The 72,089-nt window shown below is 36.1% G+C and overlaps 6 protein-coding genes, 1 long non-coding RNA gene, 2 other non-coding genes and 1 pseudogene across 9 annotated transcripts in view; 3 read left to right on the forward strand and 7 right to left on the reverse strand.

Moving 5' to 3' along the window:
* Positions 1-250: 250 nt before the first annotated feature.
* LOC113690641 (hevamine-A-like) lies at positions 251-676 on the forward strand. The gene has a single exon (XM_027208633.1). The coding sequence runs from the start codon at positions 251-253 to the stop codon at positions 674-676; it is 426 nt and encodes a 141-aa protein (XP_027064434.1).
* Positions 677-4,692: 4,016 nt separating this feature from the next.
* Positions 4,693-5,881, reverse strand: LOC113690642 (tRNA-splicing endonuclease subunit Sen2-1-like; annotated as a pseudogene).
* Positions 5,882-24,851: 18,970 nt separating this feature from the next.
* On the reverse strand, positions 24,852-24,958 carry LOC113691242 (small nucleolar RNA R71). The gene has a single exon (XR_003448650.1). It is a non-coding gene; the product is annotated as a small nucleolar RNA R71 (small nucleolar RNA).
* A 670-nt stretch (positions 24,959-25,628) lies between these two features.
* LOC113690646 (uncharacterized) lies at positions 25,629-26,996 on the forward strand. The gene has a single exon (XM_027208640.1). The coding sequence runs from the start codon at positions 25,629-25,631 to the stop codon at positions 26,994-26,996; it is 1,368 nt and encodes a 455-aa protein (XP_027064441.1).
* A 2,194-nt stretch (positions 26,997-29,190) lies between these two features.
* On the reverse strand, positions 29,191-30,246 carry LOC140007672 (uncharacterized). Its single transcript, XM_072050653.1, has one exon. The coding sequence runs from the start codon at positions 30,244-30,246 to the stop codon at positions 29,191-29,193; it is 1,056 nt and encodes a 351-aa protein (XP_071906754.1).
* Positions 30,247-31,441: 1,195 nt separating this feature from the next.
* Positions 31,442-31,548, forward strand: LOC113691231 (small nucleolar RNA R71). Its single transcript, XR_003448640.1, has one exon. It is a non-coding gene; the product is annotated as a small nucleolar RNA R71 (small nucleolar RNA).
* A 10,542-nt stretch (positions 31,549-42,090) lies between these two features.
* LOC113690647 (uncharacterized) lies at positions 42,091-42,968 on the reverse strand. The gene is made up of 2 exons (XR_011814711.1): positions 42,877-42,968; positions 42,091-42,672 (listed from the first exon to the last, which is right to left on the reverse strand). It is a non-coding gene; the product is annotated as an uncharacterized lncRNA (long non-coding RNA).
* Positions 42,969-44,666: 1,698 nt separating this feature from the next.
* LOC113690650 (acidic endochitinase-like) lies at positions 44,667-45,557 on the reverse strand. Its single transcript, XM_027208646.1, has one exon. The coding sequence runs from the start codon at positions 45,555-45,557 to the stop codon at positions 44,667-44,669; it is 891 nt and encodes a 296-aa protein (XP_027064447.1).
* A 1,216-nt stretch (positions 45,558-46,773) lies between these two features.
* Positions 46,774-48,449, reverse strand: LOC113690651 (acidic endochitinase-like). Its single transcript, XM_027208647.1, has 3 exons — positions 48,333-48,449; positions 47,839-47,861; positions 46,774-47,611 (listed from the first exon to the last, which is right to left on the reverse strand). The coding sequence occupies exons 1-3, from the start codon at positions 48,447-48,449 to the stop codon at positions 46,774-46,776; spliced, it is 978 nt and encodes a 325-aa protein (XP_027064448.1).
* A 20,789-nt stretch (positions 48,450-69,238) lies between these two features.
* The window catches only part of LOC140007675 (acidic endochitinase-like), a 3,089-nt gene continuing 238 nt past the window's right edge, over positions 69,239-72,089 (reverse strand). The window contains exons 1-3 of the mRNA XM_072050658.1: positions 71,672-72,089; positions 70,231-70,367; positions 69,239-69,309 (exon numbers count right to left, since the gene is read on the reverse strand). The exon at positions 71,672-72,089 is cut by the window's right edge and continues 238 nt beyond it. Coding sequence (XP_071906759.1) covers positions 69,239-69,309; positions 70,231-70,367; positions 71,672-72,089 — 626 coding nt within the window. The remainder of the gene's footprint in view (positions 69,310-70,230; positions 70,368-71,671) is intronic.

Genomic DNA, 72,089 nt, shown 5'->3' on the forward strand with positions numbered 1-72,089 from the left:
AACTGGATACTCATAGGTCAAAATGTAGGACTGTATGCGTGGATTATGATAAGTGCTTATAAAAGTTCAATTAATTTTCACAATGAAAATTCGAAGCCATGAATTGTTCTTTTATGCAAATATTTTTCTTGCATTGATAATGTATATATTAGTGATTTTTTATGCACAACGTATGTGAAGGACCTTTGTTTTTTTTTTATCTTTATATTGCAATCCGAGCATCCCGGATAAGTGCGCCTCCCTAGGTCCTATGATAGATTTCTGCAAGGGCCAAGGCATCAAAGTATTTCTTTCCCTTGGTGGGAGGCCTGATCTTTCTCCTGATGATGCTCAGAAAGTTGCAGATGATATCTGGAACAATTTTTTGAATAATAGTGCAGGCCATGGTCCTCTCAATGCTACTGTAGATGGAATAGACTTCCGTATCCAAAGCGGATCAAACCAGAGTCTGGATGTTCTCGCCCAGGCACTCTCGGCTTATAGCATACCTGACAGAAAGGTGTACTTATCTGCAGCACCACTTTGTCAAATTCCTGACGATTTCTTGACGCTGCTATCAAAACTGGCGTCTTTGACTACGTGTGGGTGCAATTTTTCGATGATCCTTCATGTGAATACAGTCCAGAAAGTCCGTCTCCCCTCATCACAAGTTGGATTGCATGGTCTTGTTATCTAGACAAATATAGGAAAAGTCTGAAGTAACGATAGTTATGATAATGAAACTGTTTTTACCTGATATAACAGGTAAAAATACTTTTAGCGACCATTTGATTACCTGTTGTACTGGTCATCTAAATAAAATAGTACCTCAAATTTTAGTTAGTAAGTTTTGCATAAAAAATAGTAAGTTAACTCAATAAATTAGTAACTTTTATGCCTCAAAAAGTAAATTTGAATAAATATGGAACTTACCTTTTTTTTTGAAGTAAATTACTACTCTATATCTGAAACTTAGCCTTTGGAGAGTAAGTTTAGTTCAAGTAATAGTAAGTTTTTATAGATTAATAGTAAATATTGTTGATAGAATAGTAAATTTGGTCAATCATCAAAACTTACTAGTTTGTGGCATAAATTTACTATTTTACTTAAAGAAACTTATATGAAACAAGTATTAGGAAGTTTATTTGAAATGATGCTAAGATTTTTTTATGAATAATTGAAGCTTAGTATTATAGTTAGTAATTACTCGTAATGTAAATATATGATACACAATTGTATGTATCATTTATAAATGTTATATGTTTTAAGCATTTTAAATATACTATGAAAACTTTTTTTTTGCATATGACCTTATAAAATATGTAAGAATAATTTGTCATATTATAAATTTTGAATTATTTTTGAATTTGTGAAAGGTTAGAAAGATTGGATGACAGTAACAACAAATCTTTCGAGTTATATATAGAATTTCACTTATCTGTACATCACCATATTTTCTATAGATGAATTTTATGTAAACTGTTAAAATTATGAATTCACAAACGACTAAATCTGACTATTTTATGGCATATATTAGTCTAAAAGACTAAAAAATTACTGTAATCATGTGCACGTTGATTGTTGAATTGAAATTTCCTTTATTACTAGTACAAGTTCTTCTAATCAAAGCAAAATAAAATAAAACATCTTTTCCTATTGTATGCAGTAGTTATGTTTAATAGAAAATTATTAAAGCATTTTTACAATACATAATTTCTCCTAAAATTAGTAACATTTTCCATGACCTCTAACCTTGTCAATAATACTAACTACCGACATGTAGATAATCTTAAAAGCAAAAGCCATCAATATGACAAGAAAAGAATGTTTTCATGCTGAACAAAAAAAATTGCGATTCTATATAGAATCGAAGAAATTCATCATGAACGAGAATGAATTGCAAAATTATCACATTTCTAATTTCATGTGCATCCAGAATTTCACGCAGCATTAGTTTAGAAGAACTTTCCTTTTTCACACTAAGGAACCAATCCCAGTCTCTACGTCTCTTTTATTTTTTTTCTTTAACCATTAAATGGGGCCAAAGTTGTTAGCAGTAAAATACTAAATAAATTTAATTCCATTTCAAACTCTAGTTAATTGTATACTAATATTTTACACCACAATCAATTGAGCACCAATTTTTCTTTTTTTTTAAGTAGCTATTATTTATTTTATTACTTAGATTAAATATTTACATATAAAATAATAGCAATAAAATGCCAATCCTTGGATCAATGGAACTTCAATTATTGTTAATAAAACTAATTTTGCATTGATAAAAATTAGTCTACAGAATGAAAAGTCAATGGCAACAATTGCTAAAATATAGCAATTTTTAATTATGGGAAAATAAACAACTAAGTTTCCAAAATATTTCACTTTTATTGTTTAAAAAATCTCAACTTGTTGACTAAATTCAAAATAATTCTATTGTCAAAAATATTTTTTCTCAAATTAACTTTCATGATTAGATGTGAGATACAAATATGGTAAAATATCCCTCATACGTATGTCATGGATATTTCAGACTTTTAGTAAAAAAAAAATTTTGTTGTTAAAATAACATTGTATCACAGTGTACTAATTATTTTAGAACCATTTTATATGTGAACTAAATTTAGTTTAAATTATACAATAGATTATATATGCATGTGACTTTCATTTATAATTATTGGATCCCATTCTTATGAACAATCTCCAAAGGAAAAAAAATCCAGATCATACTGATTTTCTTATATTAATTGTTATACTAATTTTGTCATTTTTATTATTATATTATTTCTCATTTTGTTTAGACTCTTACTCTTATTATTTCTTGTGTCTCAGATGTAAATTTATTAAAATTTTATCATCTTATTATATTCATAGGTGTTAAATTATAAAAATTTTGATATATAAACAAGTAATATTCTATATATAACTAGGAAGATTTGTTGTTATTGTTATCCAAACTTTCAAACTTTTCAAAAATGAAAATGATTAAAAACTTATAATACGACAAAATTTTATTACATATTTTACAAGATTATGTGAAAAGTCAAACTATTTTTCATAGTATTTTAAAATATATAAATAAATTTTTTTAAAATTATACCTATAATCATGTATTATACAGGTATATTATGAGTACTTACTAACTAAGGCACTAAGAATTAATCATTAATAAAACATCTTATCGTTATTTCAAATAAATTTCCTAATACTAGTTTGAAATATGTTTTAAAGTAAAATAGTACATGTGTCCCATAAATCAGTAAGTTTTGATTATTAATCAATTTTACCATGTTATCAGTAAGAATTACTATTTATGTATAAAAACTTACTATTACTTGAATTAAACTTAATCTCTAAAAAGTAAGTTTGGGATATAAAATAGTAATTTATTTATTTAAAAAGTAAGTTTAATATTTATTCCAATTTATCTTTTGTAGTATAAAAGTTACCAATTTATTACTGTTAACTTACTATTTCAGATGGGAAACTTACTTTCTTATTTTTAAGTGTTATCCTATTTAGGTGATAGGTCTATCAAATAATCAAATGGTCGCTAAAAGTAAATCAAAAATAAATCGAAAATGGTCATATAAGTGTTATCCTATTTATGTCTCAAAAAATAAATCGAAATAAAAATGAAAGTTACTTTTTAAAAAAAATAAATTACTACTCTATATTCGAAACTTACTTTTTAGAGAGTAAGTTTAGTTCAAGTAATCGTAAGTTTTTATAGATTAATAGTAAATCTTGTTGATAGAATAGTAAATTTGGTCAATCATCAAAACTTACTAGTTTGTGGCATAAATTTACTATTTTACTTAAAGAAACTTATATGAAACAAGTATTAGGAAGTTTATTTAAAATAATGCTAAGATTTTTTTATTAATGATTGAAACTTAATATTATAGTTAGTAATTGTTGGTAACGTAAATGTATAATACATGATTGTATGAATCATTCATAAATGTTTTGTGTTTTAAGCATTTTAATAAATGTATGTATCATTTATAAATGTTATGTGTTTTAATAAATTTATTTTCTAGATCACAAGTATAAAAGTTAAAGTTGTACTCATGTAGCATAATGTTTGAAAATTATAGTAAATTTACCCATATATTAAGTTTCGTGAGTTTCAAATATATTTTGTATCATTTACAATATGGATTTATATGCACATTTTTATCAAAATTATTTTTAATTCGCAAATAGTATGTAAATTATTATAAAATGTCATTTTATAATAATCATAAATTTTATAGGTGAATGGTCTATAAACTGCTAAAATTGTCAATTTATAAATGAGTAAATCATACTACTTTATGGCATATATCAGTCTGATCAACTAAAAAATATTACCTTAATTAAGTGCACGTTGGTTGTTGATTTGAAAGTTGCACCCCTGTCACTATTTTGTTATTACTACCACAAGTTTTTCTAATCAAAGTTAAACAAAATCAAATATCTACGCTACATATGAGACTGAACTACTGAAAATATACATTTTTTTTCAGTTATTTTTGGAGAATCAAGGACCAAGTAAATGATAACCTTCAGGATTAATAAATGAGTAGCTCGAAAACCAGGGGGTATTGAAGTTTGATTCTGCATTTCCATTTTAAACTGGAAAGGCTGAAGACTTTTTTTTTTTTTAACAGGAACATGCAACGTTGATATCAATTACATTTTGAGCTTAAACAATCCACAGGGACTTGAATCTTTCTAAATTGTACAGAAGGGACAATCCCTTCTAAAACCATCAAAGCCTGCATTAAAAATCATCAAAATATTCCATGGCCTGATTTGTCATTAATCCTTGTTGACAACTGCTGCCGCAAATTCTTAGTGTCAAGATTCCCCAGTTGCAATTGTTTGGTTCTCACGGCATTGTTGTGGACTCCACCTAGTGATTGTCCTTTCTTCAACAATGTAACTTTCTAAACATGATGGCAATGTTACATTCTCTCCACATTTATCAATATTAACAAGCAACAATGTCTTTGCAACACTGCCACAAAGTCAAGTGTGCAATGATAATCAGACCAAACCATCAAACGCCCATTTGTTTCACCATTGTTATCAGACAAAACAATCACAGCATACTCTGAATGCACCAAAGATGGATGATGCCGGTAGGCGACAAAGTCCACACCATACTGTGATCCTGATCTAACCACCCAATTCTTCATCCGAAGATGAGAATAAGATTTGAATAAATTCGTAAAATTTTCCTTTTTAGACATCGTGTACATCCACAACTCTTCACTATCAATTTCACAATTATTTTCGTTGACAATTTTGATGCATTTTAGGACATAGAAGAGGTAAAAAGCTTCCTCCAGACCTAATTGGAACCACTGCTTATCCTTCTCAGCTGTGACTACCGGGCGGCCAAAACATGCTCGACTAAGTAGATCAGTTTGTTTGGCATCTGCTTGGAAGAGTACGCTCTGACTTTTGAAGACTTAGGAAGCCTCCTTTGAACGTATATTGATCACCAGTAATACAAAGCCACATGCTCTGACTTTTTCTGAAACCAGGATATGTATATATATATATATATATATATATATACATAGATGCTTAAAAGCGTCCCATTAAGGCTTTCTTAACTACAACTTCACCAAAGAAGCATCTAGAACAGACACTGCATTTATTGGCCGAACACATTGTATCCCCATTTGACCGAAAGTGTATCCCGAAAGCTTATTACTATGGAATTCAGACCGAAAGCGTGGGAAAGTCTTATGGAATTCAGACCGAAAGTGTCTTCTTGTATGCATAATAGTTGAATTTCATCAGAAGATAATTTGTCGAGCCGATCAATAATGGTTCTCCAACTTATACCACCACCATGCTTGGGCGATTTCTTAGATAACTGTACTAGCTCATCTACATGAACTGTCATGTATTCGATTTTCAGCATGATGCTAGAAGCTATCATGTCAAAAAAGCTATCATGTCAACATTTGTGTTGGTGTATGCTTTCTGAGATTTTAACTTAAATTCTTTGTAGTACATATGAAATATTGCAACTTTGGACTCCTGCGCAATCCATACTCAAGCTGATCATACCTAAAGATTGCAATCCTACGCAACCCATACCCAAAGATTGCTGAAAGTTATCTCAAATTGCATCCCTGTTTCATATGTAAAAGTTTAAAATTAATAAACCACCGATTTAAATGATTTATTTAATAGTTTTATCATCTGATTTTTCTTTTAGTCTTGAAGAAATAGAAATTACCGAACAAATTTGTGCAGTCAAGTTGTCCTCTTAAATTATGCATAAGATCGAACTTTTGTATGCCTAATGAAACACTACATAGTTAGAAGTTAAAAGGCTTGTTGCATTTGACAAATAAATTACTCTATTTGGGTCAGTGGATTTGAATTCAATAAAGCATTCAGTTGAATGGATTCGGTGGATTTGGAAGTTAAAAGGCTTGTTGCTTTATGCTTTTAACCCCGTACAGGCATCAATCATATCATACAAATTTCTTTTTGACATTTCAGCAAACAGCTTATATGCATTCCAGAATTAACTGCTTTTCCCATAAATGCCGACACCCTCCTATGTTTCACATACAGGGTCTAAGTCATTTCCCATACATTTTTCAAGTTGGCAATCAAATCAAATGAAAGATAAACAAATTAAAGCAATATAATGAAGTGATTTTCAAGAAACATGATAGTCTAACCTTTTGGCTGTTATTTTTTATCCGCTCTCTTGCTTGATACCACCACCCAGCCTTAATAAAATTCTCAACCTTTTTGCTGGGTCTGCATATGCCCGATCGATCAGGAAGTAGAGATGGAAAGTGTGGACTGAAAAATTTTGCAAGGAAAAAATTTCTATTCCATCATGTCCTGATGTGAGAAAATAAAAAGAAGGCAACCAACTTTGGAGAGGCAAAACCGTTTCAGAAATCGGTGGTTTTTTACTTAAATATGGAAATTTTTTACTTTTAGTATTAGTAAGTTTAGTTTAAACAAAAGTAAATTTTGTCAAATAATAAGCAAATTAAATTACTCAAAGTGTAAATTTGTACTTCTGACTAATACTTATCTTTTAGGCATATATTTACTAGTTTTAATTAAAAACTTACTAAAGTTAATATTAATTAGTTTAATATAATATTTAAAAAGTCGCTAAAAAACTTGATCTGTCACTAAAGGTAATGGAAATCTGTAATAGTAGGTTTCCCTAATATCGTTATCATAACTATAGGCACTGTAGCATTGTCCTTATCTGCAGCACCACTTTGTCAAATTCCTGATGATTTCTTGACGCTGCTATCAAAACTGGCGTCTTTGACTACGTGTGGGTGCAATTTTTCGATGATCCTTCATGTGAATACAGTCCAGAAAGTCCGTCTCCCCTCATCACAAGTTGGATTGCATGGTCTTGTTATCTAGACAAATATAATACTACATTATTCCTGGGATTAACAGGAGATTCTGACGCTGACGGTTACATCCCATGTGTACGGCTAGTCATTGAGATTCTTCTCTTTGTGAAGCGGTTTCCCAAATATGGAGGGATCATGATGCTTCAGGGCAAATACTACTGCCTTCTTTCCAGTGAAAAAATCAGGTCTTATGTTAACTCTGATGTTCTGGCTTATGGTAGAAAGTCCATGAATAAGTTCCAAGCCATCTAATCATGAATAAGTTCCTCTCGTTACCTGCTGAGAGATGAAATGTAATCCTGGTTGTTTGCCAGTTATGTATAACTATGGGTTATGAATTCCCAAATTAAATAAAATGTTGGTTTTCCTTTCGTAATAATATTATTGTAATACTTTTTGAATTTTACTACCAACATTCGAGATACAAAATTAGTGCATACGTATGTAAAATCCAAAGTTCAAAACCTTTAAGCCTTTTGCAAACTTGAAATGAAATCTCTACCAACTTAATTAATAACAACTATAAAATAACAATTTTTTTGGATCTTGACTTCCATTAGTGAGCTAAATTAATAATAACTTCGATAAAATAATAAGATAATATTTAAAACAAAAACCTTACATAACCGAAGTCCAGAATGAAGAAATGGAAAAAAATGGTACATATTGTAAACAAAAAACGCATTCATCTAATGCATTTTCTTATGAAATAACGCATTTCCGAAATGCGTTTTATGGTGAGATTAAAAAACGCATTCTACTAATGCGTTATTTAACCAATGTTTTCATATTAAAATAAATTTATGAAAATTAAAATAACGTATTTGAAAATTACGTTTTTATTTACAACAACGCATTCACTGGATGCGTTTTTCACCTTTTGAGAATATACTCAAAAATCACTATCCTTTGGGAAGTTAGTTTAAAAACTCACACTTTTTGGGAATTTTACTCCTTATAGTACACCTGACAAAGAGGTGTACTTATCTGCAGCACCACTTGGTCAAATTCCTGACTATTATCTTGACGATGCTATCAAAACTGACGCCTTTGACTACGTGTGGGTGCAATTTTTGGGTGATCCTACATCTGAATACAGTCCAGCCTTGTGGATTGCATGGCATTGTTATCTAGACGAGTATAATACTACATTATCCCTGGGAATAACTAGAAATCCCGACACTGACGGTTTCATCACATGTAGGGCTGCAAACGAATCGAGCCGCTCGCGAGCGGCTCGAGTCAAGCTCGAGTCGAGCTCGACATTAATCGAGCTCGAGTCGAGCTCGAGCCAGCTCGAGTCAAACTCGAGCTCGAACTCGAGCTCAAAATATTAAGGTCGTTAGCTCGCGAGCCGGCTCGCGAGCTTGAATATATATATATATATATATTTTATTTTTATTTTTATTTTTATTTAATAATAAAATTACGTATATTATATATATATATATTTTATTTTTTATTTTCATAGTGAAATTACGGATATATCCTTAATATTTTATTATTTATTCAGAAAAAATATTATTTTATTTATTTTTTAAAAAAATAAAATAAATTTTTTTTATTTTTTTCGAGCTCGAGCTCGAGCTCGAGCTCGGCTCGACTTGATTCGAGTCGAGCTCGAGCTCGAAAATTGCCAGCTCGTCGAGCTCGAGCTTGATAAAATTTACCTAAGGCTCGGCTCGATTAGCTCAAAACTCGACTCGGCTCGGCTCGTTTGCAGCCCTAATCACATGTGCTGAGCTACTTACAAGGACGCTCTTTGTGGTGCAGTTTCCCAAATTTGGAGCGCTCACGGTGTTTGATGGCAAATACGAGTGCAATTTTAACCCTGGTCCTGGTGTACCTCTGGCTTATGGTAAAAAGTGTTAGGGTATCAAGTCAATTATTTGAAAAAGGAAAAGACCAACAATTTAATAGAAAACTATATCTAGCACGAATGATGAGCAACACACAAGAATTAACGTGGTTCGGTTTAATCACTAAGCCTACGTCCACGGAGAAAAATACTTGTTCTTACTATAAGAGAAAAAATACCACAAGATTACAACTTGATTCCCAAACCCCAACTCTTGTATAACTCTCTCATCCACTAAGAATTCTCTCACTCTTTTCTTGTGTGTCTTTGTAGTATGCCAACCTACCTATTTATAGAGAATATTACTGTCAAAAAACCAAATAACAATTGGAAACCAATACTATTTCCTAAACTCATATAGAGCAGGAAATAGTATCTAGCTAAATAGGGCTTTACTTGACTACTACTTCAAGTAACTAAAACTAATTAGGAATCTAGTTACTTCCACACAAAATAAGAAATTTACCTAAAAGAAATTAAGCCAATTTTCTAACAGATCTCCACCTTGGCGAAAATTTCTTTTAGCAACACAGCAAACCATCCAAAAAACTCCATTTGCCTTTTTTTTTTTTTCCACCAAGTACCTTGGTGCCTAGCTACACACCCCAATCAATACGGTTTTGTTTTCACTTGATTCAATCGGCAAATGAACGTGTGTAGCTAACCGAATCCAACATCTAGTTGACTCGCGAGAGGGGCCTCAATTCACCCTCTCCCATAGCAGGACTTTTCCTCTCACCACCATTTGTAATTTGAGAGCATTCCTAGATCCCCTTCCGCTCCTAATCCATTGAGGTATTCAAATGTTACAAATTACCATACTTCTTCCCCATCAACAAGACCGTCTCGCCGTGTGTAATTTTCAAGGCTCCATGTGCAGCGGAAAAATGGTAACCCTCGGAGTCTAACTAGCTTAGAGAAATTAGATTCCTTCGTAACTTTGGGACATAAGCCACACCACCCAAAGAACGAATCTCTCCATTCAACATTTTGATTTTCACCACTCCAACACCTTTGACTTGACAAGTAGATCCATCACCCAATGACATAAAACCTGCATTCTTTCTTTGGAGAGTATCAAAATAATCTAATCTGGAGCAAACATGTGAAACACATCCAGAATCTAAAATCCAACCATCACGAGAAGAAGTATTATTACCTTTGAAGATTGCGAGAATATCTCCACCCGATGCATATCCAGCAACATTATCATAGTCAATCTCATCATTTTTCTTTTGATGAGGGCAATATCTTTTGATATGGCCAAACTCATGACAACCAAAGCATTGGATTCCACCCTTTCTCTTGGCCTTTGAACCACCTGCCTTAGATTCACCGCCAAATTGTTTTCCTCTTTTATTCTCACCTCTAGCAATTAAAGCAGCTTCTTGTGTCACATCTTCGTTTGCCTTCCTTTATTTTTCATGATCCAACAAAGAAGACTGCACATTCTCGAACTCTAAAATATCCTTCCCATATAATAGGGTCGTCACGACACTTTCGTAAGAATAAAAAACTGAGGTAAGAAGTAAAAGGGCCTTATCTTCTTCCTCAATATCCACGCCAACTTTTTGGAGTTGATCCAAAATTCCGTTGAACGTATTCATGTGATCCATGAGACTGCCACCCTCCACCATGTTTAATGCATAAAGTTGCCGCTTTAGATGCAACTTATTGGATAAGCTTTTAGCCAGATAAAGCTTTTCCAATTTTTTCCAGAGGTCTGCTGCAGAATCTTCCTCATCTATCACATTATTTATGATGTTGTCCGCCACATAGAGCCGAATCGTGCTCGCACACCTTGCGTCCAACTCCTCAAACTCATCATCATTCATGCTCTCTGGTTTCTTGTTCTTTCCATTCAACGCTTTGCTAAGCCTTGTTGAACTAGAACATCTTTCACTCTTCTTTGCCATAGAGTGAAACTTGTAGTTCCATTAAACGGTTGAATTGGAAACTGTATAGTTCCAAACCCCATGGTATACCACCACCCACTCAATTTCAAATAATTAACCAAAACCCCAACGGAGCTCTGATACCACTTGTTAGGGTATCAGGCCAATTATTTGAAAAAGAAAAAGACCAACAATTTAATAGAAAACTATATCTAGCACGAACGATGAGCAACGCACAAGAATTAACGTGGTTCGGTTTAATCACTAAGCCTACGTCCATAGAGAGAAATACTTGTTCTTACTATAAGAGAAAAAACACAACAAGATTACAACTCGATTCCCAAGCCCCAACTCTTGTATAACTCTCTCACCCACTAAGAACTCTCTCACTCTTTTCTTGTGTGTCTTCGTAGTATGCCAACCTACCTATTTATAGAGAATATTACTGCCAAAAAATCAAATAACAATTGGAAACCAATACTATTTCCTAAACTCATATAGAGCAGGAAATAGCATCTAGCTAAATAGGGCTTTACTTGATTACTACTTCAAGTAACTAAAACCAATTAGGAATCTAGTTACTTTAACACAAAATAAGAAATTTACCTAAAAGAAATTAAGCCAATTTCCTAACAAAAAGTCCGCGAATAAGTTCTACACCATCGAATAAGTTCCTCTCGTTACCTACTGAGAGATGAAATGTATAACTATGGGTTATGAATTCCCAAGTTAAATAAAATGTTGGAGGATAAATATATATTGTGCTTTGCGCGTTATCTCTTGCATGAACAGGTTCTGAGGAGTAGAGAGATCTGGACAACTCACAAACTGCAGTATTAAATATTGTTTCGCTGCATCTTTTAGATTAGTTTCAAGAAATCAGCACTTGCTAATTTTCTTATGAGACGAATTTTTCGATGGATTAAAGGTAATTTGGCGACGATCCTTGCTTTTTCAAAACAAAGCAGCCAATAAGTCCTCTTTAACTTTTTTTTTCAAATCACTTTTTGTCATTTGACTTCAATTGGAGACATTGTAATCCTTTGACTTTTGTTTTTGGGTCAACTTACTCTTCCGTCTTTTACCGACCATCTTTTACCGACCATCTTAAAAGGGGCAAAGTGGTTAAGTTATATTTATGACCACTGTACCAAGTCTTAAAATTGATTTGAAAAAATGAATGCCCAGAAATTTGCAAAAAATACAAATCAGGGACGAAAAAATGCATAGGAAAAATTTTTTTTTTCAAAAAAAAAAAGTCCGGCTCAAACTTTTCTTTTCCTTTTTTTTTTTGGGTGTCAAACTGCATAACTCGTACACAAATCATATTCTATTCTACAATCAGGGAGGGCCTAACAAGGCATTTACAATTTACAGGGAGGGCCCAATTCGTAAGCATTTACTTTAGGGGCAATTTTTTTTTATTGTAAGCATTTTTTTTTCCTTTATCCGTGATGTGTAGTAGTGACTTTTCTCCTCTATAAGCCTGGTCACCTGAAAAATTAGATGACTAACGTGGCCCAATAATAACGCGTAGTAGTTATGAGACAACATTTCCTCAAAATTGATCCAATAATAAAAGTTAAGAGATGATATAGACCCAAATTAAAGTTGAATTACCAAAAGTGGCTCAATAAGATAATTGGAAGACTATTTGCCCTTATTTTGTATATAAAACTTCAATTCATCATTCAAACCAAACATCAAAGAAAAATGACCCTCCTCTTTCCTGCAAATCTCAACAGTGTTTGGAGTCATGTTCAAACACAGAATTATACTAACATTCCAGGACACAAATCTTCAAATAATTTAGAGTTATTATTTTCAATTCTAGCATCAAAAACTGAGTTGCACGAGCATTTCATGAATTGCTGAAAACTAATTCATTTTGAATTCAACTTTTTTTTATATTTATACATAATTCTTTTATTTATTTACGTGTTTATTTTGCTTTTATTCATAATTGTTTGGGGTGGGTTAAACTGAAAACTAAAGTATGAAATTTGAATATTGAAATTCTAAGTGTTCTTTTTTTTGTTTTTTTTTTAAAAAACTTTTATTCATTCCAGATCATGAATACAGCAACTACCGGGAAGAGCCCCAGTTACTACCACCTATGCACGTCCTACCCGAACACGCCTAACCGATGGCACCCCAAGTCTATTTAACCGGCACTCTCCCCGGGCCACCGAGGGGAGAGCGTGCTCAGTAAAGTAAACTCTAACCAGCTCTTGCGGATGAGAGACCCCCACATTGGATAAAATATCAGCAACCTTATTCGCCTCTCTGTAACAATGCTCAAACCGAACCCCCTCTACCAGGTGCCAGACTTGTTCCACCTCTCTTCTGACAGACCAAGGACATAGGCATCGCTGCTGGAGTATGTCAATTAATACCATTGAATCCGATTGCACTATCCTGGGGATAAATCCCTTTCCAAGACACAACTGAACACCCTTCAACATGGCCAACACTTCAGCACGAAGACTAGTAGCCTCCCCCAGGTACGCCGAGAAAGCAACCAATAACTGCCCATCGGAGTCTCTAAGAATGCCACCTCCACCACTTGCTCCCGGGTTTCCCTTAGAGCAACCATCCGTATTGAGCAGCAAATCTGCTTGACCCCCTGCCCTCCACCGAACAATCCTGAACTCATACAGATCAGTCGATTGAGCTACCCTCTCGTAGAACAGCGAGAAATCGCTCACTTGGGCGGCCAGGCTAAACTGAATCTCAAATGCCGATTTGACATCTTGGAAGACCGCTTCACATATCTCCTTTACACGAACTCTAGCCCCCTCAAAAACCGCTCTACACCTCGCCTTCCAAATGTTCCAGCAGATAAAAACTGGAACAATGTCATATACGAATCTCTGCCTGCCCCTTGGAGTAGGGGACATCCACCAATCAAACAAATGTGCTCGGAGGCTATCGTGCGAACTGCCAATACCACATATGTTCTGAAAATACGCCCAAACCTCCAATGCAAGCTGCCCTGCAGAAAACACATGCTCCAGTGTCTCTCCTGTGACAAACGTACAGCAGAAGCACTTTGACGCCAACTGGAACCCCAGCTCCCCTAAAACGTCATCCAAAGGCAGTCGCCTCATGAGCAAACGCAACATGAACAAGGACACTCTCAAAGGTATTCTAGCATGCCATATGCGAGAGAACACCAGTGACCTGTTGCGACCTTGGTGGACCTCCTGAAAGGCTGATGCCAAAGTGAAGAGCCCTGACTGCGTCGACCTCCAAATCACTTGGTCTGACCCCCTTCCATTCAGTGCCGGTGAATGCATCACCTCATCCACAATGGTTGGCGGCAGAATCTGTGACAACCGACAATTATCCCAGGTGCCATTGACCATAACATCAGAAAACGAAAGGCCCGGAACCACCGAAGCCCTAAGAAAAAGAGGCCCACTCCCCAACCAATTATCATTCCAAAAATCACAAGTCCCATCATTAAGCAACCATACCATGCACAATTTCGCTTGGCGACTCACATTGACCATGCGCCTCCAAGTTGGTGAGGCAGCCTGAGAACTAACCACTTGACAAGGGTGGATTCCTTTACAATACTTTGCCCGCATGAAGGTTGCCCACAGAGATGACCTTGTGCGCAAACCCCACCAAAGCTTACAAGAAAAGGCATTATATACATCGCGAACCCGCCGGAAGCCAGCGCCACCTTCCTTCACCGGATAACAAAGTTGAGACCACCGAATCCAGTGATGCTTAATCTGCTCGGTCGAGGACCCCCACAAGAAATTTGCACAGATTCGCTCAATACTCTTGAATGTAGCCACCGGAATAACTGCAACAGATAGGAGGTGCATCGGAAGCGACGATAAGACATGCTTGATTAGCACTAACCTGCCTCCAGGCGACAAAAGCTTAGACCGCCAAGAGAGAATCCTTGCCGAAATAGCGTGACACACCTCCCCAAAGTACAAGGATTTGCACTTGCCAATGTATAGCGGGAAACCCAGGTACCGGACTGGAAAATGCTGCCTAGAGAAGCCAGTAATCCGCTCAACTACCCGCCGCCTGGCAGGCGACACTGACGGGTGCACTAAGTATCCACTCTTCTGAACACTCACCAACTGACCAGAGGCTAGCTGATACATTTCCAATACCCGCATAATATCCTTCAAAGATCTAGAAGACCCATTAGCAAATATAAGCACATCATCCGCAAAAGCTATGTGGGTGACCGGCGGACAACCCCTGGGTACCGTGAAACCCAAGAATCCCGACTGTGCAGCAAGGCTATTGAGCCCCCGGGATAACACCTCCGCGCCAATGACGAATAAGGCTGGCGACAGCGGATTTCCCTGACGGATCCCACGATTCGATTTGAAAAAACCATATGATGCCCCATTAATGATGACAGAGAACCAAACATTCGAGATTAATCTCCAAACCATGTCAATGAATCTCTCACCAAATCCAAATTTGCGCAACACACTGACAATGAATATCCACGAGACACGATCGTACGCCTTTGCCATGTCGAGTTTTAACGCTACATTTCCCCCCCTAGCCTTTTTCCTAATCCCTGACATAAGCTCCTGAGCAAGGAGATAGTTCTTTGTTATATTCTACCTTTGACAAACCCTGTCTGTTGCGGAGACACAATCTTGGGCAGTATACTTGCCAACCTGTCCGACAAAATTCTAGACAGCACCTTGTTGAAAAAATTGCACAAACTAATCGACCTATACTTAGAAAAGTCCTGGGGGCTTGGCACCTTGGGAATTAAAACAATGGATGTGGATGTTACAAAGCGAGGCAACTCCGCCCTACAAAAGAAACTCAATACAGCATTATAAACATCTTGCGCAATAACATCCCATGCGAAAGTAAAAAACTGACCTGTAAAGCCATCAGGGCCAGCAGCACTATCCCCATCCATCTCAAATACCACCCGTTTCACCTCCTCCCTAGTTGGATCAGCATCAAGAGCTGCCCTGTCTTCCTGTGTCACCATAGTAGGGATTAAATGCTCCCAATCACCAACTGACCCCCCGGAGCCCGAGAACAAATCCGAGAAGAACCGCACAGCCTCATTGGCGATCCCCTCGTCATCCTTAACCCATACACTATTCCCATCCTTCACTCTATGAATCGCACCCTGCACCCTCCGTTGCTGAACCGTTGCATGAAAATATCTTGAGTTCTGATCTCCGCATCGAAGCCACTTTGCTCTAGCCTTCTGACTCCAAAACTTTTCTTCATTTAGCAACGCGTGTCGTAGCTCAGCTTGAGCTTTACTCAGCTCAACCTGCACCTCGATCGAAGCATCCTGCTCCGTGCGGGTTTCTGCTGCTAGCACATTCGCTTCCGCCCGCTTAACAGCCTCAAACACATTCCCAAAAACTCCCTTGTTCCAATCTTGGATGGCCCGCCTGGTAGGCAGTAGCTTGGAGCACAGTATCTTTAATGGGGATCCAAAGCTCTCTGTTTCCCAAGCCTGGCGAATTACATCCAATAGTCCTGGATTCGACGTCCAAACATTTAAAAACCGAAATGCCCTAGGCTTGTGATCCATTCGCGACACCAGCGAGATCTTCAGTGGCTCGTGATCTGATGGATGACGGGCCAAATGGACCACCGAGATAGCCGGAGCACTCTCGGTAAATTCGCCATTGATTAGCACCCTGTCCAGTCTCTTCCAGATTCGTGTGTGCCCTCTCCGGTTATTACACCAAGTGAAATTGGATCCCGAGAACCCTGCATCAAACACTTCGGCCTCCTCCATGAATGACAGTAGCTCCCACCCCTCAGATCTTACGAAAGGCCGACCTCCGAGCTTCTCACTCGGGTCCGCAATGGCATTGAAATCTCCGCACATACACCACGACCTTGAGTTGGGCTTATTGGCCATTAAGTCTTGCCACAACACCCTCCGCTCCTCCAAGGTGCATTTGGCATGCACAAACGAAAAGCACAGGGACCCATCCATCCAAGGATGTTGGACCGATACCGTGACATGCTGTGAAGAACTACCTACTACAGAACACACTAGTGGAGTACTAAAAAATACCCATATATCAGCCGACAAGTTCACGACTACCAAATCGAAGGGTAATTTTAATTTAATTAAATCAATATGCGATACATCCATTTTGGGCTCACATATTGCAACAAACATTAAATTGTGCATACGAATTAACTTTAGCAATCGTCGTAGGTTGGGAGGTTTCGCAACCCCTCTTATATTCCAAAATAGACCATTAATCATGGGGTAAAGGTAGAGAAAAATTTTGAGAGTGCATTACCGCAGACCAAAGTTGCCTGTCCGACGGGCCCGGAACCCGCACCCCTTTCTTTTTTGTCTGCTTGTTGCCGTGATCCATCACTCTGGACTGGTCAATATTCAACCTGAGCACGGTGTCTCCCATGCACGTGTGACTCCCCGAATCCAGGCTATCCGTCTCCTCTTCCTCCTCCCCTTCACTCACTGACCCCCGGGGCTCCCCACGCAGATCAGTAGAATGCCGTTTCTGGTCCCTATCTGCTACCTCTTTACTTGCATTCTGCTCTCTTTGTGTTGGCCCAGCCACCGTTCCTGCAATCCCCAACTCTGCTACCTGACTGGACTCGCATGGAAGCTCAACCGTGAGACCCCCAATATCAACAATAGCCCGCGACTGCACCACTGCAGCCGCACCAGGCCTGGTTTCCTCCCGCTGCATGCGTGGTTCTGGACCAGCGCACAATTGTCCAGCAGTCGGCCACGCCTCCTTGTGGGCCATCGCCGTCTGCAACTCCGAAGCAGCGTACTGGATCTCAGCAGGCTGCTGCATGTGGCACTCCATCTCGGCCACCACCGATAGCAGTGGTGGCATCCCATTATCGTTGTCGTTGTCCTTTTCCCCCGCTTCCCCCCCGCAAGACCGAACGTTTGTGGGAACCTGCCCAAACGCCTCAGTCTCGGGGCCAGGCGTGTGGATCGTCTGATGCAGATCCAGCCCTGCAACCACAAGTGTTTGGTCCGTAGTCTTCCCCTGCGCATCAGAACTGCCCAGCTGCTCCTGCGACTCTCCACCCCGAATTAGGTCTGCTACCCCCTTGCCATTGTCCCGTCCTTTTTCCAGATATATCCGCCGAGTTGTTGGCTCTGGTCCCTTTCCCTTCCAGCGTGGGTTCTCGCGGTTGCTTCCAAATGGTTTCAAGCCCGGGTTTTTCTTGAAGCAGACATCCTCCTGATGACCCACACGATCACAAAACTTGCAGAATGCTGGCCAGTTCTCCACCTCCACCGATTGCCAAAAGCCGTAATCATTATCCCAATGTAAACTCGCTTAGCCAGCTCTCTGGATACATCCATCTCCACTAGAACTCTTGCCACAGACGGCCTGCGCAAATCTGAGGTTGCCAAATCCACTTTGAGGACGCGCCCAAGCGTGGCCGCCAGTTTGATAGTCTGGTTCTTCCCAAAAAAAGGAATAGGTAGCCCAGGAAACGCAGCCCAGATTGGAACAATCGAAGGCTCCTGGTTACTCTTGAAGTCTAGCGTCCATTTGGCTACAACCATTGGTGCGTTTTGGATGAACCATGTTCTGCGCACAAACAACCTGGCGTAGTCCTCTTCCAAGGCCGGTCGGATGAGAATGTGGCGATGGTCCAGCAGTCCCACGGCACACTCCCCCTTTAGGCCGAGAGAAATAAAGAGCTTGCGTACAGCTTCCATTGAGGGCCTAAAAGCCGGGAACCTCCCCACCAAAGCATTCCGGTAAGGCGCAGCCAAGGTCATCATCTCCTGCCTCGAGAGACGGAGCGCAGGTTCCCCACGGTAAAGAGAAATTTCGCCGATGCCTTCATGGACCACTGCAGCAGCTGACCTGCCCGCCACAACCGCCGCAAAGCTTCTGGCATTGCCACCACCCAGGTCCGGCGGCTTAGGATCCGCCATGCACAGGGTAGCGAGTTTTCCGTACCTAAAAACCCTAGCCGCCAAGCTTCTATCGCAAAAAAAAAAAATGATTGTATTCTTTTAATTTTGATTCAAAAATCTCCACTAAGATTTTTCTATATCATCTAGAGCTAGTGTTCGCTGTATTAATTCTAAGTGTTCAACCTTAACTTACTCAGTTTTTAAAGTTATATGTGTTTGATAATGAATTGAACTTTGAAAATGGAGTAAAGATATTCTTTTCCATATGGCCTAACAAAATCCTATCAATATGCAGTATATAGTTTAATACAATTATACTTTAATTTTACATTGAATTAGTTTTCAAAAGCTTGCATCTGTGAGAGGGAAAGTATGTGTTTATATGTGAAAATATATGTTTGAGAGATAGAAATGTGTTAGAGAAGGTATTCTGTATTTGTGAGAAACAAGGACGGAGAAAGAGATTGTGTCTTGAAACTGTGCAAGAGGAGGCCTTGAAAAGAAGCTTGTGGGAAAAATTCTTAACTAATCTGGTGCCAAATGCAAATGCACCTCAAATTAGGAGTGTGCAAAATCGAAAAATTCTGATTTACCAACTAAATTCGAATTGAATTCGTAATTTCAAATTCGATAATTCGGAATGGAAATCAGAATATATAATTTCGAATTCGACAAAATCAGGTCGAATTCGGTAATGGGATTTTTCAAATCGGAAATTTCGATTTCGAATTCACAATTCGAAATTGAAGAATTCCGATTTCAATTTCAAATCCATTTTTCATATTTTTATATATATAATACAACTTTTATATTATAATAATAATTTTTATATTTTTGAATTTGGTGATTCGAAAATTCCTATTTCATTTTCATATATACATAATATTTTATATATATATGTAATATAACATTTATATAATAATAATTTTAATATTCATGAATTCGATGAAATCGGAATTTACCGAATTCCGAATTGAATTCGGAGTTAGTGAATTCGAAATCGAAATCGGTCGAAAATTCTGATACCAAAATTTCGATTTCAAAGTTTTGAATTAACGATTTCGATTCCGATTCACACCCCTACCTCAAATCTTAGGGTTTATTTTTTAGATTTCCTCAAATTTTATCAAACCAAATATTCTTTTTTTAATAGAAACCTTTTCGCTCTACAAAAAGGAGAAATACAAACCAATTTATTCATTACAGTTCAAATTCAGATGATTAACAGTATTTGTTTTATTAGTGGTAGTGCAAAATGGTATCTTGAATGGTCAACCTCCACTATTGTTCAAATATCACTTGTTTTTAACGAAATTGGCTAGTCCAAGTACAGAAGAATGGGTCTGGGCTTTCGAAAGTATGAAGATGCAAAGGGTAAAGACATATTTGCTTATCCATTGTCATAGTTATTCATGGTCGATGCTGACATACACACGCTAATAATTAAATCGAGTCTTTTGTTCAAACCCAAGCTCTAGCCGGCCAAGTTAGGGCTTAGCTCCCGAACTTTTCAAGCAAATGCGAGCCAAGCATTTTCAAAACAAATCACCCAAATAGTCTCCTAATTTTTTCTCTTGAACCACTTTTTGTCATTTAACTTCAATTTGAGACATTGTCGTCCTTTGACTTTTACTTTTGGGTCAACTTGGTCACCCAACCTTTACCAACCATCTTAAGAGGGGCAAAGTGGTCAAGTTATATTTTTGACCACTGTACCAAGTCTTAAAATTGATCTTAAAACAAAATGAATGCCCAGAAATTTGCAAAACATACAAATCAGGGACCAAAAAATGCTTAGGAAAAAACTTTAAAACAAAAAAAAACGTCCACTTGGGTTTTTCATCAAGAGTGTATAAACAAACAAAAGTTAAATAAAAGGGAAGGAAATGTTAATTTTAAAGGCATGGGTTTTCATGCAATAAAACTTATCTAACTAATGCCCACTTGTTTTGGACCGTTATGTGGTAAAACTAATGTTATCACCTCTATAATAATTCTAGGGTCAGTTAGAATTTAAATATTGGAAGATAATTGGGCCAAGTTTTAAGTTGTGGTTTTGGTGATAATATGAGAATTTACCAATATTGACATAATGACCCTTGAGCTTGCTATTTAATTTGCTATTTTGAGTGCAATTGCTCAATAAAATTCTTGACACTCACTTGTGGGGTGTCTTACTTAAGGCAGTCGTTCATTCTGCTGCTTGCTTTGTAGGAAAAGTTTTGAGTACCAAAGACAGGTTGTGTTCATGAGGCTTGGCTATTAATCCTATGTGTGAGCTGTGTGCTTTAATGCCACTGAAACTTTTATCTCATTTGTTATTTGCATGCCCGTATTTTGGATTTGTACAGGATTGGGACAGGAAGCTTAAGTGGATGATTAAACATATTATTGCTTCCAACAAAATTTTGTTTGTCAAGTGCAGAGGACAGCTTTTTGCAGCAACTATCTACCAAATATGCATGGTGCAGTAGGAAGAAGTTAGTTATTATAAAATTGCTATATCCCCCTGAGTGTATGTATTGTTCATTTGACACTTAAAAGACATCCGCGGTATGTACTAGGACGGAAGCACATAGCTAGGACCCAGAAAAATTTGCAGCTATATGTTGTGTGATGCGGTCCTTGGAGAATCAGGTTCGTACCAGACAGAGGAAAGATCTATCTTGATCAGATTATGGAATAATATCTTGTTCAGGTTCGTATTAGATAGAGGAGATCCTTCTGCATGCTTAAAAATCTTGCAATGGTAAATCACACTCGTGTTGAAGCTATATTTGCACTGCTTTAAAGATGTATTTGTCGCTTTGAGGGCAAAATCAGGCTCATTTTGTCCCTCTACATCTTTAAAAGTGGCCGTATTGAATATATTGGTGAAAAAGCATAAAATCATTAACAAAATTATTCCAATTTATTTATAAAATGTTACTCCGTTTTGGGAAACTATGTGTTGTAAGAATGGCTTGATATTTTTCTAGTAAACATAACTACTACATTAAAAACTATAGTATTCTTAGAACTATAGATGTAAGAGTAAGAGTGAGAATGAATACTAGTCATTATGTGTTAAATTTGACAGCTAAAATAGCGTACAATACAGAAACAAAAAAAAAATGAAAATGGTTTTGCTATGAGCAGAAAAGGAAAAAAATAGGGTTCAAAATTTATGTGTAAAAATATCTTTTTGGCACAAGTTTTACAATTGTGGTGTCAAAGAAATTGTTACATTGGTATCTCTTCCCTTCCTTAAATATTTTTGTAAATAATGAACTTATACCCTAATGATTAAATAGGTTGTCAAAAAAAATATTTTGTCCTTAAATAGGTTGTCAAAAAAAAATATCTTGTCAAAAAAAAAGTCAAATATTTTGGGAACTTAGTTTTTTACTTTCTCAAAATTTTTTAAAAAAAGCTATATTTTAGCAATTCTTGTCACTGACACTTCACTCTCTAGACCAACTTTTATCAATGTAAAATTGGTGTCATTAACAATAGCTGAAGTAACAAAATAAATAATTTTTTCACTATTAATCAAATCTCTACATGATGGATAAATAAAATCAATAACTAATTTTTCTGTTTTTATGACAAAATTATTTCAATCATCTCTTCTCTTACTAATTTTTTTGGACAAAATTACTAACTTTTCCTGTTTTATAGTTTGAGGTTTCTGTTGTGTGGCGAAAATAAAAAATGGTGCATGATGCTTTGAGTTCTAATAGTTGTTGATGGGGATATAATTATGCATTTTATTTGTGGTTATTTGGTCTTAATTTTGGCAGTTTAGTATGCAAAGTATTGGATTTCTGCTCATAATTAGTATTTGTGTTAATTGTAGGTGGTAGGCATGAAAGATGATCTCGCGAGGTAAATTTCCAGAAGACTTTTCGTCTCAGGGCGTGGCCACGCCTTAGAAGGTGGACAAAACCGAAAGACGGACCATGGTCCACGTGAACCCGAAGCACTGGATTGGAACCTTAAAACAAAAGTTGTGGGCCTCCTAACCCTTTGAAGACTACTGGCGGCTACAAAAGGCGGAAAAGACCAAAAGAAAAGGATTTGACGTTTGTGAATTGAGAGATTAGCTCTAGTTTTCTTATTTTTGTTCCCTAGCCGTCAGACGCCGGCAGACCTTTTTTCGTTTTCGCATCTTCGTCTTGGACTTTTCTTCTCTCGGCTTTTGCTTTATCATTGTTAGTCGCTTAGCGGCCGGATTGTTTTTCACTTCGTCGTGGGTTCAGCAAAAACATCATGAAAACTATGAATTGCTTCATGATTATGCGGCAAGGCTAGTTCTTTTATCTAGTTGAGGAATAAATCAAGGATTGGAGCACCATAACTGTGAGATTGTTTTAATTGTTTTATTTTTAATTTATATGTTCATGGGTATTTGATTATTCTCTATTTTTCCCTGAATTATTATTGTTTAGATTTATTGGATAATTAGGCCTATTATTCGATTGTCTAATTAATTGATAGCCAATTAGGATGTTGGCGCATAGCCTTTAAACATCTTGATTAGTGGCAAACGAGACAATTTCACCGCCTCGCAAGCGGTCTAATTTGGATCGTGGGGATAATTAATCTAGCCTAAATAAACCCGCATGTGTGTTTGTCATCTAGAATTGGGTCTTTCTAATTCTTAATGCTGTGGCTACATTAAATCCTGTGAGCGTTTCTGGGGTTGTCTAGTCACAAGAGGGTAGTTTATGAGCGTCTCTTGACTACCATAAAATTAAGGAAAGATTGGTGGTTGGGCGCGTCACTTGACCACTATAACCAGTTTATTCGTGAGTATATGAATTGTCTTTTGTATCTGTGATCAGTTGTGTGCTTCAGTGCCAAGATTAATTCCTTGACTAGGTTGTTTTAATTAATTGTTATTTGTGTAATTTGGTTCCTGCTATCTTACTCAACTTTAAATTTCAGTTTTTATTCCTTTTTAATTAGTTGGTACTACTGCTAAGAAAACCCCCCCCCCCCATTTTTCTGTGTGATTTGCCTACCTGTTCCCTGAGGAGACGACCCTACTCACCACTATACTCATTCAGTTTTGGTAGTAGGTCTAATATAAATTTTATTTTTGGTGGTTTGACACCCACCAAATTTTGGCGCCGTTGCCGGGGAACTGGTGTTTGAAGTGACTTATTGCACAGGCTTTAGTTTTTATTTTTATTTTTATTTTTATTATTATTATTTTTTTTTTTGATTTTAATTTTAATTTTTATTATTTTTTTTAATTTTATTTTATGCCTCGATCTTCTCGTACAGGAGAATTAGAATTTGATCCAGAGATCGAGAAGACTGCAAGAAGGTTGACCAAGGAGGCAAAGTTGCGTAAGCAACAAGATTCAACGTCACCTTCAGAATCTAAGCAAGAGTTTGTTTTCAGTGATTCATCAAGTGAATCTGAACAAGAAGAAGTGCATATTCCCCGAGTAGCAATGGCAGCTCCAAGAACTTTGAGGGAGTTGGCAACTCCTAACGTGAACCAGCAGCCATTATGCATTACATTTCCTAACACGGAAGAGGCATTTGAGCTTAAATCTGGTCTTATTCACTTACTTCCTACTTTTCGCGGTATTGCAGGTGAAGACCCACATAAACACTTGAAAGAATTTCATGTGGTGTGCTCCACAATGAAACCTCAAGGAGTCACTGAGGACCACATCAAGTTGAGAGCCTTCCCTTTCTCTTTGGCAGATAAGGCTAAAGATTGGTTATTTTACCTGCCGTCTGGATCCATCACTACGTGGGAAGAATTGAAGAGAAGATTCCTCGAGAAATTTTTTCCTGCCTCTAGAGCCGCCAATATAAGGAAAGAAATATGTGGAGTTAGGCAGGCGAATGGGGAAACTCTATATGAGTACTGGGAGCGCTTTAAACAACTGTGTGCCAATTGCCCACATCATCAAATCCCGGACCAGCTCTTAATACAATATTTCTACGAGGGATTATCACCCATGGATAGGAGCATGTTAGATGCAGCTAGTGGCGGTGCTCTGGTTAACAAGACCACAGACGAAGCCACGTTATTGATCTCCACCATGGCTGAAAATTCCCAACAATTTGGAGTGAGAGCTGATGGAGCAATAAAAAGGGTCAATGAAGTGAATCACTCTGACTTAGAGGGTAAACTATCTGAGCTTACCTCTCTGGTTCGTCAAATGGCAAGGGGGCAATTACAATCCGTGAAGACTTGTGGTATCTGTGCTGCTCCCGGACACATGACTGACATGTGCCCAACTCTCCAGGAGGATTCACCTGAACAAGCCAACATAGTGGGAGATTTTTCTGGACCACCACCACGAAAGAATGATCCTTTTGCACCCACTTACAACCCAGGGTGGCGAAATCATCCTAACTTTAGCTATGCTTCAAAACCACCTGGTTTTCAACAACATTTCCAGCCACGACCACCAGTGCAACAACCATCCACTTCCAATTCAAACATGTCTCTTGAAGATATGGTGAAGTCACTGGCCCAAAGCACGAGTCAATTATAGCAAAAGGCTCAAAGATCTCAGCAGGAATCTCACAGATTTCAACAAGAGACTCGTGCTAGCATTAGGAATTTGGAAGCACAGATGTCTCAATTGGCAACTTCCATGGGCAACCTGGAAAATAGCAATAGAGGGAAGTTACCATCTCAAGTAGTTCCTAATCCCAAGGAGAATGCCAGTGCAATGCAATTACGGAGTGGCAAGGAGGTACAGTCTCCTAGGCGTGCCCACGCCGAAGAAGAAGAAGTGCCTAGGAAGGTGGAAGAGGAAGATGAGAAACAATCCTCTGAAGTCTCAAAGAAAGTTGACATTCCTCCTCCTTTTCCTGGCAGGCTTACAAGAGCCAAAAAGGTAGAACCTGAGCAAGAGATTTTGGACACCTTCAGGAAAGTGGAGATCAATATTCCTCTATTGGATGCTATTAGGCAATTGCCTAAATATGCTAAATTTTTGAAAGACTTATGCACTAATCGCAATAAGTTGAGTCTGGATGACAAGGTGAAGGTGGGAGAGAATGTCTCAGCGATGTTTCAAAGGAAATTGCCTCAGAAATGCAAGGATCCAGGTATGTTTACTATACCATGCATAATTGGCAATCACAGAATTGAAAAAAGCATGCTTGACTTAGGTGCTTCAATAAATGTCATGCCTCTTTCAATTTTTAAAGTTTTGAATTTAGGACCCCTCAAAGAAACTAGGGTAATCATTCAACTAGCAGATAGGTCTAATGTCTACCCTGAGGGCCTAGTTGAAGATGTTCTAGTAAAGGTCAATGAATTCATTTTTCCTGTGGATTTTTACATTGTTGATATGCATGATGAATACTCTACTGATTCAGCAGTGATTCTTTTGGGTAGACCCTTCATGAGTACAGCAAGGACTAAAATAGATGTACATGAAGGGACTTTATCTGTGGAATTTGATGGAGAGAAGGTCACTTTCAATATTTTTGATGCAATGAAGCATCCTATGGATACTGAGTCTGTAAATTTTGTTGGCATGACTAACACCATTGTGCAAGAGAATTTTGAACAGAATTTCATGGGGGACAAGTTGGACTTTGTCTTACAACAAGGCAAGACCAATTTGGAAGTGGACGACATGGAGGAGGAGGAAGTCAAAGAAGCTATCATGTCTTTACATTCACTACATCCGCTTCCAAGCAGGTTTGAAAATTCTTTTCTACCATTACCCACTTCTAATGAAAGAATTCTACCTTCTGTTCAACAGGCACCTAATGTGGAATTGAAGGAACTGCCCGAGCATTTGAAATATGCTTACTTGGGAGATAACCAGACTTTGCCTGTAATCATTGCCAATGATTTAACTGCGTTGCAAGAAGAGAGGCTCTTACGGGTCTTACGGGAATTTAAACCAGCAATTGGATGGACGTTAGCAGACATCAAAGGCATCAATCCATCCATTTGCATGCATCACATCCTTTTGGAGTAGGACGTAAAACCCGTGAGAGAGCATCAACGCAAGCTCAATCCCGCAATGAAGGAGGTGGTGATGAAAGAGATTCTCAAACTCTTAGAATTAGGAATTATTTTTCCTATTTCTGACAGCCAGTGGGTAAGTCCAGTCCATGTTGTTCCCAAGAAAACTGGAATCACGTTGGTGAAAAATGAAAAGAATGAGTTAGTGCCAATGAGATTGCAAAATGGGTGGAGAATGTGCATTGACTTTAGGAAGTTAAATGCCGCAACTCGGAAAGACCATTTTCCACTCCCATTTATTGATGAAATGCTTGAGAGGTTGGCAGGTAAGTGTTTCTTTTGCTTTTTAGATGGTTACTCTAGATATTATCAAATTATTGTTGCTCAAGAGGACCAACATAAAACTACTTTTACTTGCCCTTTTGGAACTTTTGCATATCGCCGTATGCCTTTTGGTTTGTGTAATGCTCCTGGAACATTTCAAAGATGCATGATGAGTATTTTCTCTGATATGATTGATAATTGCATTGAAATTTTCATGGATGATTTTACAGTATACGGTGATTCTTTTGATCAGTGTTTAGACCATTTAACAAAGGTTTTAAAAAGATGCATTGAAACAAACTTGGTTCTTAATTATGAAAAATGTCATTTCATGGTTAAGGAAGGCATAGTTTTGGGCCATGTTGTTTCATCAAGGGGTATTGAGGTAGATAAGGCTAAAATTGATTTGATCACTAGTCTACCCTACCCTACTAATGTCAAGGATATTCGTAGTTTTCTAGGCCATGCAGGTTTTTACAGGCGTTTCATAAAAGATTTTTCAAAAATTGCTCAACCATTGTCTCGCCTGCTTCAAAAGGAGGTGCCATTCAACTTTGGAGATGATTGCAAATTGTCCTTTGACACACTCAAGGGTATGTTGACCACGGCACCAATCATCCAACCCCCAGACTGGAAGCTATCCTTTGAGCTCATGTGTGACGCCAGTCAGTATGCCGTAGGAGCTGTGCTTGGACAACGGAGTGGGAGGTGCAGTCACGTGATATACTATGCGTCAAAAACATTGACACCAGCTCAATGCAACTACACCACCACGGAGAAAGAGCTTCTAGCTATTGTTTTCGCTTTTGAGAAATTTAGATCATATCTATTGGGGTCAAAAGTAACGGTTTACTCTGATCATGCAGCTTTGAAGTATCTCTTGTCAAAAAAGGAGTCCAAGCCAAGACTCATTCGTTGGGTGCTCTTGCTGCAAGAATTTGACTGGGAGATCAAGGATCGGAGAGGGGTGGATAATTCAGTAGCTGACCATTTGAGCAGGTTGATAAGAGAAGAGGAAGCAGTTCCCATATCTGAGGTATTTCCTGATGAACATCTTTTCTATCTCAAAGGTAAGGAACCTTGGTATGCAGATATTGTGAACTTTTTGGTCAGTCATAAATTCCCTATTGGCATGAGTAAGAGTAAGCGAGATAAGATAGTCCATGATTCTCGATACTATATTTGGGACGAGCCATATCTGTGGAAAATAGGTTCTGATCAAATTATTCGTAGATGTGTATCTGAAAGTGAAACTCCTTCTATCCTTGCTCATTGTCATAATTATGCATGTGGTGGCCATTTTGGACCTAAGAGAACTGCTAGAAAAATCCTTGATTGTGGCTTTTATTGGGAAACATTGTTTCGTGATGCTTATGCATTTTGTAAAAGCTGTGAAAAATGTCAAAAATTTGGGAGTTTGTCTCATAGGGATGAAATGCCTCAAGTGCCTATGTTATTTTGTGAAGTGTTTGATGTTTGGGGTATGGTTAAAGAAGTGAGATGCCCTAATCTGATTGAGAGCCTATAGGCATAGCTGCATTCAATCCTAACTCTAGCTAGTCCTTTCTGACTCTAATCTGCACCTCGATTATCTTTTCTACATATTCTGAGAAAATACTTATCATGCACCTTTGAAAAGTTGTTGGAGCATTGCAAAGGCCGAAAGGCATCCTACGGTAAGCAAACGTACCAAATAGGCATGTGAATGTGGTCTTTTTCTGGTCCTCTGGTGCTATCGTGATCTGAAAGTAACTTGAAAAACCATCCAAGAAACGATAGTAAACACTACCAACTAATCGTTCTACCATCTGATCAATAAAAGGGAGAGGGAAATGGTCCTTTTTAGTCACAGAATTTAGTCTCCGGTAGTCGATGCACTAACGCTAGCCAGTAGCTTTTCTAACCGGGACCATATCACCCTCCTGGTTCTCCTCTACGGTCACTCCCGCCTTTTTCGGGTCCACTTGAATAGGACTCACCCACGGACTGTCTGAAATAGCAAAGATAATCCCCACCTCTAGAAGTTTAAGTGTCTCCTTTTTCACAACCTCCATCATTAAGGGGTTCAACCTCCGCTGTGCCTGTCTTACCGGTTTCGCATCATTTTCGAGCCGAATCCGGTGCATGCATAAGGATGGACTTATTCTCTTGATATATACTATGCTCCACCCAATTGCCTCCTTATGCTCCCTGAGGATTCGCACCAGTTTGTCCTCTTGACTTGGAGATAAATGTGCAGAGATGATCACCGGAAGTGTCTCCCGGTCTCCCAGAAATGCATACTTTAGATGCTTCGGGAGAGGCTTTAGCTCTAATTTTGGTGCTTGCACAACTGAAGGAAGCAACTTTGTCTGAGTCTCTGGCACAAAAAGAGAGGTAAGCTCATACCTTGGAGATACGGTTGGAAGTGAGTGTAAGGCTTCAACTGCATGGTGTAACTCATCCCTCATGTCCACATCAAGAGTTACACCCAACTCCAGATGCTTGGTTAGGGCCACTTCTAATGCATCTTCACCATCCAATTCGAAAGTTTCCTGCACAAACGGCTCAATAACACTCAAAGCAAAGACTGACTTAGATTCCTCTGGATATTTCATCGCCTTAAAAATGTTAAAATTCACAATTTCACCATCAAATTTCATTGATAAAGTACCCTCATTCACATCTATTTTAGTCCTGGCAGTGCTAAGAAACGGTCTACCTAACAAGATAGGTGACGGGTTTAATGACTTCTCATCTCCCATGTCCAGGATATAAAAATCCGCAGGAAAGACTAATTCATTTACCTGAACTAAGACATTCTCAACTAGCCCCTCTGGGTAGGCATTCGTGCGGTCTGCTAGTTGAATTATGATGGCAGTTTCTTTTAATGGCCCAAGATTCAGAGACGCATAAATAGTTTTTGGCATCACGTTAATTGACGCCCCTAAATCCAACATTGCTCTCCTAATCAGTGTATTTCCTATCTTACAAGGGATCGTGAACATACCTGGATCCCCACATTTGGATGGGAGTTTTCTCTAGAGTATGGTTGATACGTTTTCCCCCACCGCTACTCTTTCGTCCCCTCTCAACTTCCTCTTATGGGCGCACAAGTTCTTGAGAAATTTCCCGTACTTGGGTACCTGCTTAATCGCTTCCAACAAAGGAATGTTGATCTCCACTTTTCTGAATACCTCCAGGATCTCTTTCTCCTTCTCCGCCTTCTTCGTCTTCTCCAACCTGCATGGAAAATGAGGTAAATTACATTTAATGGGTACAGAGGGAGTAAGGGTTACCTCAGGGTTATCACGGATGTGTCCTTTCTCTTCCATCTCTTTCTTGATTTCATCTTCACTCTTACTTTTCAAGTTTGTGGCTTTGGGCCCTTCCACTTCTCTACCACTCCTCAGTGTCATGGCACTAACATTCTTGGGGTTTGTCTCGGGCTGCGATGGCAATTTTTCAAAAATTTGAGACTCCAAGCGATTAATCGCGGTTGCCATATGACTTATTTGATTCTCCAGATTTTTCATACCCGATCTAGTTTCCTGTTGGAACTGAGTGGTACTCGTGGCTAAGCTCTTGACGATTTCCTCCAAAGAGCTTCCTAAGTTAGATGACGAAGGTTGTGGCTTTGGTTGTCACGGTTGCTGGACTCCCGGTGGACGATTTGAAAATGAATTTTGGGGCCTATTCCCATAGCTGAAATTGGGGTGATCTCTCCAACTCGGATTGTATGTGTTAAAATATGGATCGTACGGTCTACGAGGCGCGGGCATGCCTCCAGACATATTCACTTGTTCAACCCCATCCTCTTGCAACATAGGGCATGAGTCGGTGGGGTGGCCCTCATTTGTTCAGATTCCACAGACCTTTGCTTGGTGCACGTTCCCCACGGCTAATTGCCGCACGAAAGACGTTAACTCAGTTAACTGCTGCTGAATGGACGACGTCTCTATCTCATTAACCCTACGGGTAGGGTTACTTTCACGAAAACCAAACTGTTGGGAATTTTCGGCCATCGATTCAATAAATAGCCATGCTTCCCTTGTTGTCTTGTTCGCCAATGCTCCCCCACTCGCAGCGTCAATGATACTCCTATCCAACGACTATAGTCCCTCATAGAAATATTGGATCAACAGTTGTTCACTAATTTGATGCTGTGGGCATCTAGTGCACAACTTATTGAACCTCTCCCAATAGTCGTATAGGGATTCTCCAGGGTGCTGCTTAATACCGCATATCTCTTTTCTTAGACTTGCAACTTGGGACGCAGGGAAAAACTTCTCCAAGAATTTCTTCTTAAGTTGGGCCCATGTGGTGATACTATCTGCAGGTATGTAGTACAACCAATCTTTCGCTGCATCCTTAAGGGAGAAAGGGAAGGCTCTAAGTTTGATCTGCTCCTCGGTAAATCCTGGGAGCTTCATACTGGAGCATACCACATCAAACTCTTGAATGTGTTTATGGGGCTCCTCGCCCACGAGGCCATGGAATGTGGGTAGGAGGTGAATTAGCCCCGACTTCATTTCGAATGAGGTATTCTCAGCTAGAGTGGGAAACGTGATGCACAATGGCTGCTGGGGTAATTCCGGAGCAGCCAACTCCCGTAGCGTTCTTGCATTCGCCATGGAAAGGTCCTCTTGGCCTTGATCACTTGAACTATCACCACTTGATTCTATTGATTCGATCTCTGGATCTAGTTCCTGAGAAGCAATGTTAGATTGCTCCTCTCTGAGTTGTCTAGTCTCTTTCCTGGTTCGGCGTGCAGTCTTCTCGACTTCTGGATCGAAAATCAATTCACATGTACGAGAAGACCAAGGTATAAACTAGAAAAGTGCCAGACAAATTCGAAGAAAACAACTTAGGAAGAAACAAATTTAACCAAAGCACCACTCCCCGGCAACGGCGCCAAAAATTGACAGGTGCCGAACCTGTGCAATCATAATTGCTAAAAAGTCCTAATTACCATCATAATTAATTATAGAACAAATCCAAATACTGGAGTAGGGACCCTAGGTGTGCAATGGGTTACTTGATTCACCCTGTTCCCGACGAATTTGCTTGATCCGATATATCAGATTTGTCTATAAAAATATTAATTTTGCGTACAATGGCAAGTAGGGTCGATTCCACAGGGAACGGGTAGGAAATTGTTTCTGTCCAAGTCAATAGAATAAAATTGGGGGATGATTAATGGGATGAAAATAAAAATAAAAAAAATAAAATTCAAGAGCTAATTCAACAAGTTCAATTTAGTAAAAATAGCAATTAATAAAATTCTACTCAAAGGATCAACTGTTCAGACACGGTCCAATGAAATGATCATCAATGCAAAGATATTTCATTCATTCATTCACTAGATTGGTTATAGCTATCAACAAGTTCTGACAACCAATTCTTCCTTACTTTTTCGACAGTCAAGGTACGACCATTGACTACTTCCCTAACTAGAAAACAACCCTAGGTACGACCATAGGAATTTAGTTATCTAGTTGCATTAAAACTAGAAGAACCCAACTCTAACCAATAAACACGCTAAGAGAGTTTATTTAAATTAGATCCTGCGTTTCCCCAGCATAAAGCCAATTATGGTGGTTGTCACTAGTTGTCAACTAAACGAACAATTACGGATTCAATTTAATTAACGTGACGGTAGGCTATCAAATTAAATTAAATACCCGGTCATTGATATTCAATTAATAAAATACCCATGAACAATTAATTCAGAAAACGCATGAATAGTAACGAATTGGAAGAAATAATGAAAGTTTGATTAGATCTCATAGATGCTATGGACCGTGTCCTCGCGTCAACCTTTGGATAGAGGAGAAAATTAGCCGCTCCTCATTGTGTCAATCCTGCGTGATTTAATTGAATTCATTCAATTAATTGCCGAAGAATTAGGAAGGTGAATTAATTGAAGGAACAACCGAGAGGGCCCTGACTTCGCCTTCGTTTTGGAGCCGCAATCACAAAGCAAAAGGCCACGAAGAAATTGCCTAGCAAAAGAGTTAAAAGTCAAAAGGGAGAAAGACGTCTAGCACCTAGGAAAAGAAAAACTATAGCTACTATTTCGATTGGACGTAAATCTGGCTCCCTAATTTGCTGCCGAAGAAAAACAAAAGCAAAGAAAAGCGTCTGACAAAAAGGAGAAAAAGAAAACTAAAGCTAATGTTTTTTGATTGTACGCAAATCTGGCACTTCTTATATCTTTAGTAACCGCTGCAGGAGAAATCCACAAAAGGTTAATGCCTTGTCTCAGGGGTCCGATCCTATGTGTCTGGTTTACGTGGACCACCTTTGGTTTCCTCATGTTAATCCTGCGGGTCCGTCCTTTTGATGTACCTCTTTCGTTCTCTGGCGTGGTCATGCCATAAAATAGAGAGTCTTCTAGAATTTTACCTCGTGAAAGCACTTTTTACACCAACCACCTATAATTCATACAAATATGAAATATGAGCAAAACCTCAATACTTAACACAGTAAGTAGCCAAAATTATGATAAAATAACAGTGCAAAATGTGCCAAATAATCGCTCTATCACTTATCCATTAATAGAATTTTTAGTTTGAACAAAATCGATTGAGCAAATATTTCTTTTTTTTTTAAAGAAGCTTTCATTTATTTTGTTACTTAGGTTAAATGTTACCTTTGGTTAAAGCAATGTTAATGGAACTTCAACTATTGTTAATGACACCAATTTTACATTGTTAAAAGTTGGTCTAGAGAGTAAAGTGTGTGGTTGGGCAAGTAGGCCACCATCATCTAGTGGTAATTTTTACTTAAAGATGCAAAAAATTTTCCTTTTCCTTTTAGTAAATTTAATTTAAGGAAAAAATAAAATTTATCAAATAATAAGTAAAAAATGAATTTTATCAAATAACGAGCAAATTTGATTACTCAAAGCATAAATTTCTATTTGTAAGTAAAATTTACTATTTACAAGAAATAATTACCTATTTTATTGAAAAACTTACCAACACTAATATTAATTATTATAATACAATATTTGAAAGCGTGCTAAAAAGCCTTGTGTGTTGCCAAAGTCAATAGGAACCTGCAATTGCAGGTTGCTCCACTATCGTTACCATAACTATCGGCACTGTAGCATTGCCCTTTATCTTAAAGGTAGAGATTTGATTAATGATAAAAAAGTTTAATGTGGCAATAACTTATATTAAATGACTAAAAAAATTTCACTTTGCTTCATATTTTTGTGCCAACAGGTTGGAACATGTAAAATCAGATTTATGCACATTTTTTCACGCTAGATTGCATATTTTTTCTTCTTTTAATATTGACATTGATTGACACTAACATTATCATACAACCCCGATTGTGACCATTCTTATCCTCAATATTTCGGGACCGGTCACTTATGATTTATTTTTATTATTTTGCTAATACGATGTTTCGAATGGCCAAGATCGCATTCTCTTTCACTATTTTATTTTTGGACCAGTACACTAACATATCTAACAGAATTTTGGGAGCAGTCCTTCCTATGCATTCTGTGTTTTGTAAAATTACTCAGGTTTTAATTTCCTCAACTTGTTCTCCACCGTCATGCCTCTCATTTATGATATCCAGCCATCATTCGTCCAGCGTGGATTTGAGGTTGTTAGCTATCATCCATCAAGATGTTGAAGGATGGAGGAGGATTCCCAGGACGAGAAAGCTGGAGTCCCGTATGGATTAAATATTTCTTAGGATGCCTTTCAAAAAAATTTTTTTTTTGTTATAGTATTGTATTCTAAAATCTATACGATGCAAATATATTGTACAGTGCTTTAGAATTTAGAATTTTTGGGGCATTTTTAAAAATTATTTATTATTCCTCCCTTTCCTCCTCGTTCCGACACTTCCTCATCCCATCAATCCTTACCCCCCAACCCCACTCCTACCCATGTGGCCTAGGTTGGTTAGCCACAGCAACCAGACCTAGTCACGAGAAGAAGGAGGAGCAGGGTAGGTAGGGGTAAGGAGGAGAAGGGGAGAGGAGGAGGGAGGACGGAAGACGGATTTTAAAGGACAGGGATAGGAGGAAGGAGGAGGCCTGTTTCTTTTCACATACTACATATTTTTCCTTTTCACGTACTACATATTATAAGTTTTTGTATGTAGATTTTCACTAAAACATTGCTTCACGAACCTCAATGTCATCTAGAACAAAAATTCAGTATACAGATGTGCACATAAAGAGTTGGTTTCATCAGGTAATATCTCGTTTAAATTCCAATTGTTTGGAATTTAGAAGTTGATAAGGCAAATTAAGTAATTCCTTATGTCAATAGTATTAAAGTTTGGTAAGTTAACACTTACCAGTTGGCAGAGGAATACTCCGAGTCAGTGCTGAATTGCAATTTTGTTTTATCCGTTGTCAATAGTATTACATTTGTCAGTTTCCTATTCCTTTGTGACTAGAGTCGGTTGGATTGAGGGAAAGTCTCTAAAATTCTTATTTATAGTGTTATAGCGTTATTCTCCTTCTCTTCCCATATAATATTATATGTATTAAAATAACTTTTGGTGTACTTTTTTTTTTTTTGGGATACCAACAAGTGGAATCGGTGTTTGAACTTTGATCTAGATATTTGTACACGACACTAGGGCATAAAATTAGAAAATTTTTTGCCAACCATTACGACTCAGAATTAGTTCTAAGTTATGTAGATATTTAAAGAATTATACTGTTGTTGTTGTTTTTTTTTTCTATTTTTGGTAATTTTAATGGATGATAAAAGTCAGAAAAAATTAAGTTTACTACTGAACTTGAAATGAATGCGATTCATGGAGTCCAAAAAAATTAGTAAGAGAATAGATGATTGAAATAATTTTGTCATAAAAACAGAAAAATTAGTTATTGATTTTATTTATCCATCATGTAGAGATTTGATTAATAGTGAAAAATTTGGTGGGGTGATAGCTTATATTAAATAGTTAAAATGATTTCACTTTGCTTGATATTTTTGTGCCGACGGGTTGGAACATGTAAAATCAAAATTGATGATGAATACGTCCAAATAAACCTTCTCTCTTCACTCAACATCCTCTATATCCTTCCACAGAATTTTGGGACCAGTCCACATTGTCTTATATCCTTCCATAGAATTTTGGGACCAGTCCTTCGTATGCGTTGTGTGTTTTGTAAAATTACTCGATCACGTTTTAATTTCCTCAACTTGTACTCCATTGTCATGCCTCTCATTTGTGATATCCAGCTATTGTTGATTGTTACAAACATCATTGTACACCCGGAATGTGACCATTCTTGTCCTTCAACAAAGTAAATGGGACCAGTCCACACTGAATTATATACTTCCAAGCCACCGAGCTTTAGTTGGGTGGCCACAAAAAAGGAATTAAATTTATTTTTGAATTATAGGGCAGGGATTCGCACACTATTTATAGTGAAAAAAAATTTAAAGAAAATGTTAGAACACCTCTTTGATCTAGTTGGGTCTCTATATTTACTAACCCCATGTACAGTATTTTTAGACTCCCTCTTCCCGTAGAATAGAATAGATTATGTTATACGAATGTTATCATTGCAGCAAAAAAAAAAAAAAATTATATCCTTTCACAGAATTTTGGAACCATTCATTCCTACGCGTCCTGTGTTTTGTAAAATAATTAGGATTTAATTTCCTTAACTTGTTCTCCATTGTCATGCCTCTCATTTATGATATCCAGCCACCATTTGTCGGACTTGAGGTTGTTAGGCATCGTCCATCAGGATGTTGAAGGATGGAGGAGGATTTCGAAAACTGGAGTCCCACATGGATTAAATATTTTTTAAGGTGCTTTCAAAAAAATATTTTAGTATAGTATTGTATTTTAAAATCTATATTATACAATTGTATTTTATAGTGTTTAAAAATTTTGACATTTTTGGGATATTATTAAAATTATTTATTAATCCTCCCTCTCCTCCTCCTCTTTCCCCATGCTACCTCGTCCTTCTGTCCTTATCGCCCAACACCGCTCTTGCTCGTGTGGCCCAAAGTGGTCAGCCATTGCGAGCAGATCTAGTTGCGAGAAGGAAGGGGAGCAGGGTGGGTGGCGGGTAAAGAAGGGAAGGGGAGATGACGGAGGATGGAGGAGAAAGGTCGAAGGAGAGGGAGAGGGGGAAGGAGGGAGAAAGGAGCGAGGGGATGGTGATGACGGCGGAAGAAAGGGGTGGTGATATTTCTTTTTTGTTACTTTTTAATGTTTTTATTAGATGTATTTGAGATTATTTGAAGTGTTTTTGGGTTGGATTTTACTGTTGTATTATATTTCAAAAACTGGCGTTTAGAAAATTTTCAAATCTGAACAGACCCTAGAATTTCTGTATGGAATAGAGTTTTCCAATGAACATCTTTTCATAGGTGTTATAGAGTTTATTGTATAATTAACTTGTTTTTCACCTCAAATTAATCGCATTCTGTTGATTCTCAGCAAAGAAATCTGTATGAGGGAGTTGCAGCTCCTAATACATCAGAACTGTGTCTTCTTACTATCAGCTCTTTAGTAATTTGATATTGTGCAGGGTGTAGCGGCAGTTTTGTCCTCTGCTGCTGCGTAACAGTAGCATGCTGCTACTATCTAGTGACTGCTCTTGCTCGTTGTTTTACCTAAAAGAAGAAATCATTGCCTTAAATATCCAAATTGATATAGAACCAACAACTTTTCTCTACTGAGTACTATCGTCTTCTCGTATTTAGCTCTTGGAGGCCCTAACCCAATCAATTTTTTTGCATCACCGTAAATCAATTTATGTTTCTTCCATATACGAACAAGATGTTATTAGAATCTCAAGGTTTATGTATAGGTACACAGATTGTGTCTACTTTACATGTAAGATCTTGGATCAATATCCTCATATTTTCAATTAATTATTAGATGGAAACTCGTTTCTTTTTTTTTTTTTTTTTAAGGAGCCATCATTTATTTTGTTACTTAGGTTATATGTTTACATTTGGATAAAGCAATGTCAATGGAACTTCAGCTATTGTTAATGACACCAATTTTACATTGATAAAAGTTGGCCTAGAGAGTGAAGTGTCAGTGACAAGAATTGCTAAAATATAGTTTTTTTAAAAAATTTTGAGAAAGTAAAAAACTAAGTTCCCAAAATATTTGACTTTTTTTTTGACAAGATATTTTTTTTGACAACCTATTTAAGGACAAAATATTTTTTTTGACAACCTATTTAATCATTAGGGTACAAGTCATTATTTACAAAAATATTTAAGGAAGGGAAAAGATACCATGGTAACAATTTCTTTGACACCACAATTGTAAAACTTGTGCCAAAAAGATATTTTTACACATAAATTTGAACCCTATTTTTTTTTTTCTTTTCTGCTCATAGCAAAACCATTTTTTTTTTTTTTTTGTTTCTGTATTGTACGCTATTTTAGCTGTCAAATTTAACACATAATAACTAGTATTCATTCTTACTCTTACATCTATAGTTCTAAGAATACTATAGTTTTTGATGTAGTAGTTATGTTTACTAGAAAATTATCAAGCCATTCTTACAACACATAGTTTCCCAAAAAGGAGTAACATTTTATAAATAAATTGGAATAATTTTGTTAATGATTTTATGCTTTTTCACCAATATATTCAATACGGCCACTTTTAAATATGTAGAGGGACAAAATGAGCCTGATGTTGCCCTCGAAGCGACAAATACATCTTTAAAGCGGTGCAATTATAGCTTCAACACGAGTGTGATTTACCATTGCAAGATTTTTAAGCATGCAGAAGGATCTCCTCTATCTAATACGAACCTGATCAAGATATTATTTCATAATCTGATCAAAATAGATCCTTCCTCTACCTAATACGAACCCGATTCTTTAAGGACCGTATCACACAACATATAGCTGCAAAATTTTCTGGGTCCTAGCTATGTGCTTCCGTCCTAGTACATACCGCGGATGTCTTTTAAGTGTCAAATGAACAATACATACGCTCAGGGGGATATAGCAATTTTATAAAAACTAACTTCTTCCTACTGCACCATGCATATTTGGTAGATAGTTGCTGCAAAAAGCTGTCCTCTGCACTTGACAAACAAAATTTTGTTGGAAGCAATAATGTTTAATCATCCACTTAAGCTTCCTGTCCCAATCCTGTACAAATCCAAAATACAGGCTTGCAAATAACAAATGAGATAAAAGTTTCAGTGGCATTAAAGCACACAGCTCACACATAGGATTAACAGCCAAGCCTCATGAACACAACCTGTCTTTGGTACTCAAAACTTTTCCTACAAACCAAGCAGCAGAATGAACGACTGCCTTAAGTAAGACACCCCACAACTGAGTGTCAAGAATTTTATTGAGCAATTGCACTCAAAATAGCAAATTAAATAGCAAGCTCAAGGGTCATTATGTCAATATTGGTAAATTCTCATATTATCACCAAAACCACAACTTAAACTTGGCCCAATTATCTTCCAATATTTAAATTCTAACTGACCCTAGAATTATTCTAGAGGTGATAACATTATTTTTACCACATAACGGTCCAAAACAAGTGGGCATTAATTAGATAATCTTTATTGCATAAAAACCCATGTCTTTGAAATTAACATTTCCTTCCCTTTTATTTAACTTTTGTTTGTTTATACACTCTTGATGAAAACCCAAGTGGAATTTTTTTTTTTTTGGTTTTAAAGTTTTTTCCTAAGCATTTTTTCGTCCCCGATTTGTATGTTTTGCAAATTTCTGGGCATTCATTTTCTTTTAAAATCAATTTTAAGACTTGGTATAGTGGTCAAAAATATAACTTGACCACTTTGCCCCTTTTAAGATGGTTGGTAAAAGTTGGGTGACCAAGTTGACCTAAAAGTAAAAGTCAAAGGACGACAATGTCTCAAATTGAAGTTAAATGACAAAAAGTGGTTCAAGAGAAAAAATTAGGAGACTATTTGGGTGATTTGTTTTGAGAAAGCTTGGCTGGCATTTGCTTGAAAAGTTTGGGAGCTAAGCCTTAACTTGGCCGGCTAGAGCTTGGGTTTGAACAAAAGACTCGATTTAATTATTAGCGTGTGTATGTCAGCATCGACGATGGATAAGCAAACAAATGTCTTTACCCTTTGAATCTTCATATTTCCGATCGACAGCACAGACCCATTCTTCTGTACTTGCATAAGCCAATTTTGTTAAAAGCAAGTGATATTTGAACAATAGTGGAGCTTGACCATTCAAGATACCATTTTGCACTACCACTAATAAAACAATACTGTTAATCATCTGAATTTGAACTGTAATGAATAAATTGGTTTGTATTTTTCCTTTTTGCAGAGAGAAAAGATTTCTATTACAAAAAAAAAAGAATATTTGGTTTGATAAAATTTGAGGAAATCTAAAAAATAAACCCTAAGATTTGAGGTAGGGGTGTGAATCGGAATCGAAATCGAAATCGTTAATTCGGAACTTTGAAATCGAAATTTTTTGGAATTTTGGTATCAAAATTTTCGACTGATTTCGATTTCGAATTCACTAACTCTGAATTTGAATTCGTTTCGAATTCAATTCGGAATTTGGTAAATTCCGATTTCACCGAATTCATGAATATTAAAATTATTATTATTATTATATAAATGTTAAATTACATATATATATATAATATTATATATAAAAATGAAAACAAAATAGGAATTTTCAAATCACCAAATTCAAAAATATAAAAATTATTATTATAATATAAATGTTATATTATATATAAAAAAATATGAGAAATGGATTTGAAATCGAAATCGGAATTCTTCAATTTCGAATTGTGAATTCAAAATCGGAATTTCCGATTTGAAAAATCCCATTACCAAATTCAACCTGATTTCGTCTAATTCGAAATCGGATATTCTGATTTCCATTCCGAATTACCAAATTTGAAATTCCGAATTCAATTCGAATTCATTCGGTAAATCAGAATTTTTTATTTTGCACACTCCTAATGTGAGGTGCATTTGCATTTTGCACCAGATTAGTTAAGAATTTTCCCACAAGCTTCTTTGCAAGGCCTCCTCGTGCACAGTTTCAAGACACAATCTCTTTCTCCGTCCTTGTTTCTCACAAATACAGAATACCTTCTCTAACACATTTCTATCTCTCAAACATATATTTTCACATATAAACACATACTTTCCCTCTCACACATGCAAGCTTTTGAAAACTAATTCAATGTAAAATTAAAGTATAATTGTATTAAACTATATACTGCATATTGATAGGATTTTTTTAGGCCATATGGAAAAGAATATCTTTACTCCATTTTCAAAGTTCAATTCATTATCAAACACATATAACTTTAAAGGGAATTTCGCCAATTTGGTCCCTAAACATTTTTACTTAAACCAATTTCGTCCTTGATGAAATATTTTAACCAATTTAGTCCTTGAACTAATTTTTTACTTCCAATGTAGGACTTTTCACTGCATTTTACTCAATTTGAGTGGACCAATGGGGGTATAATTGTCACACTGGTTTAATCTTTTGCAATTAACCGACGAAACAAATTAGATTGAAGGTACTCGGTAATTACCAACTTTGTCATCCAATCCAAGTCAACCCGGTGGCTTCTTTTTTTTATAATCATCTCATTTCGGAGCACTGCGAATATTCGTCGTGGATTGAATTAAACCGAGAAATCGAAATAAATCAGCAACACTCGACATTTCTTTAGCAGGTGAAGATTTACTTGCTGGTACTGGTACTGACTGATAAGTCGATCAAAAATGGTTAAAAAAGAATTTAATAAATAATGGGTTCAGGAAGGAAGGAAGGAAGGAAGTCAGTTCGTTCATTACAAGGATATTTGATTCCTAATCGGCATACATGCATTCAATCACGAAAAAAGAGATGACATGGGTCGGAGAGTTGAACCCAGAAAGGGGAAAAAAAAGGGGGGGTTGGATGGAGATTAAGGGGGCTTTTACACATATTTCTTCTTCTGCTTCAGCTTCATCTAGCCTGCCTAGTTTTAAGTAGTAAACACCTACCAGTACTCGCTCGGTCTACTGGGGAGAGAAGCATTTTTGAGTTTTTGTACTCTACTACTAAACTAGTAAGTTGTTTTCTAGCAACTAATTACTATTATTAAGCATAGACAGATCCGCACGAGAGAGCCATCAAGAGTATAGCGGCTTGTTCTTCCTCTCTTAATTTCCCCATCAGCTTTCCCGATCTCCGTAGCACCATTTCTCCTCCCAACGCCATTAATTTCATCCTCAGCGATTGCCCCACTCCGCCTCCTTCGTTGCTCTTGTTGCCGCCGCTACTGCTTTTCCTCTTCTTCTTGCCCTTGTCATTTCTACCTCTGTCCAGTCCCAAAAGCTCCCTCCTCTTCTTGTTGTACTTGATCCCGCATGCATTGTACAGTGACTGATGATGCAACAACAACAAACGCTAAGGATATGTAAATAAATACTCCACCAAACAAAACACACACTCTATTATCAAGAAATGCTAAGAGTGGTAGCCTTGAGTATATAGATAGAGATTGAGAGACCATTGGATATTATTTACAAGTATATATATATATATATATATATATATATATATATAGAAGAGAAGAAGATAATGCACCTTGGGACCAGCTGGACCTCCTCTCCACAGAGGCGTTCTGGTTGTATGGCAATCACTGCAACTCTTCAACTGCTTCGAACTGGAAACCGAAGGGCTGCTGCTGCTGCTACGTTGTGCATTCTACGTTTTGATTTCGTGGAGGTGATATTATTGTAAAAGAAAGGATATCTGCTTCTTCGCAGAAATAAGATGATTATAAAAAAAAGAAGCCACCGGGTTGACTTGGATTGGATGACAAAGTTGGTAATTACCGAGTACCTTCAATCTAATTTGTTTCGTCGGTTAATTGCAAAAGATTAAATCAGTGTGACAATTATACCCCCGTTGGTCCACGCAAATTGGGTAAAATGCAGTGAAAAGTCCTACATTGGAAGTAAAAAATTAGTTCAAGGACTAAATTGGTTAAAATATTTCATCAAGGACGAAATTGGTTTAAGTGAAAATGTTTAGGGACCAAATTGGCGAAATTCCCAACTTTAAAAACTGGGTAAGTTAAGGTTGAACACTTAGAATTTCAATATTCAAATTTCATTCTTTAGTTTTCAGTTTAACCCACCCCCAAACAATTATGAATAAAAAGCAAAATAAACACGTAAATAAATAAAAGAATTATGTATAAATATAAAAAAAAAGTTGAATTCAAAATGAATTAGTTTCCAGCAATTCATGAAATGCTTGTGCAACTCAGTTTATGATGCTAGAATTGAAAATAATAACTCTAAATTATTTGAAGATTTGTGTCTTGGAATGTTAGTATAATTCGGTGTTTGAACATGACTCCAAACACTGTTGAGATTTGCAGGAACGAGGAGGGTCATTTTTCTTTGATGTTTGGTTTGAATGATCAACTGAAGTTTTATATACAAAATAAGGGCAACTGGCCCAAATAGTCTTCCACTTATCCTATTGAGCCACTTTTGGTAATTCAACTTTAATTTGGGTCTATATCGTCTCTTAACCTTTATTATTGGATCAATTTAGCCTATCCACTTTAAATTTTGAGGAAATGTTGTCTCACAACTACTCCGCATTATTATTGGGCCACGTTAGTCATCCAATTTTTCAGAAAAGTCGCTAGTCGCTACTACATATTGGCAGCTGTCAATTGTAAATGCCTTGTTAGGCCCTCCCTGATTGTAGAATAGAATATGATTTGTGAACGAGTTATGCGGTTTGACACAAAAAAAAAAGTTTGATATGGACATTTTTTTTTTAAAAAAAATTCCTAAGCATTTTTTCGTCCTTAATTTGCATGTTTTGCAAATTTATAGGCATTCATTTTTTTTAATCAATTTAAGACTTGGTACAGTGGTAAAAAATATAACTTGACCACTCTGCCCCTCTTAAGATGGTGCGTAAAAGTTGGACGACCAAGTTGACCCAATAGCAAGAGTCAAAGAACAACAATGTCTCAAATTGAAGTCAAAGGACAAAAGTGGTTTGAAAAAAAAAAGTTTAGAGGACTAATTGGGTGCTTTGTTTTGAAAAAGCAAGGATCGTCGTCAAATTACCTTTAATCCATCGAAAAATTCGTCTAATAAGAAAATTAGCAAGCTCTGATTTCTTGAAACTAATCTAAAAGATGCAGCGAAACATTTTTGTGAGTTGTCCAGATCTGTCACAACATTTTATTCCTGGACAACTCACAATAGATTTAACATTTTATTCATGCAAGAGATAACGCAAAGCACAATATATATTTATCATGCATCCAACATTTTATTTAATTTGGGAATTCATAACCCATAGTTATACATTTCATTCCTCTCAGTAGGTAACGAGAGAGGAACTTAGTCGATGGCGTAGAACTTATTCATGGACTTTTTACCAGAAGCCAGAAGTACACCAGCGCTAAAATTGCAGTCGTATTTTCCCTCAAACACCATGAGCGTTCCAAATTTGGGAAACTGCACCACAAAGAACGTCCTTGTAAATAGATCATCACATGGGATGAAGCCGTCGGTGTCGGGATTTCTGGTTATTCCCAGGGATAATGTAGTATTATATTTGTCTAGATAACAAGACCATGCAATCCAAATGGGTGGATAGAATTCACATGAAGGATCACCGAAAAATTGCACCCACACGTGGTCAAAGACGCCAGTTTTGATAGCATCGTCAAGATAATAGTCAGGAATTTGACAGAGTGGTGCTGCAGATAAGTACACCTTTCTTTCAGGTGTGCTATAATTCCTGAGTGCCCGGGCGAGAACATCCAGACTCTGGTTTGATCCGCTTTGGATACGGAAGTCTATTCCATCTACAGTAGCATTGAGAGGACCAGGGCCTGAATTATTACTCAAAAAATTGTTCCAGATATATTCTGCAACATTGTGAGCATCATCAGAAGAAAGATCAGGCCTCCCGCCAAGGGAAAGCAATACTTTGATGCCTTGGCCCTTGCAGAAATCTATCATATGACCTAGGTAGGCGCAGCCAGCCGGGTAGCTCGGATTGCACTTGTCATCTATGCTCAAGACTGGTCTGTTACCCCCCAAATTTAGGGAGGCGAGAACCGCGTAGCGATACATACTGTTGTTGCACATCTCAGCCAGGTTTTCATCATGAAGACTTTGGCCCCAGTAGAACCCAACTCCTTCGCCTTCTGAGGACCTGATCAAGGATGAAATCACCAGCAGGGGTGTTATTGCTAAGAAGAGGGGTCGTAAACTAGCAGCCATGTTGAATATTTTTTTGAGTTGTTTTGCAGTGGTGATTTTGGCTGCCGATCGAATGATGGACCATTTATAGAAGAGTTCATCGTAGGTGCCAAATTCAACATGTGCCAAACAGTACTTATTCGCATTCTAATTACTTAGTTTGAAGAATAGTTACCATTCAGCATCTGCAGACACTCTCTGGAACAAAAACAAACAAAATTCAACCGTAAAAATTCAGAAATTTCACTCTCTCAAACAAAAGCAAACATACACAGCAAACTTGAATTTCTAGCATGGAAGCAACAGAGAAGGCTAGACTCTACATTATTCTACTAGTATATGTCAAGCCTGCAACAAAATAAATTTTTGGTGCAGATCAACAATTACTTAGTCAAATATAAATTCTAAATCCTACATATAAAGATCAAAAGAAAAAAAAAAAGGTCCTTCACATACATACGTTATACATAAAAAATCACAAATATATACATTATCAATGCAAGAAAAATATTTGCATAAAAGAACAATTCTTGGCTTCGAATTTTCATCGTGAAAATTAATTGATCTTTTATAAACATTTATCATATTCCATGCACACAGTCTTGTAGAATAGAATATGATTTGTGTACGAGTTATGCGGTTTGACACAAAAAAAAAATTTTTTTTGAGCTGGACTTTTTTTTCCAAAAAAAAAATTTCCTAAGCATTTTTTCATCCTTAATTGGCATGTTTTGCAAATTTATAGGCATTCATTTTTTTTAATCAATTTAAGACTTGGTACAGTGGTAAAAAAATATAACTTGACCACTCTGCCCCTCTTAAGATAGTGCGTAAAAGTTCGACGACCAAGTTGACCCAATAGCAAGAGTCAAAGAACGACAATATCTCAAATTGAAATTAAATGACAAAAGTGGTTCAAGAAAAAAAGTTAAGAGGACTATTTGGGTGATTTGCTTTGAAAAAACAAAGATCATCATCAAATTACCTTTAATCCATTGAAAAATTTGTCTAATAAGAAAATTAACAAGCTCTGATTTCATCCGCTTTGAAACTAATCTAAATGGTTGTTCAAACTAGTAGTTTGTGAGTTGTTCATGCAAGACAACGCAAAGCACAATATTTATCATCCAACATTTTATTTATTTTGGGAATTCATAACCCATAGTTATACATAACTGGCAAACAACCAGGATTACATTTCATCTCTCAGCAGGTAACGAGAGGAACTTATTCATGATTAGATGGCTTGGAACTTATTCATGGACTTTCTACCATAAGCCAGAACATCAGAGTTAACATAAGACCGGATTTTTGCACTGGAAAGAGGGCAATAGAATTTGCCCTCAAGCATCATGATCCCTCCAAATTTGGGAAAGAAGATCTCCAGTAAGGAAACAATCACCCGAAGTTCCGGGTCACATGGGATGAAACCCTCGGCGGCAGAATCTTCAGTTAATCCCAGGAATAATGTAGTATTATATTCGCCTATATAAGAATACCATCCAAACCAACTTGCGAAGAGGTTAAAGGGATTGGCTGGACTGTATTCACATGAAGGATCACCGAAAAATTGCACCCACACGTAGTCAAAGACGCCAGTTCTGATAGCAGCGTCAAGATAATAGTCAGGAATTTGACAAAGTGGTGCTCCAGATAAGTACGGAGTGCAATCATCCCGGAGTGCCTGGGCGAGAATATCCAGACCATTGTTTGATCCGTCCTCGCTTCGGAAATGGAAGTCTATTCCATTTACAGTAGCACCGAGAGGGCCTGAACTATCATTCAAAAATGCCTCACAGATACCAGCTGCAACTATCGGAGCTGTTTCAGGAGTAAGTTGAGGGCTCCCAAAAAGGGAAAGAAATACTTTGATGCCTAGGCCCTTGCAGGTATCTATGTCAGGACCTAGGGTGGTGCAGTAAGGCGGGACGATGATTCCACCATCGTCCGTGAAATTTAAGCAGGAGATAGCCACGTATTCATAGCTACCATTGGTATGATCGTTGCATATGTCAGCCAGGTTTCCACCCTCAGTATTTGGCCAGTAGAACCCAAGTCCTTGGCATTCTGAGGACCTGATCAAGGATGAAATCATCAGCAGGGCTATTATTGCTAAGAAGAGGGGTCGTAAGCTAGCAGCCATGTTGAATATTTTTTTGAGTTGTTTTAGGGGTTTTGCAGTGGTGATTTTGGCTGCCGAATGATGGACCATTTATAGAAGAGTTCATCGTAGGTGCCAAATTCAACATGTGCCCAACAGTACTTATTCGCATTCTAATTACTTAGTTTGAAGAATAGTTACCATTCAGCATCAGCAGACACTCTCTGAAACAAAAACAAACCAAATTCAACCGTAAAAATTCAGAAATTTCACTCTCTGAAACAAAAACAAACATACATAGCAAACTCGAATTTCTTGCGTGGAAGGAACAGGGAAGGCTAGAATATACATTATTCTACTAGTATATGTAAAGCCTGCAACAAAATTAATTTTTGGTGCAGATCGACAATTACTTAGTCAAATATAAATTCTAAATCCTACATATAAAGATCAAAAGAAAAAAACCCTTCATATACGTACGTTATGCATAAAAAATCACTAATATATACATTATTAATGCAAGAAAAATATTTGCATAAAAGAACAATTCATGGCTTCAAATTTTCGTTGTGAAAATTAATTGATCTTTTATAAGCACCTGTCATATTCCACGCACACAGTATTACATTTTGACCTGTGAGTATCTAGTTGCTAAATTAACCTTTTAAATTGTGAGTATCTAGTGGTAAGGGCACCGGATTGACAGATTGAAGGAAGTCCGTCGCCGTACTTGGCGGGAAGGAATTGACAATGAGGAGTTGTCTCACTGAATATGGCACCGGATGCCTTCGCAAATTCTGTTTTGAACCCATGTCTAGGTCCGAACTTTGGGCCTGACGTGACGTCATCGGGAATCCTACTCGAACCTGGTTTGTTTGTACACCGTAATCCAAATCACTTAAATTTCTAAAGGATTCAGTTGAATGCTTGTGATGTCCAAAGAGATATGAGATTGATTGAGTACGATTTAGACATATTGGGAGATAATCTAAGGTAGTTTTATGTAATAAGTTCTTGATATATTAGGAAAATAATTGGATAATTAATTCAAGTTTTGGAATAAAATTCGACAAATCCTAGTTTCTTACCGATTGCTTTTGTCCGATCTATTTTCTGTGACTTGACTATTCAATTTATTCTTAGTTAGTGAATAATAAATTTCTTGAGTTTGTCTTTTATTTTTTTGAATAATAATTAAAATAGAAAAAATTAACTCGTCCATGTTAGCTCGACCCCTGGAATGCTTCAGCCGATTTATTACTGGGAATGATTTTGTACACTTGCAAAAATCGTCATTCACCAGCCAATCCAAACATTTATGCTAAAAAATGTGATTTTTTTTTCTTGTCTTTTGCACCGGAGACCACTAACGTGCTAACCTGACCTTAATTCATCTAGATTTTGTACCATGGGTTGTAGAAAAGAATTTTAAGACAGATCAAGGAAAAGAAAAAACAGTAAAAGAGAAGGAGAAAAGCTCAATATTCTGTATATAATTAATTATACCCTTTAACTTATGATGTTTATGAAATTCTATACCTATCTATCTATGCATATTATGTGTAGTAACTTCTCCTACAAAATTAAAAGACAAAATGTGATTTCTTTTTTTTCTTTTTTTTTTTTTTTGTCGTTTACACTGGAGACCACTAATGTACTGACCTGACCTTAATTCATCTAGATTTTGTACGATGGGCAGTAGAAAAGAATTTTAAGGCAAATCAAGGAAAAGAAAAAGCAGTAAAAGAGAAGGAGAAAAGCTCAGTATTCTGTATACAATTAATTATACCCTTTAAGTTGTTATATTTATCAAATTCTATGCTTATCTATCTATGCATATTATGTGTAGTAACTTCTCCTACAGAATTATTTGTCATTTAATTAATGAGAGAACAATTAAGTATTCATTTTTTTATAACAAAACATACTCCCTCCGTCCCGTTTTGTTAGTCTTGATTTTTTTTTCACACAGATTAAGAAAGTGTAATTAATTTGGTTGGAAACATAAATTTAGATTAATAATTTCCTAAAATACCCTTATGCTAATCACGAAGAGTGCCAATTAATATCAGTTACAGCTAATGGGTTAGTATTGGAAAAACTCAATGTATTCAATGTAGTGGGTTAGTATTTAATAACAATGTATTAATAACAAGATATTTAATAAGGGTATTTTAGACAATTTGAAAGATTACTACATTTCTTAATGGGAAAGTGGACTATAATTTGGAACAGACGAAAAAGGAAAACAAGACTATCAAAGTGGGACGGAGGGAGTATTTCATTACAGATTGCTGGAAATCGTCCAGCACCACTAATATACATCATTGCCCTAATGGCAAATAAAACATGCACTAAAATTACATATCTGCAATTTAATAGATACAAGAGATTTGAGAAATTAAGAACAAATCTAAAAGTATCATCAATTTTAAAATCATCTCCTCATAGAATAAATCACTGCAGCTCGCAGTCCACTCTATGCATGTTAATCGTCAAATCTACTAATCAACAATTGTAACTTCCAATAAAGATGATGAAATATGTTGACATTGACCCAAATCTGAAATAAATTCAGATCTGACAACTAGAACTGAAGTAAATTCAAATTTAAACAAAAAACAAGGAAAAATAACACAAAATCTCACTAGAAACTCCTAAGAGAACAAAATTCTCACTAGGAACCCTAGGAGAAAAAGAGATCTCCCACTAAAAAAATTTAAGGGAGATTTTATTAGAAAAATGACAAAAACGACACCTATGGAAGAGAGACCACTATGGTCTTCCTGCCGATGAGGAAGAGATTTAGAGGAAAGGAGCTATATAGAGAAGTTGGAGAAGCGGAGCAATAGAGTGTGACAAGTAGATATGTTACGTGTTTTAAGTGTGCTTTAATAGTTATTTTTGGTGTGTTTTAGTTACTTTTATAGCTAATTAACTAAGATTCTAATGAAAATATGCATTTTATGGTTTAAAGTGTGAAAATTGCATTTCTATAGATTTTTATGGTAAAAACTTCATGTTTTTGAAGGTTTAAAAATTCAATCATCAAATGAAGTGTATTGAGAAGATATTTGGATGATTGATGATGATTTGAAGTGGTTTTAAAGAGAATATGTAGCGCAAAAGAGGAAATGCAATCAAAAACAAAAGGAAGCAAGTTTCACAGCTTTGATATATTGTGGTATTTTGGCTATATCTTGATTTACAAGCATTGGATTGAGGTGATTCTTATACCATTTTAAAGCTAAGAGATAGATCTACATTTCGTATGAGATATTGAAGTCTAGGTCAGTCGTTTTCCTTTTCAAAAAGTCGAAATATAGAAGCTCAAACTCGGTGATCGTAAGCTGAAACAGAGCTCTGACCAGTATTTGGTATTTTGGTCATATCTCAGTCCACAGAGCTCCAAATTGGATGATTCTTGAGGCATTGGAAAGATAACTCAAATACCAACAACTTTAATGTTTTACACAATAGCTAGTTCGGCCTCCTTCATCGCGAAAATAGCAGTTGAAGTAGTGCAGAAATGAAAACGCGACTCAATGAAAACATGGGTTGCAGTCTCGTATTTTTAAGTCGCATTTTCTCATCTATTTTCTGCAACTTGCTCATCAACTTGCCTTGCTTTCACACAACTTTTCCAACTCAATTCCAGCTAGCAATTCCAGCTGTATCTGACCAAGAAAAGGCTGGAAAGTTAGAGAAACAACTCAAGAGAGTTTCAAGAGTTAATTTTGCCAACTAGAAACAACTCTTCTTGACCTTGGATTCCTCTATAAATAGCAGCCTTTGGAGACCATTCCTCTAGAGAAACTCACCAAAAATGTATCTTTCACTAGAATTTCCTTAGTTCATTAGTTAGAGTAGTATAGTATAGTTAGTATAGTTTTTCTTTCTTGTATTCATAGTTAGATTTGGATGAAGATAAAGGAGCAGGATAGAGAGGTTGATCTCATGTGACAAGGGTGATATCTCTTCTACTACTTTCTCTCTTGTATTTGATTTTATATTTAGCTATAATACAAGTTTGATTTTGTGTTTTTATCATGTTTAGTTGAAGTTTATGCCTAGAGTTATGGTTGAACTTGCTATATCTTGTTAGTGATATTTATTTGGTTATTTGATGATATTATTTTGAGCAAGTTATTTATCACTTTTGCTTTTCTAATCATAATTAACCGGCCATTAGTTGTGATTATCTAAAGGTGCTAAATTTGCAATGAGAATTGGAATTTAATACTAGTTCAAGGAAGTGATAAACCTAGAGAGTACACTCACGAGAGTAGAGGTGCACCTTTGTGGCTTTAGTGACTTGTTTCATGTAATTTCATAGAAGAAATGAGATTGTAGTTAATTTTATAACCACGAGAGTAGGTATGGTTTAGGTACAAGTATAGCTGATTCACTACGAGAGTAGGTTTCATGTACATTAGGAAATTACGTCATAACTAGCCAAGATAATAGCATTCACGTAACCGATAACTTCACTTGCAAGAGTAGTAAGGAATTCCATATCTCTAGGAGCTTTCTAGTGTTATTTTCATTAATTTTATATTTATGGTAGTTTAGATAATAAAGGGTTCGAAAAACATCGGTAATCGCAATCTTCTCTGTGAGATCGACCCTTAATACCCTATACTCGCTCACGATTCGTATACTTGCGATAAATCACGTGTAGGGTATTTAGGAGTTTATAAATATAAAACTTGATTGTGAATGAGGTAATTGTATATGTATACCCTGTGCACGTCAGAGTGATTGATTGATTTAGAGAGACAACCTAATTAACAATTAAGTATTCATAATATCTTATCTATGTGTCAACTTGTCCTACATAATAATTTGCCATATAGCTGATGAGAGAAACGTTTAAGTGTTCATGGTGTCTTATATATCATGTGGTCATTAAACGCACCATAATGACATTCTAACACGTTTTTCAGGCTAATTTTCAATTGCACAGCCAATTTTCATCACCTAACCATTGTTTACATTAATGCTCTTTCAACATCGTAGGTTGATAGGGTGATGGTGGCTAGTCCAAGATGAAAAACAAAAGAAATTTGATGTTGAAAGGTTTCGCATTGTTATCCCGTGGCACTTGATACTGATTATTATTACCAAAAAAAAAAAAAACCGAACAAACAAACAAACAACTTCATGTAATACAACTTGATATCTTATCATGTGGTCCAATTTGCTGTTAGCGGGCCATTTGTAAAATACTTTTACAGTTTTCCCCAAATTACTGTTCCTTTGAAGGTCCTACGAGTGTTGAATCAGTTGATTATGTCCTACAAGTGTTGAATCTGTTGCTTAAGAGAAAGAGCTTCTGAAACATGAAAAGAAAGCGGAATCAAGAAATGAACAAATAGGAAAGTGTGCTCAAATTTACATCGAATCCGATCAAAATCTGAAGTTTGATAAAGTTCTATCGCAAAATGGCAGTATATGCATTGCAGATTTTGGCTGTGGCATCTCAGAAAATTTTTTATGAATTGAATATATTTCTCCAAAAATATGAATGGCAATTTTTCAATTAACATCTTGTATTAATTGTATTGAGTTTGTTGCATTGTTCACGAGTTATGGAAGCTCATTAGTCATGGTTTTTGTGTAGGGTTCAATGGTTGTTTTGCCCTTTCCTAAACAATGCAGCCCTCGAAAATACATCTTCACCTAATCGGAAAGTTGTCAAGACTGGAATTCACCTTAGTTGCCTCGTGGTCAATGTTTTATTGCACGATTGGAATTCACATTTCCACAAAATCCAATCTAACAGCCCATCTGGATTGGAGTTTTTGAAATTTTTTGTAAAAAAATTTGTTTGATATATACAAAATAAAATGGAATGGTTAAGTGCCTCACGCATGGCCAACTTCGGTATATTTTAATGGCAGCAACGATTGTAATGACTAAGATGAATCATCTTAAAGATTTCACTAGGCTATTTAGTAGTAAAAATAGTTGAATGGATGAAATGACATTTTTAAAAAGTTGGATAACCTTCGCTACATTTTAGACTATTTATTATGGATTGATGTTATATACATGTAAAGATTTTTTACACTAACAGATATAGATGTACGAGACATGCACAAAAACTATTAGTCATATTCCACACATACCTTGGAGTTTCCTTATACTGATAAACAAACTATAAGTCATCACACTAATAATTTGAGTTAATTTTTCTTCAATGATACTAGAGTATACAGGTTTTAATACATGGCAATTAATTTTAATTTAGATATAAATTCTAAATCCTTCATATATAGATAAAAAGAATCCTCCGTATGCTTTATGCATCAAAAATCACTAATATATGCATTATCAATGCAAGAAAAATATTTGCATCAAAAGACCAATTCATGGCTTAGAATTTTCATTGAAAAAAATTAATTGAACTTTTATCAACACTTATCAAATTCCACACATACAGTACCACTTTTTGACTTGTGGGTTTCTCGTTGCTGAACTAATATTTTAAATTGAGAATCCTGCCATTGCAAGAGTAAATAACCATGATAGAAATATGTATTTGCATGTATAATGTTTAGCCATAATTTCAAAAACCTTCCCTGATGTTTCTGTCAATTTTTGCCTTTATTTATCTATGTTATTTTAATTTTATGTTTATGCTTGTTCATTATGGACATGCTTTTTGGGTTTGTATGTACTAAGAAGTGCTATACAATCAAGTACTAGATAGATTAACATTCCTAGGCTAAATGCAAGGGTAATTTAGGGTTTATATGCCGTAATCAAATCACTTAAGATCCTAAAGAATTCAGTCAAATATTTGTGATCTTGAAAGAGATATAATATTTAGTTGAGTACAATTTAGATATATACTGGGAGATAATCTAAAGTACCTTTGTGGAATACGTTCTTGATATATTAAGAAAATAATTGGATAATTAATTCAAGTTCTGGAACAAAATCCGACAAGCCCTAGCTTCTTGCCAATTGTTTTTGTGCAATCTATTTTCTTTGACTTGACTATTCAAATTATTCTTTGTTAGTGAATAATAAATTTCATGAGTTTGTCTTTTATTGTTGTTTGTATAATTTTTTGAAGTAGGAAAAATTAACTCATCCCTGTGAGCTCGAACCCTGGAATTCTCCAATCGATTTACTACCAGGATTGATTTTGTACACTTGCAGAAATTGTTGATCTCCAGCCAATCCAAACATTTATGATCAAAAAATGTGATTTTTTTTCCCTTTGACAGTCGAGGGCACTACTATACCAACCTGACCTTAATTCATCAAGATTTGTACGATGGGCAACAAAAAAGAATTTTAAGACAGATGAACAAAAAGAAAAAATAGTAAAAGAGATGGAAAAGCTCAGTATTCTTTATACAATTAATCATAACCTTAAGTTGTTATGTTTATCAAATTCTATACTTATCTATCTATGCATATTACGTGTAGTAACTTCTCCAACATAATTATTTGTCATTTATTTGATGAGAGAAACAATTAAGTATTCATAATGTCTTACCTATGTGGCAGCTTGTCCTACATAATAATTTGTCATATAGCTGATGAGAGAAACAATTAAGTATTGATGGTATCTTATCACGTGGTCATGAAACGAACCATTTCTAACACGTTTTGCAAATGCACATCCAATTTTCACCACCTAACCATTGTTTACATTAATGTTCTTTCAACATCGTAGGTTGCTAGCATGGGGATTCGGTTTATTTGCAAAAACATGCTTACTTTCGTAAGAAAATGTATGGAAAAAGTACAAGAGAAACACATAATCCACTATTTTACCAAAAAAAAAAAACAAAAAACAAAACTTGATATTGATTATGGTTCGAGACAGCGGGAAAGCCAGAGATGTTGCCGTAGTTTATAAGAAGATCAAAGTTATTTGTTCATTTGGTCCTTCTTGTTTAACTATTAGTCATTAACCGAGGTTAAGATCATGTACTACAGAGAAGATCACCAAATTAATGCCATTTTTGTAGTCTGCATATGTATTCTCTCTCCTCTTTCAACAGAATTGCACCTTCAGACTTGAAAGACATTTTCGAGCACCTAAGGGATTGGTTCTATATTTATTTTATAATTTTTTTGAAGAAATGTGGGCACATGTGGTCTAATAAACTGTTACCAAAAAATGAGCTCGTCCCTATGAGTTCGATCCTTAGAATTCTCTAGGTGATTGATTGTGAAGTATTACTGGGATTGATTTCGGTCACTTTCAAAATTGTCAATCAATAACCAATCCGAACATTTGTGCCCACAATTGTGATTTTTTTTTTTGTCTTTGACCCTCGAGACCACTAATGTACTGACCTGACCTTAATTCATCAAGATTTTGTACGATGGGCAATAGAAAAGAATTTTAAGACAGATGAATAAAAGAAAAGGCAATAAAAGAGGAGGAGAAAATCTCAATATCTGTATACAATTAATGGATAATTTAAGAAACCTCTCATGAGGTTTCTGACTATTGCAAGTAGCTCCTCTATAATTAAAAAAATTACACCTACCTCCCCTATTGTTAGCATTTTAGTAACAATATAGACCCAATATGCTAAATTCATCCCCAAAATTCCTAAAATACCCCTTTGTTATTTAGAAGGGGGATAAACTCATTCATGAATTTTTTCCACATTGCAACTATTACAAACGATATAACCACCACTTTAATGAACTTTGATAAGAATATATTTTACGTGTTTTAAGTGTATTTTATTATTTAGTTTTGATGTATTTTATTATTATACGTTATGCATAAAAAATCACTAATATATACATTATCAATGCAAGAAAAATATTTGCATAAAAGAACAATTCATGGCTTCGAGCACTAATCATATTCCACGCACACAGTATTACTTTTTGACCTATGAGTATCTAGTTGCTAAATTAACCTTTTAAATTGAGAATCTTGCCAGGTCAAGAAAAAATAACCATGACAGAAATATGTATTTGCATGTATAATGTTTAGTGATAATTTCAAAAACATTCCCTGAGGTTTCTACCAATTATTGGAAACTCCCTTGTGGTTTTAGAAATTAATCGCGCTTAATCCCCTTTCTTGTGTTAAATTCCTCCAGGAAACACTTATTCAATGCAAGCAGTCAATTTTACCACGCGAAAGGAAAAAGATGTTGAGAATCATACCAGTTAATCCATGTTAATGCGATATAAAGACCATGGATTATAAACACAAATTGCTTTGTGAAAAACCAAGATCCGAAATTCTTTTCATGATAGGATTTTTAGTGTTGGTAATCTCTCCCTCCATGCTTTTTTGTTTTCTTTCTTCGAGTACAAAAGAAACAAAGAATCTACTATTTTGCTGGGATACCGGGGTTGGGTGAGGAATGGAGTAAGTGCAATGGGTTTTGAAGAGTTGGATTGGTATTAAAGTGGTAGGAATGTGATTAGTATCCAGTGTATACATCAAGCATGGTACATAATCCAGTGCCTCTCTTTTGACTGAAGTGCATCCTGATCGCTCAATTAGGAGTAAAAAGTACATCAAAATTGACAGGTTGTCAGCCTGTGCAATAATAAAACCTGCTCAAACTAAAAGTAATTTCTGTAGATAGCGGTAAGCAGGGTCGAATCCACAGGGACTGGGAGTAATTGTTTCTTTTCAAGTTCACAGTGACAAGGGGGTGTTTTTATGCAGAAGGTGACAATAAAAGAAGTTCAAATAAAATCCAAGGAACTACTAAAAATTAAATAATAATTTACTAAACACAAATGAATGATAACTAAGGATCTAGCCAAGGAATAACTTCAGCAGTGGTTCACCTAATTGATCATCGATAAGCAAAGGCAATTCCAATTATTTACTAATAAATAGGTTATAACTGCCAAACAAGCGATGACAGTCAACCCCTCCTTACTGTGTCGGTGATCAAGGTACGCCCATTAATCACTGCTCTAATTGAAAAACAATCCTAGGTACGCCCGTAGAATTTAATTTCCCAATTGCCTTACATATTAGAGGAGCCCTATTCTAACCAAATAACACACTACCAGGGTTATTTTAGATTAGCCCGCGTATTCCCCTGACACAAACCTAATCATGCCAGTTGTCACTATTTTAGAGCAATTAAACAATTATGGATTTAATGTCCTAATTGACAATAGATTACCCAATCAACTAATTATCTGGATCCAAGACAATCAATTAATTAAATAAGCATAAGCACTGTAATCAGGGAATATGCGAATACCAATAAATAAAAGTAAAAGATTAAATTAAATCGATCTCACAATTTTAGGCGATTCAAAACATCCATTGTCCCTTGACTAGAGCGAGAAAATTAGTTCATACTTGGTGCGAAAAATCCATGCAAAATTGGAACAACAGCTGCGGCCATTGTTCTTGCTCGTGCGAATTCAACTCAGCCGAAGGGATAAGGAAAAACGAGAGACTAAGAAAAGTGATTCAATCTCTCAATTGCCGTTGACATGTCAAGGGAAAAGCTACTATAAAGCTAAGAAGAAAAGTCAACAAAAGCCACATTGGCTCCTGACATCCGTAAGAAGAAAACAAAAAGAAGTAAGGAAGGACTACAAAAGAAAAATCAAAAGCAAGCCTAAGCTACAGCCGACCTCTCCTCTGCACACTTTTTCTAATTCCTATCTACTGTCTACTCTAATGCTTGCGGCGGCTCCCTCCTCTGGAGAGGAAGAAGTGACACCCCTTTTTTCCTGCGCAATTTTCCTATATAAAGTAGTGCTTCTTGCGGCGGCTCCTGTGCGGAAAAATGAAGACTTCGGCCCAATTTGCCCAACAAGGGCTCACGTTTTGTTGTTCCAAAAATGCCCCTAAGATAAACTCTATCATCTGAACTCTTTTCTTGTCAAATTAGCACCTGTTATTATATTTTCGTTCTACTCCCTGAAATAAATGCAAAATATGAAAAGCGAGTAGAATCTAATAATTAATCCATATCAAGTCAGGTAATAGGGGAAATTAATAATAAAATAAATGATAAAATAAATGATATCGACCGGTTGAACCGCGAACCGGCCATGGCTCCGGTCCGGTTCAATGCCAAGTTTGACTTTGTCAAGAAACCGGTCAAAAACCGATCGGACCGCGAAACCGCTGAACCGGATTTGAACCGGTTATTTCCGGTTTTTGAGTTTTCCTTTTTTTTTTTTTTTTTTTTTGCAAAATGTAGTTATCAAGATTCGAACTCAAGACCTTTGTAATAGAAGACCAATGTAGTAACCGTTGCACTATCACATCTTATTAGTTTTTTTTGATAACTTATTTATATAAAACAAACACTCATATTTCTTTTGTTCCATTTTTTTTTTCAAAATATCATCCTTTCATGACTCTTTTTTTTTAATCTTCAACACACACACACTCTCTCTCTCTCTCCCTCTATCATCTTTTCTTTTGCCACTCATTTTTTAATCAAACCTCTTTATTTTTAATTTATTGATGTTTTCTTCCATATTTTAATTTTGTTTTTGTCCATTAAATTTAAAAAAGTTAAAAAAGAATTATTTTTCTTTAACCCAATTTATTTAATACCACAACCACTCACTTTTATCTCATTTTTTGTTTCTTATCAAATTTGCATTTCTATTTTCAATTCTCTTGATTTTTTTCGAACTCCAAACTTCCTTTTTTAAATTGTAAATTTAAATTCCAAAACGTAAATTAAAATTTAAGTTCACAATGTCTAAATTTTCATGGACGTGAATTTTGTATAATTTCAAATATTGTGATATTTTTGGATTATATTTAAGATTTTTTTGGTAGATATAATTGAAATTGAGATGAAATTTATTTGTTTTAACTTATAATTTAAAAAATTTATTTTTAAAAATCCAAGTTATTCAAAAATAATAAACTTTTCATCATATAAAGTATTAAATTATCCATTACATGTCTTATTTTGTGCACATATATATTTATATAAATTATTTTTTAAAAAATTCATTGAACCGAGGTTGAACCGGTCCGATCGGTTGAATCTCGACCCTTTCACTTCACCGATTCGATTAACGGTCCGATTTTTAAAACATTGATGCCCCGGGACAACTCATCGTTTCGACAAACAAATATATATCATATGTCCTTGGACGGCTTGTGGGCCTTAGCTACGTACGCAAAATTTGGAAGTAATCCAGGAGCAAACCTCTGTCATGTCATGAGTCTACATATAGACATGGCTAGCAAGAATGACTTCACCGCCTCCGGGACGTCTGCAAATTCTTTTTCATCTATTCCTATCAAATGTCGCAGTCTTTGGATAAAAATCTAAGCTCATAAATTCATGATGGACTTGACGAATACGTTGTAGAATATATAGTATAAAGAAATATTTTGTCCGCATTCTGGAACTTCGGAGCAACTGGTACGCAGAGATTTAACAGCCTACAAGAACTTAAAAAAAAAAAAAAATTGTAGGAGTCTATTAATCAAACAGCACCTGGGTTAGTCTATACTTCCTATCTCCGTTCAGTTGGACCATTCAAACTGAGAAAAATTGCAAATCATGTTGTCATGATTAGCCCTCAAACGCGTGTTACCCTTTATTATTATTTTTTTTCGCCGTCAATCTAAAAAGTGATCTTTGTACGCCATCCAATTTTTTTTTTTTTCATTCACTACAACAAAATGACCTTTAACGGCATTTAAAAATATCAGTATAAATAATCTAACCCAACACTTTACCTTTCCTCACACCTCGGACAAGTGTCGTCCCTTCCAATGTGGGGATAGGTTCGTTCTATTCAAATATGTCAGGAAAATTATGCTGTTATAGCATCCCATTCGCCAACAAAAATTCCTTTTCTGATAATCGAAAGTGTCAGGATAACTGTAATCAGTAACAAGTAGGAGTTTTTTAAACTAAACTATGCTGACACTTTTAACTGCCAAGAGTTTTTTTTTTCTTTTCTTTTTTTTTGATATAGAAGTAACCTACAGGTTGTACTCCTTGTTATACATTCCGTCAATCAGAAACCCAAAGGACTTGTAAAATTATCCCAAAGAACAGAATGCATATAGTAATCTAAAAGCAAAAGTCAATAGTTAAATATAATTTATTAAATTAAAAACTAGTAATAAGTACTAACATAGCAAATCCCTAACAAATACAAACTTGAAAGATTCTCTTGTGCACAAATTAAAAGATTCTTATCCCTAACAAGTAGAAAGAACTTGCAGTAGCTGCCAAACTTTCCAATGAAATGAGAGCCTTCCGTCATAACCACGAATACCCCATCAATCTTCAGTTGGTTCCACCTATGTACAAAGTTTGTTGGGATCATTAGATCATCGTAGCTAGCAATAAAATTCCAGAAAAGCCACAATATAAGTAAGTGCATATATTACCAAATGACAAGGCCAAGCAATTGGTGCACCACGTGCATCTTGAATTGTTTGTTGCAAATCATACGGTCTAATCAATTGCTCACTTGGACTCATTGCAGTAATCAAGTACTTACAAGTTCTACTTGACTGTCAGCTAGGAATGTGATAAAAAGTGCAGAATTTTGATAAGTGACTAATTTACGTAATAATTGTATGACATTTTATATTATTTTTAGTCACTTTGGTTATTTTATTGGAAGAATATGAATCATTTTGGCTATAATTGGTGAAAAATGCTTTTAAGTGATTAAATGAGGTTTTTATCACTTTTTACTTGGATTTTGTGTATTTTGACAGTTTTGACACATTTTCGTATTTCGGCTATAACTTGAGCTACAATGATCGGATTGGGATGATTCTTGAACCCATTTGAAGATAAGAGATATATCTACAACTTTGGTGAAGACATCCGAATCCAGTTTGAAGGTTTTCAAAATCAAAAAGCCGAATTACATTAGCTAATTTCTGTTGGTCAAAGCTGAAACAGGGCAATGAGCAGACAAGGGTATTTCGGTCATATCTCAGTCTACACAGATCCAAATGAGGTGATTCTTGATGCATTGGAAAGATAACTCAAAAGGCTACAACTTTCGTGTTTTACACATGAGCTGGTTCAGCCTCTAACATCAAGAAAGGATCGGTTGAAGTTGAGCCAAAAACAGAGCAAGTGATCCACACTCGGATCCACTATTCATCCGAACCCTCGGCTGTTTCTGGGTTAGTGGATCCGAGGCACTGTAGAAGCTCGGATCACTGGTCAGAAAAGTCTGCTTTATACGCGTAAAACTCAATTTCACCTCCACCAACTCACATGTGATGCTAGACATGTGAGAAACATTCCAGCTGTAAAAGGGAGTTGAAAACATCATTTCTTGACCAACCTTTCATCATTAAATAGCCAAATTCATTGCAAAATGCAGAAGAGGGGGATGATAGAGTAAGAGATAGAGAGACATACGGGAGAAGCTTGGAGTCTGCAGAAATGTAGCTCTTTCATCTTCCTAGTATTAGTTTAGCTTAGTATAGAGTAGTGTAGCTTTTCCATTCTTATTTATTATCTAGATTAGGATGAAGATGGAGGATGAAGAAGGCAAGGAAGAAAGCTCATGTGACAAGGGTTGTATTCCTTCCAAACTCTTTATCTTTTGTATTTGATTCCAAGTTTAGTTAATATACAAGTTCTGGATTTTGTGTTATTTATGTGTCTCTAAAGTTTATGCCTTGGGTTTGGTTGAACTGTCTATGATTGTTAGTGTTTATTATTTGGTTATTTGATTGCTATGATTTGAGAAAGTTATTTAGCACTTTGGCTTCTTAAATCATGATTAATCTGGTACCATTGATTGTGATTATCTAAGGTGTTGTTTCTGCAATGAAAATTGAGATTTAACACTAGTTCAAGAAGTGCTAAACATAGGGAGTACACTCACGAAAGTAGAGGTGCACTTATGTGGTTTTTAGTGATTCATATCATGTAATTTCATTAAAGAAATGAACTTGTAGCTAATTTCTTAACCATGAAAATAGGTATGGATTAGTTATAAGTATAATTGATTCACTACGAAAGTAGGATTCAAATGCATAAGGAAATTACACCATAATTAGCCTAAATGTAGTAATTAATGATCCAAATATAGCACTTGCATGAGTAGTTAGGGATACCACAACCTAAGGAGCTTTTATTTGTTATTTTGTATAATTTCAGTAGATTAAATTTGTTATAATTCATTGATAGTCTAAATAATAGAGAAACTTTAGTAGTACCGGTAATTGCAATCTTCCTTGTGGGATCGACCCTTAATACCCTATACTCGCTCACGATTCCTATACTTGCGATAAATCGCGTGTGGGGTGTTTAGGAGTTTATAAATGTAAAACTTGATTAGAATGAGGTTAAATTGATATGTATACCCTGCCCACGTCAAGTTTTTGGCGCCGTTGCCGGGGAAGATTTGGCAATATCGGTGTGAAGAGCAACTTTATTAGTTTAGACATAATATTAGTTATAATGTGAATGTTATTTTCTGTTATTTTTGTATTTTATGTGTATGTGTTTCATTACCTATTTTTCTTACTAATTTTGCTTTTGAGGTTGTTTAAAAGCAATTTTAGGTGATGAGAAGGGTAGGTCAATTTGGAGGACAATGCTTGAGAAGTGGAAGATTGGCAATGGATGGTTATCAAGTGCAAAGCTCCTTCAATAGAGGTAACCAAGAAATTACTAGAGGTATGTCTTATGAAGATGGTTTGAAGTGTTTAACGGAAAAATTTGATGTAATCATGTTACAAGTTCAAATGGACACAATTAAGCATGAAATTGAGCAATGGAGGAATGTTAATGCTTTTAATTCTTATCATGTGATTTGTGACTTGTGTGGAGGTTATCATGCTACTAATACATGTATGCAAGCACAAAATGTGGATTATTATGATGAATTAGAGCATTACAATCCTTGTTTTGATCAATATAGTGCTAATTGGAGCAATTCTCCTGCTTATGGTTGGGATAATCAATGTACTTATAATAATTCCTCATATTTTAACGATTACCAACCTGAATATGTCCAATATGAATCAAAACCATCTTGGGAGTTGGCAATTGAAATGGTAGCTAATGATTCTAAGCCATCTTGAGAGTTAGCTTTAGAAAAATTAGCTAATGCAACTTCTGATCGTTTTGATAGGATTGAGGAAAGAATAGATGAATTAGCTTCTCACTTTGGTCGAATACATGAGCAATTGAGTGCATTGTGTGAAGTTATTTCCTCTAATAATGTGCAAAATGATCCTAGCATGAATGGTGGGAATGTTGTATGTGAAAATGGGTTGCATTTTGATGAAAATGATGAATTTCAATTGTGTTTTAATGAGCAAATATCCATTTCACATGATAATATCTTTGGAACTAACTTTGAGCCTCAAGAGGTGAGTTTTAATGACTCATTTTTCACCCCTCTTGAGGAGTGCATTGAAAGTATAGGTTCTAAAGGTATTCCTACCCAAGATACTCTCATGACATTTCCTTTGGTAAGTTCTCAAGTGGTGCATATTCAAGGTAATATCTATGAAACACTTGGAATATGTAAGTCACTTCCGTCTCTCACATCATTAGATCTTGTGGCTTTTGCTATAAAGTCACATTTTAATGATCCACCACGGCCTAAAATGGTGGATTATTCGTTAACTAAGCCTCCTTGAAAAATGAGGTGATATAGTCAAGCTATTGACTTTAAAGAAGCGCTTATTGGGAGGCAACCCAATGCTTGTTTAAGTTGGTGTTACTTTGGAGTGATTTTATGTTTAAAGTATAAGTTTGAGTTATTTTGTTGTTTTTCATTTGTAGGTTTTGGAAAAAGATGCAAAAGTGATCAAATGAGGTGAAAAAGGCGAAGTTTGATCAAAGATCTCAATACCTCAATTTCAGTAATTATGGTTTTTGATGCATTAAAGAGGTTTAGAATGCATGTTTAGATCATTTTACATGTGCGTGAATGGTTTATTTTGACATAGAAATGATCTAGGGTGTATCTTGAAGAATTGGGGTCAAACTGAAAAATTGAAAAAATTCTGCAATAAGTGCAGATTCAATGGATCCAAACTCGGATCCATATGGATCCAAGGCCTCGGATCCACTTCTGCAATCAGAGAAAAACTTCGAGCTTCTTGATCCGAGCTCGGATCCATATGGATCCAAGGCCTCGGATCCACTTCTGCAATCAGAAAAAATTCGAGCTTCTTGATCCGAGCTCGGATCCATATGGATCCAAGGCCTCGGATCCACTTCTGCAATCAGAAAAAATTCGAGCTTCTTGATCCGAGCTCACTTATCATGATCCGACCTCGGATCCTTTCAAAAACGACCTCGGATCTTGTTAAAAACGAAGGCTTGGATCACTTTTCAACTCCACTTTTCTTCATGTTGGCTTGCTTTTAGTAAGTTTTAGTTGTTCGATTAATGTTTTTGTGTGTTTTGTAGGTGGCAATGGCAAGAGTTCATGCAAATGATCTCAATTGCAAAGGGTGCAATAAGTGAACTCTCCATTCTTTCTCAAATACGGTTGGAAATTCATCACATTGCTATGGATTTGGATCGCGCAAGTCACAAGGGGAGTATTTTCTTTTACTCTTTATTTATTTTCCTTTTCTCACATTGAGGACAATGTGAAATTTAAGTGTGGGGGAGGAAAATACTGGACTTGTAATTACTTGCCATGTGATGATATTTTGTAGATCTAAATGTTTAGAAATGTTGGAATTGTGTTTGAAATGCTTGCCGTGTGGATAATTTGTTAGAAAATAGGTTTGTTGGCAGGGAGTTTTCATCCATTTATAAGGAGAAACTCTATAAAAAATTTTCTAAAATCTTTTCCAATATTTCACTATGGCCCAAAAGTTCTTCAAATTTTTGCATTTTCATTCAAAAAGGGCTAATTTGTTCCAACTTTAAATGTTTAAATTCTTCCAATTGTTGAAACTTTATGTGTATTTTGGAAAGTTTAGTCCTCATTTAACTTGGAAATGGTTATTATGCAATTAGGATTTTTACATTTTAGAAAGTATATTCGGTAAAGTGAGGAAAATTACGCCTATAATTTTACATGTTTAATGAAATTTCTTCTCTTTACTTAAATTTATAAATAAGTGATTGATATAGTTGATAAAAGATTATACTCCTCCTTTGATTAGTCTTATATATTTTCTAAGAGAGAATATCTATTTATTGTCCTTTATTTCTAAAAAAATAATAATAATAAAAAAAAAGAAAAAAAAAAGAGAAGAAAAGAAAGTAAAAAATTATTCTACTCCAATGATTTTTGTACCGAGTAACCGGGGGTTGGCATCTACAAATGTCGATTTTCGCGTAAAAAGGTACTTGAATTAAGAGTATGCATAGCAACTTGAATAAGTGAAATGTTGAGTAACCGGGAATCTTCACCTAAAAGTGTCGATTTTCGCGTAAAAAGGCATTCTCACTATTTAAGTAAAATTTGTGTGAATAAATCCCTCTTAGTTATAGAATTTTGAGAAAAAGATGATTATAGGAGGAGGAAAGCTATAAATTGACTATGTGATTTGCTTATTTGTAAAATTAAGTTAGGGTAAGAGATTAAGTTTAACTTGTTGAATTTAGGGTATAATTATCTTTCCTTTACTTGATATTATGAGTATTTAGTGTAAATTGAATAATTGTATAATGATTATTTTCCAAGTCTTGAGGAATTAAATTGGACAAAGTGCATATATTGTTTCACCTCTTGAATCATTGCATTTGATTATGTGTGAATTGCTTGAGGACAAGCAATGATTTAAGTGTGGGTGAGTTTGATAAGTGACTAATTTACGTAATAATTGTATGACATTTTATATTATTTTTAGTCACTTTGGTTATTTTATTGGAAGAATATGAATCATTTTGGCTATAATTGGTGAAAAATGCTTTTAAGTGATTAAATGAGGTTTTTATCACTTTTTACTTGGATTTTGTGTATTTTGACAGTTTTGACATATTTTCGTATTTCGGCTATAACTTGAGCTACAATGATCGGATTGGGATGATTCTTGAACCCATTTGAAGATAAGAGATATATCTACAACTTTGGTGAAGACATCCGAATCCAGTTTGAAGGTTTTCAAAATCAAAAAGCCGAATTACATTAGCTAATTTCTGTTGGTCAAAGCTGAAACAGGGCAATGAGCAGACAAGGGTATTTCGGTCATATCTCAGCCTACACAGATCCAAATGAGGTGATTCTTGATGTATTGGAAAGATAACTCAAAAGGCTACAACTTTCGTGTTTTACACATGAGCTGGTTCAGCCTCTAACATCAAGAAAAGATCGGTTGAAGTTGGGCAAAAAACAGAGCAAGTGATCCACACTCGGATCCACTATTCATCCGAACCCTCGGCTGTTTCTGGGTTAGTGGATCCGAGCTCGGATCCATACGGATCCGAGGCACTGTAGAAGCTCGGATCACTGGTCAGAAAAGTCTGCTTTATACGCGTAAAACTCAATTTCACCTCCACCAACTCACATGTGATGCTAGACATGTGAGAAACATTCCCAGCTGTAAAAGGGAGTTGAAAACATCATTTCTTGACCAACCTTTCATCATTAAATAGCCAAATTCATTGCAAAATGCAGAAGAGGGGGATGATAGAGTAAGAGATAGAGAGACATACGGGAGAAGCTTGGAGTCTGCAGAAATGTAGCTCTTTCATCTTCCTAGTATTAGTTTAGCTTAGTATAGAGTAGTGTAGCTTTTCCATTCTTATTTATTATCTAGATTTGGATGAAGATGGAGGATGAAGAAGGCAAGGAAGAAAGCTCATGTGACAAGGGTTGTATTCCTTCCAAACTCTTTATCTTTTGTATTTGATTCCAAGTTTAGTTAATATACAAGTTCTGGATTTTGTGTTATTTATGTGTCTCTAAAGTTTATGCCTTGGGTTTGGTTGAACTGTCTATGATTGTTAGTGTTTATTATTTGGTTATTTGATTGCTATGATTTGAGCAAGTTATTTAGCACTTTGGCTTCTTAAATCATGATTAATCTGGTACCATTGATTGTGATTATCTAAGGTGTTGTTTCTACAATGAAAATTGAGATTTAACACTAGTTCAAGAAGTGCTAAACATAGGGAGTACACTCACGAAAGTAGAGGTGCACTTATGTGATTTTTAGTGATTCATATCATGTAATTTCATTAAAGAAATGAACTTGTAGCTAATTTCTTAACCATGAAAATAGGTATGGATTAGTTATAAGTATAATTGATTCACTACGAAAGTAGGATTCAAATGCATAAGGAAATTACACCATAATTAGCCTAAATGTAGTAATTAATGATCCAAATATAGCACTTGCATGAGTAGTTAGGGATACCACAACCTAAGGAGCTTTTATTTGTTATTTTGTATAATTTCAGTAGATTAAATTTGTTATAATTCATTGATAGTCTAAATAATAGAGAAACTTTAGTAGTACCGGTAATTGCAATCTTCCTTGTGGGATCGACCCTTAATACCCTATACTCGCTCACGATTCGTATACTTGCGATAAATCGCGTGTGGGGTGTTTAGGAGTTTATAAATGTAAAACTTGATTAGAATGAGGTTAAATTGATATGTATACCCTGCCCACGTCAAATTTTCCAGCCCGGAATAAATAGAGAGAACCTAACATCCCATACATCAGGGATAGATCCAGGAATTGTCTAGATTAGAAGGGACCTAAAAAAAATGAAGGTTGATTTGACAAGCAGATACTGTACGAAGATTCAGCAGGGCCTCCTTCAAGGGTAAGATAAGGATTCTTGCCTCTTTATGCCATCTTTGGTACTGAGATACATCACATAAAACAAGGAGGTAAATAGAAATTTTCTACCCACCTTTTATTTCTCAGCTGAAATACTTCTAATACAGAAAAGGCAATTCTGAAATGTCCTTATACTATGACGTAACCTATGAACCATATCCAAGCAAAATATTTCTGCAATTAGGTGATTTTAAGGTTGCTTTCAGAGATAAATAATCTATAGCTCACAAAAAGAGTGAATAAGAGTGGCATTGCCATTTTTTTTCCCATGTTGTCAGCAATGAACTCTCAGCTATTCTTCTTTTATCTTCCTGCAGCTATCACAGAAGAGTTTAGTTAACGTATAAAGAAGATAATAGATTCATTATGTTCAGAAAAGCACGTGGATGGCTTTCTCTTTTCAATGTGAGACCTGAGAATTTGTGGAAGTCTTTCACGTCAGTCCAGAGTTCAAAAGTTTGTCCCCTTGCTTAAGTAGAAGGTCAAATTGCTGCTTTGGTAGTCTACTTTTGAAATCAGCTGATCGTCAGGATAAAAGCCTAACTGACAAGTGTTAAGGTCTTATTAAACTGGCTACTAATGTAGTCACATATGAAGCTATTACTCGTACTTTCCATCACTATAATGAGACTTCAGCATTTACGTCCCAAACTAAAGCTCCTTATTTTCCCAGATTGGATATAGGTTAGACTGATTAGGCACTACTTGCAAGGAATTCATACTAATAAAACACTAGAAAAGATATTTCATTCTGGAGAAAGTGCACTTCTTCTGTCTCATTAACTAAGGTATCCAAACAGAATTACAGTTTTCTGTTTTGGTGTAAAGACAAAATAGTTAAACCCAAAATGTTCAAGAAACTAAGATGAGATATTTCTAGGACAGAACAACTTAATCTAAGTCCTTCACTTGTTCTGTCACTAAACCAACAACATAACCATAATCATATTCCAACAAGGAGACTGCATTTTTTCATAGATTAATCAGAAGATAACAAAATTTGAAATACAGTCAAAAACAACGAAACATGTGCATCTACCAACTTATAAAGCAATGATCATAATACTTGCACATTAAAAAAAATTACAAGTTCAACTCAACTTATCACCTTCGAGTTAACAAGGAACCATACACTTATCAGCAACAGAGTCTTATGTGAGTATATATATTGACACAATTCGTTTACTCATCCTAGATTGATTAAATTGACGACTATATGAGTTATTTCAAGCTACAGTAGAACATAGCAGTCAACATTCATTGTTGCACAAAATCAAAATGATCTCCATGCCAAAGTAGCTAGTAGAATGAGAATACTGGCTTCTAAATAGGGATTTACTTCTTGTGTTATTGTCAAAGCTACAAATTAGTGTAGTATCAATACTAGAAAATGAGTTTCTTTTCACTAAATTTCTATTAGTGTATATATTATTGAGTAAATTATTATCAATACCAAAGGAAAGAAGGTTGACATTTTATCGAACAGGTTATGGACAACAAATCCATAAAGCTGAACACGTACGAAAGACGAGAAAAATCGCGTAGCTGTGTGTATTATTACCTTGGCTTGAAGGACGACGACCTTATATCAGCAATATTTACAGTAGCAGGAAGAAGGACAAAAAGAGCAAAGTAATTTAACAGGGGAAATTTTGACCTTACCCTGAAGCTTCATGTCCCAGAATTCGACTATACACTCTTTGAGCTGCATTCTTTTTTGATTCCCAGGATTGACGATGGAAACGTACATGTCAGATCAGATGGCGGCCAATACCCAAGAGTCAATTCAATTCAATTCAATTTACCATTTAAGCAATCACAAATCTATCTGTGAATCAATTCAGCGAAGCGAAGTTGTCGTTATAGGATGGTTTGTCTCATACCGTGCCTAGCCAAGCGCCAAGATCGGTGTGGCAAATTGAAGTGCAGAGGATCTGGATACGGACCTCCATTTTCTTTGGGGGATCCACTAAAACATCTTGTATCACCAGAGGTTGCCCCGGACTGTAGACCACCGCAGCTTCAAAACAAACAAAAAAAAACCATGAGAGACCGTACATACCTTCAATAGGAAAGCAAGGGTAGTTTGATTGCACAGAGATTCAGTAGAAAAAACTTTGTGGAGAAAGGAAGATTTTGGCTGAGAGTTTTGAGAGATAGCTTGCAGAGAGAGAGAGAGTTTGTGAGAGATGAGAGGAACCAAAATTTCATTGGCCGGCAAAATGAAAGTTTTGAGATTTCACTAAGTGTTTTGGCATAGGAATCTTCCGCCAAAACCAAAATCTTCCGCCAAAACGACATCGTTTTATGTTTTAATTTTTTTAGTGTATCTCACATTTTATTAAGTGTCATGATAAGGGATCTAAAGACACATTGTTATTTTTATATCAGATAAAATAAAAAAATTAAAGTATATATTATTGAGTTGATAATAAGTGTGATGATAGAAGTGCTATAATGACAGAAACCAGCAAATGTCCTTATAGTTGTGTCAGGAAAGGCCATTTTTGTTGTAGTGATTTTAAAAAAGGCCATGGTAAAATAAAATGTTTACACACATCTACATGACCACCAGCAAATTATATGCAAGAGTTTAGCAACGTCGGAAGGCTCGAGTAGTTTTGCCAATTCAAAAGGTTTGAACGCTGGTTCTGAAGGCTCGAGTATTTTAGAGTGTTTTAAAATTTAGACTCTCTTGGGATATTTTTAAAATTATTTACTATTCCTTCCTCTCCTCCTCCTCTTTCCCCATGCTACCTCGTCCTTCTGTCCTTATCGCCCAACACCACTCTTGCTCGTGTGGCCCAAAGTGGTCAGCCATTGCAAGCAGATCTAGTTGCGAGAAGGAAGGGGAGCAGGGTGGGTGGCGGGTAAAGAAGGCAAGGGGAGATGACGGAGGATGGAGGAGAAAGGTCGAAGGAGAGGGAGAGGAGGAAGGAGCGAGAAAGGAGCGAGGGGATGGTGATGATGGCGGAAGAAAGGGGTGGTGATATTTCTTTTTTGTCACTTTTTAATGTTTTTATTAGATGTATTTGAGATTATTTGAAGTGTTTTTGGATTGGGTTTTACTGTTGTGTTATATTTCTGAACAGACCCTAGAATTTCTGTCTGGAATAGAGTTTTCCGATGAACATCTTTTCATAGGTGTCATAGAGTTGATTGTATAATTAACTTGTTTTTCACCTCAAATTAATCGAATTCTGCGGATTCTCAGCCAAAAAATCTGTATGAGGGAGTTGCAGCTCCTAATGCATCAGAACTGCGTGTTCTTACTATCTGTGCTTGATATTGCAGCTCTTTAGTAATTTGTCTAGATAGCAATACCATGCAATCCAAATGGGTGGATAGAATTTACGTGAAGGATCACCAAAAAATTGCACCCACACGTGGTCAAAGACGCCAGTTTTGATAGCATCGTCAAGATAATAGTCAGGAATTTGACAGAGTGGTGCTGCAGATAAGTACACCTTTCTTTCAGGTGTGCTATAATTCCTGAGTGCCCGGGCGAGAACATCCAGACTCTGGTTTGATCCGCTTTGGATACGGAAGTCTATTCCATCTACAGTAGCATTGAGAGGACCAGGGCCTGAATTATTACTCAAAAAATTGTTCCAGATATATTCTGCAACATTGTGAGCATCATCAGAAGAAAGATCAGGCCTCCCGCCAAGGGAAAGCAATACTTTGATGCCTTGGCCCTTGCAGAAATCTATCATATGACCTAGGTAGGCGCAGCCAGCTG

Source organism: Coffea arabica, chromosome 5c (genome assembly GCF_036785885.1).
Source record: "Coffea arabica cultivar ET-39 chromosome 5c, Coffea Arabica ET-39 HiFi, whole genome shotgun sequence".
Lineage (NCBI taxonomy): Eukaryota > Viridiplantae > Streptophyta > Magnoliopsida > Gentianales > Rubiaceae > Coffea > Coffea arabica.

Coding starts and splice junctions, on each gene's coding strand:
- LOC113690641 (XM_027208633.1), top strand. CDS start 251: ATGATAGATTTCTGCAAGGGCCAAGGCATCAAAGTATTTCTTTCCCTT.
- LOC113690646 (XM_027208640.1), top strand. CDS start 25,629: ATGTCTCAATTGGCAACTTCCATGGGCAACCTGGAAAATAGCAATAGA.
- LOC113690651 (XM_027208647.1), bottom strand. CDS start 48,449: ATGGGTTCAAAACAGAATTTGCGAAGGCATCCGGTGCCATATTCAGTG. Junction 47,862..48,332: donor TCCTTCAATCTGTCAATCCG/GTGCCCTTACCA, acceptor TTTTTGTTTCAG/AGAGTGTCTGCTGATGCTGA. Junction 47,612..47,838: donor GTGTCTGCTGATGCTGAATG/GTAACTATTCTT, acceptor ATCCTTGATCAG/GTCCTCAGAATGCCAAGGAC.
- LOC113690650 (XM_027208646.1), bottom strand. CDS start 45,557: ATGGCTGCTAGTTTACGACCCCTCTTCTTAGCAATAACACCCCTGCTG.
- LOC140007672 (XM_072050653.1), bottom strand. CDS start 30,246: ATGTTGGATTTAGGGGCGTCAATTAACGTGATGCCAAAAACTATTTAT.